We start from the raw sequence: 72,089 nt of genomic DNA, 5'->3' as shown, positions 1-72,089 counted from the left end.
AATTATTTATTTATTTAGCTTCTATATTAAAGTAGAGATATGAGATTTACAATGTTGCTGTCAATGGATGTGAGTTCCTTGCACAAAGCCACCAAATTGTTCAGGGATATATATGTATGTGTGGAAGGACTCCATGGAGACACATCAGCCTAGTAATGTAGATTTTTTTTTTTTTTTTTTGATGAATTAGTAATGTAGATTTTATTTCCAAGAATATATATGTACACAATAGAGAAAGAGAGAGTTCTTTCTCCTTATCTATCTGAATGTCAAGTCACATCCAAAAAACACCCTTTTTGTGAAAATGATTCCTAAATGGATAGGCATCAAGTGAAACGGGTAACCAACATAGGGATGGGATGGGATCTTCATCCAAATAAAATAACATAGGGATGGGATGGAATGGGTTTGATGAGTATGAGTATGTTGACACACAACATTATTTTTATTATTATTAAAGAAAGAGGATAAGTGGTGCATATCCGATTCCTAGGCTTAATAGTAATTCAAGAGATCACAAAAGAGTGAATTGTTACTTGTTAAAATTTAAGATAAGGTGAATGCAGTTTTACTTTAAAATTAATTGGCAATGAGAAGAGTAGTCCATTCATCTTATATCTGACAATTTATTTCCACATATTAGCAATGTGGGACTAACTCTAATACACCATCCTCATATTTGAGCCTAGAAAGTGTGGGTGTAACGAACGACCTTTAAAAAACCACAGGGCCGAACGTGATATTTGCAAGAATCCCACAAGGCAAAATATCGAGAAAATTGTGGGTGTACATGTCGGAAAATTTGTAGATTTTTGAAACAGGTCAAAGACCCCAACACTGAAAATTAGCACACATTGATCGAAAGGTCCCAAATAGAGGTTAAATGGGAGATAGCAGAAGTATCTTTTTGGACCGGCAACACTTTGGCTCAAAACGGATCACAAATGACTTTTTGGATCGGTGACACTTTGGGCTCATAATGGATCACAAATGGCTCTGATACCAAGTTAGAATTTGGAAATAAGATAAATGAGGTTCCATCTCAAAACTAATTGGCAATGGGAGGAGTAGTCCATTCATCTTGTATATGACAATTTATCTCCACACATTAGTAATGTGGGACTAACTCTAATACACCTTCCTTGGTGGCCCATGCATGTCACTTTAGATTTTTGAGATTGCACTCCTCCAGCAAATTCTCTAGTAGGATCAGAACTAGATTTTTGAGATTCAGTATGAAAGGTAGTAATTCCTCGTTGGCTTTCTTCTTGGATGATTGAAGCATAAGCTTTGTTGATCCTTGGAAGAGGATCTTGCATCAGAACTTGAGACCTTGCAAGACTGTATGATTCATTCAATAGTAAAGAATTAATTTCTTTTCTTTCCTAAAACTAATATGAAATTCTTGGCTCTGATACCATATTAGAATTTGAGGTAAAGTGAATGGGGTTCCATCTCAAAACTAATTGGCAATGAGAGGAGTAGCTCATTCATCTTATATATGAAAAATTATTTCCACACATTAGTAATGTGGGACTCACTCTAATAGGGCTTATCCATTGTTCCTTACTTGGTTGCCCGTTGAGGTCCTCCCATAAAAGAAAGGGTAGATTACGATATAAATACCTAATGTTTCAGATTTTATACACTTAAATACTCTATCTTTATTTTTAGAGGTAAAAATACCCAATGTTACAATTCTCTTACATCAGTTACTACCACTTCCGTTAACTCATAAATATGGAGACGTGGAGGGCCCAGATGTATTACATTTATTTATTTTAATTTAAAATTTAATCTTCTTAATATCAAAAACTAATTGCTACTTGTTTCAAAAAAATAAAATAAATAAATAAATAAGAGAGATGCAAAACTAAATTACCATAACTGAGTGAACCAATGCAGTACATGTGAAAATTATTATGAGAACTGATTTTTTTTTTGAAACAAGTAGCATTTAATTTATGATATGAAAAATATTAAGTTTTAAAATAAAAATAAATAAATGTAATGCATCTGTACTCTCCGCGTGTCCATATTTATAAGTTGACAGAAGTGGTAGTAACAAGTGTAGAGAATTGTAACATTGAGTATTTTTGACTCTAAAAATAAAGATAGATATTTAAGTGTATAAAATCTAAAACATTAGGTATTTATGTTACAATTTACCCTAAAAAAAAACCATGACCTATCCAATAGAATACAGTGTACGTGTTACTTCTAAAAAATGCTACTTTTCGAACTCTAAAAGTCAACCAAAGTGAGGGGGGACCTTATGCAAAGTGTCCTAACCACTACACACATTCATTAGTTGACACACAATATTACTCCATATACTAACCATATCCCTCCACTAACATAATTTCTTTATATAATATAGGAAAATTTTATATCTATACTTTTTTAAATAGACGTTTTAGTTTATTTTTTATCATGATCGTGAACATTTTAATTTTTAAAGATTATTTATAAATTTTTAAGAAATTTCAAATATAATATTAAAATAGAATTTAAACAGTTAATTACTTATAAGAAAAAATAGTCACTCATGTAATAAAATATTTGAATTTTATTTTTAACATTATAAACTATTCAGAATTTTTTAAAATTTACAAATAATTTAAAATAACTACAACATACACAAACATAAAAATAATTTGAACTTAAAAATTCTCCCTAAAACAAATAGAAAATATACCAAAATAGTTTTAAAAAATGTACTATAAAATTACCATATAAATTGCAATATATACATGCAAATGAAACTCATAATAATAGTATTTCCCCAATAGTAGTGTATAGCCACAAATTTGTTTTCCATACACAACACTCTCATGTTCATATTCTTAGAAAATTTAGGTAAATAAAAGGCCATTCTTTCATGCATTTATAAACATTATTGTTCTTCTTCTTCTTCTTCTTGTTCTTATTACTATTATTATTAGGGATTTGTTTAGGAATATACTATATTAGGTAAGTTTTTACAAAAATAACGTTAATAATGTATCACACACAAAATGACGTGACACGTCATCATCTCCTCCACGATTACCTGCAAACATAAACACAACTGTTAATCCTAAAAATAGAAAATTACCAAAAAAATGGCAATTATATATACAAAAACTTAACATAACAAAAACAACGTTATTTTTAAAAATAATTGCCAAAATAAGGTGGCCCACGAAAATTTCCCTTATTATTATTGATCACTATTTATATATTTGTTTTTGCTGAATATGGATGTTTCTGGATAAGGATAAACTTTTTCTTAATGTAATAAATTAAAAAATATTGAAAGAATGCATTTTATAGTTCAATTTTCTTAAAAGGTGAATATTTTTTAACCCAAGGCTTGTGCTTCGTATTTGGATTGCACAATTATATGTATAAATCAAATTTACTAACCACTGGTCAAGAACACTAGGACAAAGGTATGGAAGGAGTTGCAGTCTCCAAGGTTTTCCTTTTAATAATTCTTTTTATATGTACTATATTGGGTGTTAATAATAAATTTTTGTTTTATTTTTAGTGTTCAAGTGTCTTTATTTGATTGAGAATATTATTATTGGATACCAGTATTGTCAACATGTTTTATAGGTGGTATTTTACGTTTAGTTAGTTATACTTCCTACAAGTTATTTTCTTAAATTATGTAAGATCTAATACTTAATTACACCAATAACAACATGACACCGAAGAGAATAATAGGTACTAGCGGTGACTTAGCAATTCTAAATTGATTGATGATGATAGTTCATATGGGTTCTGTATTTGTACATTTTCTTGATTTTTTTTTAATTGAGTACATGGTCTTAATTTTGTTTGAAAAAGAAAGGGAAATTTACATGGTATATTAACTTTTGCCATTTTTTTTTACAAAAATACTATTAGACGGTATTTTTTACTTTTTTACTGTATTTTTTTATAAGTTTTATACTGCAGTATACTGTGTTAAGTTTTCACTAGTGTTCTACTGGTGTTTTTTAGTTGTTCTACTGTTGTTTTGAGTTGTTCTGCTTTGTGTTTTACTAGTGTTTTATAAAAACACAGTATTTTTGAAAAAAAATCCGTGTGACAGTAATTTTATAAAAATTAACCCAAATTTCAATACTTTTGCAAATTGTAAATGTAATGAAGGCCCAATATGAGCTGAAATGTAAATGTAATGAAATAGTTGTAAGCATACATTACTCATAAATCTAGGGAAATTCTTATGTGACCCAAAAGAGAGTGCAGTGACTAGTAGGAGTATTCATCAAAGTCTCTATACATAGAAAAATATAGTTGTAATTTGTATTTTCTTTAAATTGTGTAGTGCGATGCGGTTTACAATTTACAATCTCATATTTATAGTTTGAACCAAATCGCACCGCATTATTATTAAAATTATAAATTTTATCTAAGTCTATATATGTGAAGCATAGCCAAATTAATCATTTTTTTACCTGATTATTACAACACAAACTAACTGTGGTCTTCTCTGCCAAATAATAATAATCATTATAGTGATTCATATAAATATTGAACAAAAAATCGTTATTTGAAGTAGTACCACAGAATTGATTCACATTCAATATTAACTTCGAATTATTACCATACATTGTTACTATTATTATCTTAATGGTACAAGATTTAATATGTTGGTAGTTGAGATATTATTTTTAGGCTAATTAATAATTTTTCTTCTTAAACTTTGATATGTACTAAATCGTGCCCTATGAATTTTTTTGGCGGTTAAAAATTCCCCCGAACTATTGAGATTGTTAAATTTAAGGACTTTTGTCTAATTTCATTTAATTTTACTATTTCAGTGATTATTTATGTACTAAATCATGCTCCCTAGACTTTGATATCTACTAAATCATGCCCCTCAAACTTTGATATGTATTAAATCATGGCCTTTGAACTTTCATCCATGTTAGAATTTTTTTACTAAAATTAGACAAAAGTTCTTAAATCTAACAATCTCAGTAGTTCAAGGGGAATTTTTAACGACCAAAAAAGTTCCGGGGGCATGATTCGGTACATGTCAAAGTTCAGGAGAAAAAATTACTAATTAATCTTATTTTTATTATCTCCAGCAAATTTTCCTTTTTTTTTTTTTAATTATGATGATAAAATTTTATTATATTATTGTTCATATAGAGATAGTGTACACTGTTCATATTGCACCGTACGACACTATATTTTATGGTATGAATTTTACAATTTTGAAGTCTTCCAGTGCAATTACAGTTTAAGAAATTTTAAAAATCACGTGAGTGGTTTGGTTTGAAAATATTGCACCACAAACACCCCTTATATTGATACATTCTCTTCATATTTTTGACATTTAATTAATTTTTAATGAAAATATATATTATAGTCATTTAAAATAGAAATTTTTACATCAAAAATTCAATTTACTCAATTTATTACAAAAAAATCCCTACACGCTTATATCATCATTTTTACCTTTCCTCTTTGTTTTATTACAATTATACCACTTACACATCAATTCCATGCATGCAGCCACACACGCCATTGATTGATGACTTATATCAATCACACCTTATATCATTCACTTATCTTTTTCTCTTCTTCTTTTTTTTTTTTTTTATTATTTTCAATTTCTTTTCAGTTTTTTTTTTTTTTAAAATAAAACCTCCATAGCTGAACTCTTCTCCTCCCTCTTTGCCAAATAAAAGTTCTAAAATGGGGTTCAAATCTGTAGCTAATAGGAATAAGACGATGACTCCGATTTTGCTTCTCAACTGTTAAAACGTGAGCGAGCTCCTCCTAAAAAAAATCAAAGGTTGCTGCTCAGGAAAAAATTCATCAAGATAATGCTCAAAAAATGATTAAGATGGAGCTGGTCTTCGATCTCAGGTTTGTTTTCGGTTTCTTTTTCGTTTCCCCTCTTTTTGAAATTTTTTTCGTATTTGACATTAGTGTGTTTTGTGTTTATCCATTTTACTAATTTAGGTTTTTCATTTTAACATTTCTTTTAGTTTTGTTTGGTTTTTTAGGGCTTCTATTTTTTTAGTTTAATTTATTTGTTCTTTTTATGAGTTTTTCATTTTTGTTTGTTTAGTCTTAATTTCTATTTTATTTTGTTATTTTTTTTTTTCTGTTTTTGTTTTTCGAGATGTTTTATTGTTTTTCATTTCAGTTTCTTCATTTGATTATTTCTCATTTTGTAATAGTTTTTTAATAGTGTAAACACCTTCTGTATGTATTTTTTTAGGGTAATTTTTAGTTATATACGTAATTACCAAAAATATCTTACATATAACGATAAAAAAATAAAACATTCTATATACGTATATGCTTACCGAAAATTCGAAAAAAATTCATAACCAACCGAAAAAAATGGCAACCCAGAATTTTCAGGCAACCATCGTTTGCCCAAAACGGTGCGCATCACACCCTTACCGAGCAATATATATTCATCCCAGTACAAAAAAAAAAAAAAGCTTCGATCAACCAAATCCAAACTCTATCGTCGAAGCTTCGAAATCATAACTCGATCGATCGCCAAAGCTCTCCAATCATGTATGTGGAACCTGGCAACTAAATCCTCCATTAAAGCTACTCAAAAGCTTCAATTCTCTGAAATCAAACAAATTTAAACAATCTCAAACTAGAATTTTGCACTGTTCGAATCTCCACCATTGAAGCTCTTCGAACAACTCAGTCGAAGCTAGTGGACCACCATTAAAATTCGTCGAAGCTCTCCACCATTAAAGCTACACAAAAACTTCAATTCTCTGAAATTAAACAAACATAAAACATTTAAAAAGAAACTAACAAGTAAACTGTATTCTGAAATATTGAACTTAAAAATAAAAAGTAATACATCGGTATTACTTTCATAATATTAAAAACAATAAAACCGTTTCTTTATTTTAATATAAAGCTATATAAAAAAGAATGATGAAATCAAAATAGAATAAACAATTAATTGCAACAAATAGGAAACCATCATTATGTTAATGAATATTCTATGAACATAGAATCTCTTTTGTTTATTTCTTTATTAAATTAAATCCAACATAGTTTCTATGGTGGTCAAGAAAAGGGGCATTAAGGCACAAAACTCAGAAAATAACATATATAAGTGCTTAATCAAATCAAAAACACATAATCATAGATATATCCCCAAGCAAATATTCACCCATAACATCATTAAAAAGAAACTAACAAGTAAACTTTACTTTTAATAATTAAAAAAATAATTTTTTTAGTAACTTATGGAATTGGTTAGTATATTTAATTTTGTCTAATTAAATTTAATGTTTGACTTAATGTAACTTATATGATGTTTAAGATACTATTTGGTTTATTTACAAGTTATTTTATGCATCTATGAAAATAGTTTTATAACATATGTTTATTTATAATTTAATCTTGTAACATATAAAATAAAAAAAAATAAAAAAAACTTTTTAGTAACCTATTAAGTTGTTGATACATCAAATTTTGTTTAAATTTAAAGATTAATTATTTATTTGTTAAAAAAATATAAAAGAAACTAAAATGCTACATTTGATCTTGGAAATCTTCTTTGGTGAAGGAGAAAGATATATACTTCTCACATATTAAAATGATCATCATAAAAAAAAAAATTACAATGATGTAACTCTTAAAACCAAACAATTATTTGTGTAGTAAAAAATAATTTTTTTTAAACTTGCAAAAGAAAAAAAGAGAGATACATGAAGTTGGAAATTTATTATAAAGTTTTTAAAAAAATAATAAAATGAAAGAGATATTTAGATGCCATGTATTAAGAGAAAAAATATAAAATAAATAAATGAAAGTCAGATTGATAGTTGAATAAAAAAAATGAGAGTTATTTTTAAATAATAATAAAAAATTATGAAAGAAAGAAAGAATAATGAATTTTATCAAAAAAAAAAAAAAAAATGGAATGGTGAATAATGCACCAGTGACGAGAGAGAATGCCAAATATATATGTATATGTAAATAACTTTCGTTACTTTTATCTATTTAAATTATTATGGGTATCCTTATAAATAAAATGTGTTTTAGGTGTTTGAGTGTAATTTTCTCTTTTTTTTAATATATTTTTTGTCTAGTTATTTCCTGTCCATTTTTATATTATCAATGGGTAACAATGAGATTTATCATGGATGTTGATGTTCAAAGAGTTTTTCCTGTATTTTAGTTTGTATACAGTTGTTTTGTAGTTTTATTATAGTTTTGCTACTTGCATATGTTATTTCATTATAAAACTAATATGCGACTATTTGCACAAAACTTACTATGTATAACTACTATTTCTAAGTACCCGTCAAATTAAATTCCTGCATAATATATAAACTATCATAAAACGATAATGCAACTATAAGGCAACCAAAACAAAAAATAAACAGACTTATACGTAACTGGTTGTACCTTAATTCGAATTTACTCTTCTTATTGTGTTTTGAAAAAAATATATTCGATATTGGAAACTAGTAATCAATCAAAATACAACTGTATATAACGTAGATCTATTATTCATGAGATTTTTTTTTTTTAAAAAAATTCACAGCATATTGTTTTGGATTCAGTGCATGGGAGCTCCAGATCTATTTGTTACAGATCTACATTTCATGAATTTGGATTTCGATATTAGGGGGAGTTGTTTTGATCGAAAAAAACAGAAAACAAATGTGTAATTTCAGTTTCTTCACAGTTTTTCTGATTTTTTTTCGTCATTTTCTGTTTAGATCATTGCAGGTCTTCTTTTCTAGTTGATTTCGCCAGAATTAATGGTTGTATTTTTCTCGTTTTGGTTTCATTTTGGTTGTTGTACGGTTTTGAAACGATCGCGGTATTTTCATCTTCAACGTTCGCTCTGTAGAGCTGAAGGCTTAGTGCATGTGGTATTTTTGTAAATATTTGTGTGTGGACTGTATAAATGTTTAATGGGCCGGCCCATAGTATTTTTGTAATTTTTTTTTTCCTTTTTTGTATTTTTCTGTTTTTTTCCCTTTAAAATATTATGCAATATTTTAAGAAATTTAGTATAATTTAATATGCTAAAATAAAATTGTAATATATTGAATAACTATAATTTATACTGTTATATATAAAAATTAAAATTAAAACTATGAATGTTGAAAATATTAAGGAGTGCATTTCTTTCTTTCTTTTTTTTTTTTTTGGGTAGAAGCACTCTAAAAATAAATAATAAGCTAATTAGTAATTTTTTTCCTCGAATTTTGACATGTACCAAATCATACCCTTTGAATTTTTTTGGCCGTTAAAAATTCTCTCTGAACTATTAAGATTGTTAGATTTAAGGACTTTTGTCTAATTTTAGTAAAAAAATTCTGACATGGATGAAAGTTTAGGGTGTATGATTTAGTACGTATCAAAGTTTGAGGGACATGATTTGGTAGATATCAAAGTCCGGGGAGCATGGTTTAGTACATAAACAATTAGACAAAAGTCCTTAAATTTAACAATCTCAATAGTTCTGAGGAATTTTTAACGGTAAAAAAAAAAATTAGGAGCATGATTTGGTACATGTGAAAGTTCGGGGGAAAAATTCCTAATCAGCCTAAATAATAATAGGAAGAAAGCTTTCGAACTTATTGAAAATTTGAAGTGACCCCTCATATTTGTTAAAATTGCAAAAGGGGTCAATATAATTGTCCAGTTCCCATCTTCAGATTCTTTCTAGGGTTTGAAGGGTTTTCGCAATCTACAATCTTCTTCATCCTCGATCTGCTTATTCCTTTTCAACAAACTCACCCTTCTCCAATGGCGCCTCCTCCAGGACCCTACTCCGGAACCAGCACCCTTGCTTTGGTAAATCAATCTCTTCTTCTTCGTTTCATAATATAAAAAGAAAAATCTGAAATAGTTACGACAAATTTCGAGTTGACCTTCTTGCTTTTCGCTTCGAATCTTCAATTTTCATTTCTTTGGATGCTAAATTCAAAGGGGGGGTTTTTGTGTTTTTGCAGGTGGCTCGTGCTTCTGCTTTCTCAATCGGCCTCGTTTATGGAAGCCTCAAACTCAAGTACCTACAGGTACTTCATTATATGCTCTTCTCTATCCCCTCAATGTCTCATTTTACGCATCCAATTCTCGCAGAATTAAACTACGAATCACGATCTCACAGTATAGAGTAAAGTAATACATAAATTGGAATCATAATGGGTAGAATCCAAGGTTACGAAAGTTTGTCCTTTTGAGGGGAATACATGTTTGATAGCTAAATTTCTGGTGAAGAATTGGGGCTGGTGTATGTATACCTTGTATTAGAGTTCATTGGTTATTATATATCTCGATCTCGCAGAGAAAGCTAGGAGTCAAATACGTATAGATTTTCAAGCATTTTTCATGATGCCATCATATTATCGTAAGGGAAATCTGAAATTCAACTTAAGATGAGATAGTTTATCCTAAAGCAACCAATTCACACCCATTATAGGTAATTATTATATCTCTGGTGCACTTAATGCTTAGATGTTTTTGTGTGAGATGATGATTCATTGTTGTTGGAATCATGGGTGCTTAGGAAGGATAAGTAAAGATTTTAGTGCAAAAGGAAGATGCCTGTAACATATTAACAGTATAGACACAGTTATATGACATACCAAGTTATATGTCCTTTTTAGGTGATCAAAATGTAAATCTATTTTATTAGTGAATATTACTATTTACTGATGTATGGGGTGAGGTTGGTGGCATATGCTGAACTTTCATGTAACATAGGCAATATGCCCATTTTGCTAATTTTTGTATAGATTTGAGTTTTTGAGTGTTAAGTGTGTTTTTGCTTTTTGTAAAATGTTGTCACCCTTGGTTGATGCTCTAACTAATGGGGAGTTAATAGCCTTTGGCTGTCTGCTTGACAAGTCAATATTTGCAAGTTCTGATTTCGAATATGGTAACTAAAAAGTTCTATGTAGCATTATTTTCCATCATTACAATTTTTATGAATGTTTCTGCAAATTTTAACAATCATGAAAATGTTTGTCCTTCTCTTTCTCTACCTGCAGGCAAAGGCCAAGTCTCATAAGAAAGCAGAAGCAAAGGCTCATCACTAGAATAAATTAAATAGGGAGTGAGACATTGCATTTTGTTGGGCATGGAAATAATGCGTAATAAAAATTGACAGATATTTGTCTTTTCTTGATATTTTTGTTGCCTATGAAGAACAACTTTGCTCATACTTCTGTGGTTTTTCCGAGAGTAATTCATTCAGTACTTGAAATACATTTCCAAGTTTTTGGCCTTCATCAATGAAATAGGCACACTTGTGTTGATTCACATTTTTTCTTTTTTGAGGCCTTTACATCCTGATTATTGTTGGATCAACACAATTGTGTTATGACATTCATACAAGTATAAGCTTCTCAGATCAATCAAGTAATTAATGTGATTATCTAACTTGGGAAAAGGGACCTTCCAATCTCCAAAGTAGTGCTTAATATCTAAATATTTAAAGCTGATATGGGATGGTAGAGGTTCAAGAACAGTCTCATGGGAGCTATTTAATTGTGAAATTGAGCTTCCTTGGCCTCTTCATTGTGTTATTCTCTCTTTACAAACCTTCCAAACATATTTTACAAAGCTTTGTTCAAGTAGGAAAATCTCTCATTTTTCATGAGATGTTATGCAAAATCATGCATGATGAATTCTATGGCATTATCATAATCATATTCAAAATTAGTTCACTGTCAAATTTTGAAGACTAACTTAACCCATTTATTCAAATTCATGTTGGTAGTTCATCCTTGAAAGCAAACAAGAGTCCTACATGTTCAAACTTATTTGTTCAAACTCATGCTTAGGGGTGGATTGTATGATTTTAGTACTATATTGTGTTTGATGTAGTATAGGACTAAATCTAGTGTAGATAGGTTTTTTTGTATATAATATAATTATATTTTTTAATAATTAAATTTATTATATTGATATACTAATATTTAAAAAAAAATATATATTGTGAGAATTCATAGACATTATAAAAAAATAATAAATGGAATGTAACGTATTTTCTAATAAAATATATTTTTAATTTTATTTGTTAATAGAAAATTATGTTAAATAATATTTAATAAAACTAAAGTAACAAACTAAATATTTTTTTAATAAAAATAATTAAATGTTTATGATATATAGTTTACTATTTTAAAATTTAAATTTATATTATAAAAATAAAAAATAAACAGAAAATATTTTAATAAAACTTAAAATTAGCATGACTTATAATTTCAAATAAAAAAAACTTATATTTTAATATTTTAATACATATGTAGTTTGAAAAAAAAAATAGTTTCTAATTGTTTTATCCAATCCTTAGTTAAAAAACATAGGAATGGACTAGATTGTACAATCCTACCATGTTATCCTATGTATGGCGGACTTAGAATTTAAATTGAAAGGTCGTACTTTTTTTTTTATAAGGGAGAGGAGTATTTTTTTTTTTTTAATTAATTAGCAATTTCATCTTTGAACTTTTGATAATATTAATTTTGCCCCCTAAAATATACGGTTTGTTAAGAATCTCCCTAAATTTTTACATTTATAGTGTTGACCGAGGTTTTCGGCAACTAATAAAATACGAATATAATAGTGAGCTATAAGAAAGCGAGATGAAGACTTTTTACGTGGTTGGGGCGTTAATGAGCCTTAGTCCACGAGCCACTGATATTTATGGATGTCTTTAATACAGATCTTACACTTGGGAGAATATCTCTCTCTTTAATACAAAGAATGTTCTTGGTGAGTTTTTTCTCTGTTTGCTCTTAAGCAGCCAAGATTCTCCGACCCCGTTAAATGAGCTTTGAGGGGGTATTTATAGTGTTTTAGAGGGGCAATCCCTAGAATTGTACTTACACATGTGTCTGTAAGTATCCATAAAGTTGGGCATTTCCGATGAATATACCATGGGTGATGCATGGTCAAATCCCTAGGTGCTGTAGGGTTTTTATGGAGAATGTCCTTTTTGTCTTATGATTGACGTGACTCTTCGCAGAGTAGCCGTCGCTAGACTTAAATGATCATTACTGTAGCGCTTTGTTTGGGGGATGTGCCGTCAGACTTTATTGCGTGTACAGTCCCAACACGCTTCCTCCCATGCAGCATTAAATGCGACTTGATGTCTCGGGAGAGACCTGACACATCCCGGAGTGCCTTTGAGCTATGCTCGCTTCCGGGAGTACCTTGTACTCCGGGTGCATCTTCCGGGACCCATTTGATTAACGCTTCCTGGTGTCATACAAGGACTTAGCAGTTCTCTCTCAAGTAATTTAATCCACGTGTCCCTTCCTGACTGGTCCACGTATATTGGGCGATTTTAGGAGTAACATTTACCCCCCAAGCCTTGTTTACTTAGTAAAAATAAACCAAGGCTTGTCCAAGTACCTCCAGTTGACTCCTCGTTTCCCCAGCTCGAGTCTCGAGCGCGTGGGGGACACATTAAATGAGGTTATTTAATGCGATACTACGTTGTTCGTAGGAATGTTTCCAGCCGCCTCCTCGGTCTTACGATACGATGTGGGGCGCGTGAAGGTGTGCCTAATAATGGCATTAAATGCAGTGATTCACTTTTGCAGAGGTCGATTCGTTTTACGCCCCCTGATTGATGCGGCGCATTGATGGTGTCAGACGGATACTCAAACGTTTGCACCGCCTTAATGGCGGATTGATCTGGCCCGTTGATCTATTGGGAATTCGAATCGCATGCTTCCCTAACCGTACGATTGGTAGGTGAAGGCGCCTGTTCCTCACGCATTTCTGCCTATAAAAGCCACCACCTTTCCTTCATTTTGGTTACTTTCCATTCCTTACCATTTTTGCTTGAATTTCTCAGAGAGAAAATTTCCTCAAAGTAGCACAAACCGCCTTAACACTTGAACATTTTCTGTAATCTTCCAGTGTTCGATTTCACCAGTGCTTCTCAACTCTTGCTCAGTCATACCCAGTACCCCCAGTTCAACAATCAACTGTAAGTTCTTCGAATCTTTAGACTCTAGCATGCTTACATTTATTTTGTTTGTTTTCTGGGTTCGTACTCAGAGATTTCTGGAGTGTGAGTGTTTGAGCTCTTTGAGTTCTGCTCTTACATTTCACTGTATTAGTTGTAGTCGTACAGTTTTGTTTGAAGAAGGCCGTGTATCCTTCGTTTAGCATTTGCTTTAGGGCATAGGAAGACCTTTTTCTTTTCCTTTTTGCAAAACCGCTTTTACTGTGATTTTACTGCACCCGATACTTGTTCAGGGATTCTCTTTCGAGTTTCCCAGGTGACACGTGTCCGGAGGGGGCCTCTTTCCAGCGGTTAGGGGACCCCCACTCCCTTTTTTCTGGTTTAGGGTTTGATATGGGGCCTAACTGCTGGGTTTTTTCTTTTCGTTTTTCTCAGAGCATATCATGTCCGCTTCTGGCTCAAAGTCCTCGAAGAAGAAGGGGAAGAGTATCGCCACCCTGGAGGAGGTTTCTCTGGGACCTGTTGCCCAGGAAGACTATCTCTACCGGAAGGCCCAGGAGAAGGCGTATTCCAGTGCCCAGGCTGCCTCTGGGAGAGGGCTCCGTGTGGGGAGCCCGGTGGTGCGGAGGAGCCAAGCCATCGGCGGGAAGTCCGAGGCAAAATTTTTTTGACAAGATTCTTCAAGAAGAGATTGGAGGTCCTTCCGCCGGGGGACCTCTTCGTCTTGAAGGTTCTTCCGAGAACCAGACTTCCCGGCCTCAGCCTTCAGTCCCCGAACCAAACTCGGGCGCTCCCGGTGCTAGCACTTCTGGTGCTGGTGGTAAGTCTCCTTTGATAATTCAATATGTCCCTTCTGTTGATGAATATACCAGTCGTAGGCCCATAGGGTTCGACGAGCGTCTACGTAGGTTTAAGATGCCGTCGACCCGGTGGGGGGATCATTTGAAGGAGTTTTATTTTACAAACTTAGGAGATTACCTAGGTCGGTCCCGGATGGGCCCCGGCCCTCCGGAACCTATTCCCTTAGGTCCGTCGGCTTACATAGCGTCCAGCTGGTTTCGGCCCTCGGACAGTTACCTTGGAGATGATGCTGCCAGCATTAAAGTTCAGGACTTTGCTAGGGCCGAACTAGGGAGTCCGGGTAGGAGTAGTTTATTTACTGCGCCTTTTTGCAAGTAGTTTCTCACGGACTTTTAACACTTGCTTGTTTTAATGGAACAGGTACCTCCATGGATGCCATCCTGGAACGGCTGGCTGGGGTCCATACTCCGGTGGCTCCTCCGGTGTTCACCCCCTCTCCCCCGGCCCCTTCCTTGAAGGTTTCTTCCGGCGCTCCTCCCGAAACCATCGACTTGGTGGATGACGAGGAGGCGCTTCAGGGAGAAGGCCAGGGGAAAGGATGGGACTTCTCGGAGGAAGCCGCCGAGGGTGCTGGAGACCCTCAAGCTCTCCCAGTGGTAGCAGAGGAGGACGAGGAGTCAGAAGTGGCTCTGATCCGCAAGCGCAAGGGCAAGATGATTGCCCAAGACGAGCCGAAGAGGCCTCGGAGGGCCGACACTCCCGCTCATGGCCTAGACGGCGGGGTGTCTCCAATGGAGGAAAATCCTGCTCCTCCTCGCATTGAGCTTACCCCGATTCCGGGGGATGAGGCGAGGCAGGAGCTTCGCATAGCCAAGCACAACTACGCTATGGACGAGTACTCCCGGGGATATGCCGATGTGGAGGCCCTTAGGAGGATCCTGCGGGCGGAGGTTGAGGCGAGCATTAACCATCCGGAATATCATGATCCGTGGAACCTCAACCTGGATCCTTTGGCGAGGCGGTTCCGTCCCCTCCTTGGGCCCACTCTGGCTCCTTTTGCTGCGGAAATGACCGGTGAGTTCGCCTCTCAGCTTACACGCTGTGCGCCCAAGCGGTTTGCCACTTGTGCCTCTCTGAACTCTATCTTCCAAGTCCAGGACCTCAGCCATTCCCTCACAGTGGTAAGTACTTTGCAATTTCTTACGTTTCCTTTTTGGTGTTTGTATTTTGTTTTCTTCCTTTGAGGAATTTTCCCTTACATCCCATTATGGCTCAGCTTGCAGCTGAGGCTGGTCGCCTCTCCAAGAACATCATAAGCCACGGCTTCGCTCTGTCCGATTTTGGGGACATGAACGACGTCAAGAAGGTCCTTCAAGACCTTACTGCGGAGAGGCTGATCTACCAGGAGGCCGCCGAACGCCAGGAGGCTGCGGCCAAGGCTAAGGAAGAGAGGGCCAAGGCCAGGGAGGAGGAGGCTATCCGGAGGGAGGCTCAGGCGGAGGACATGATCCAGGCCGAGGCCCAGCGGAGAGGCAGGATGGAGGCCCATCATCAGGAGGAGCTGAGGGCTCGGCGGGGGCTGCCGAGAAGGCCGGGCGGGACCTTCGGGAGGCCGGGGGAGGCTTTGGACGAAATGGCCGCCAAGGTGAAGTCTCTAGAGGAGACTCACCGGTCGGATATTGAATCCAAGGCCGCTCCGTTGCGGAGTTGAAGGAGCTTCGGGACTACAAAGATCAGTCTATTAGGAAGGCCAAGAGGGCCGAGCTCCTTTCTCCCGTCTCCTGCGCCCGGTGCCCGAAGCGCTTTGATGATGGTGTCTACATGGCTTGGGCCACCAACGATCAGAGCATCAAGCTTTCTTTCTATCCCAAACCCGAGGACATGATTGCCAAATTTCGGGAGAAGAAGAAGAGACTTGATGCTGAGCTTGAGGCACGGATCGGACCTCGTCTTCCGCCACGGGCTGACTGAGCTGCCCTATTATTGACCCAGATTATACCCGTTCTTTTCATAACTTTTTTTTTTCTTTGTACATATTTACTGCTGCCTTAGAACAGTTTACTTACAGGCAGCAGCCTTTATTTAAAGGGGAGACAATTTAAGGCCTGTCCCCGGGCCATTTATATGTGTATGACCTAACCTTCGGGTTAGGATATTTTATATTATTTTTTTTTATATATATATGTGCGATCTTTTTTCCACACTTCATATATTTCAACCTGTCCTTTGGCTCAGGATTTCATGCTTACGCCTTTTATTCTTTGCGCATGTTTATGACACCGCCCTGCGGGTCGGGATATTTTACTTAGCTTGACTGCCCTTTGGGTCGGGATGTTTTACTTAGCTTGACACCCTTTGGGTCGGGATATTTTACTTAGCTTAACCTCGCCCTTTGGGTCGGGATGTTTTACTTAGCTTGACCTGCCCTTTGGGTCAGGATATTTTACTTAGCTTGTTTTTGTTTGTCCGTGCGGTATACCCTAGTACCCCCCTGAGTGGCATAGAAACTTTGTTTTTAAGGCACTCAGTTTTATTTAATATAGAGGAGGCATACATTTGGACGGTACAAACCCTTTAAACAAAAGCTAAGTTTAATTCGCTTACCGGTAGTATTTTACGAGGTGATCGGCATTCCGGGCTCTTGGGACGGTAGTTCCGTCCATTCTTTTCGGTTTGTAAGTGCCGAGCCGATTTCGTCCTCGATTTCATATGGTCCTTCCCAATTTGGTCCAAGTACCCCCACTCGGGTTCTTGGGTGGTGAGAAGACCCTTCTAGGACCATGTCACCGATAGCGAATTTTCTCGTTTTTAACCTTGGAGTTAAAATACTTGGTCACCTTCTTTTGATAAGCGGCCATCCGTATTTGGGACTCATCCGGAGTTCCTCGACTTGATCCGAGCTTCTTGGAGCGGGGCACGATTGGTGGCGGATCATAAGTCGTTCTCTGTGGGATGGGAATAATGTTTCCACCGGGACCATTGCTTCACAACCGTATGCCATTGAGAACGGCGAGTGACCGGTTGTGGTTCTGGGGGTCGTCCGGTAGGCCCACAATACCCTTGGCAATTCTTCCGGCCAGTTATTTTTACAAGCCAACAGCTTCTTTTTCAAGGTGACCTTTAGGATTTTATTATTTGCCTCCGCTCCGGCCGTTTGTTTGAGGCCGGGCTACGCGGAGAAGCTTTTCACTACTCCGTGTCGGTTGCAGAAGTCAGTAAATTCCTCGCAATCAAATTGCTTTCCATTGTCTGAGACTATTTTGTGAGGTAAGCCGTATCGACACACTATGTTTTTGACAACAAAGTCCAACGCCTTCTTAGCGGTTATTGTCTTCATAGGCTCGGCCTGTCCATTTGGTGAAGTAGTCTACTGCTACTATTGCATACTTTACTCCTCCTTTTCCCGTAGGTAGAGACCCGATGAGATCTATGCCCCAGACCGCGAAGGGCCAGGGGCTTGTCATCAGCGTGATCTCATTTGGAGGAGCTCTCGGTATGTTCGCGTACCTTTGGCACGAGTCACACTTTTGGACATAGTCTATACAATCTTTTTTCATTGTTGGCCAGAAGTATCCCTGCCTCAATATTTTCTTTGAGAGGCCGGGTCCTCCCGTATGATCTCCACAGAACCCTTCGTGGACCTCCAGCTTGATTTGTCTAGCTTCGTGGTCCGATACACACCTTAAATAAGGCATGCCGAGTCCTCTCCGGTAGAGAATTTGGTCCATCATTACATAACGATGAGCACGATGCGAATCTTTCGAGACGGTGCCTTCTCTTGGGGCAACTCACTGTGGTTATGTATTTTATGATGGGGACCATCCAGTGGGTTCTTGCCCAACCGTTTGTGTGGTCTCTTTTATTTTGATGCTTGGCTCTGCCAAGCGTTCCACGGGTACTACCCCCAGTTCTTCGATTTCACTATCCGAGGCTAACTTAGCCAGACAGTCCGCGTGAGCGTTCTTTTCTCGGGGGATTCTTTCTATTTTGTAGTCCGTGAACTCGTGGAGCAGTTCCCGGACTATTGTAACGTACGCGGCCATTCTTTCGCCGCGGGTTTGGTATTCTCCGGAAACTTGGTTTACGACCAGCTGGGAATCACTGTAGATTTCCACCCTCTTGGCTCCTACAGCTTTAGCCAATCTTAGCCCTGCTATTAGAGCCTCATATTCGGCTTCATTGTTCGAAGCTGTGAAGTTGAATCGGAGTCTTTGCTGGAGCCGCAACCCGGTGGGTGATATCATAGCTACTCCGGCTCCCGAACCGTTTTCGTTTGAAGCTCCATCTACGAATACTCTCCAAGTGGGGATGGGTGGCTCTGGAGTATTGGCTGTTGCCTCGGCTTCATTACATTCGGTGATGAAGTCGGCCAAGGCTTGGCCTTTTACAGAAATCCGGGGCACGTAATGCAAGTCAAACTGACTCAATTCCATTGCCCATTTGAGGAGTCTTCGGAGGCTTCGGGTTTACGGAGGACTTGCGGAGTGGATGATTGGTCAAAACTACGATTGGATGGGCTTGGAAGTATGGTCTCGGCTTCCGTGATGCCATCGGGAGGCGAATACCGGTTTTCGATGACCGGGTACCTCGTCTCGGCTCCTATCATGCGTTTACTAACATAGTACACGGGATCTTGGACCTTTTCTTCCTCCGGACCAATGCGACGCGACCGCATGTTCGGAGACCGCCAAGTAAAGGAACAAGTCTTCTCCAAGGACGGGCTTTGATAGGATAGGAGGTTTTGCCATATGGTCTTTTAACCTTTTGAATGCCTCCTCGCATTCGTCCGTCCATTCGAACTTTTGGCATCTCTTCAGTATGTTGAAGAAGGGTATGCACTTGTCCGTGGATCGTGAGATAAAACGGCTCAACGCGGCTACCTTTCCGGTCAAACTTTGCACGTCCTTATGTTTCCTGGGGGATGGCATCTCCAAGAGAGCTTGAATTTTCTCCGGGTTCGCCTCGATCCCTCTCGTCGACTATGAAGCCCGGGAATTTTCTCGACTTGACTCCGAAGGTACACTTCTTCGGATTGAGCTTCATGCCGTATCTCGGACGACTTCGAAACATTCTTCTAAGTCGTCCGCATGGCTATTGCATGCTTTGGATTTGACGAGCATGTCGTCTACATATACTTCCATGTTTCGTCCCAGGAGGCTTTTAAACATCCGGTTAACCATTCTTTGATAGGTTGCTCCGGCGTTTTTCAGTCCGAAAGGCATGACTAGGTAACAGTATACCCCCTTATCGGTCCTGAAGCTAGTGCACTCCTGGTCTGCCGTATGCATCTTTATTTGGTTGTACCCGGCATAGGCATCCATGAAAGATAGCAGTTTAAATCCGGAGGTGGCGTCCACCATCTGGTCAATCCTGGGCAGCGGAAAGCAGTCCTTTGGGCAGGCTTTGTTTAGATCTGTGAAATCTATGCAAACCCGCCAAGTTCCGTTCGGCTTGGGCACCAGGACCGGATTGGCTAGCCATTCCGGATAGTATACGTCGCGGATCATGCTGTTGGACAAAAGTTTATCCACCTCTCTCTCTAAGGCCTCGGCTTTCGCCGAGTCGAGCGGGCGTCTCTTTTGTTGTATAGGGGGCATGTCCGGGTTGACGTTGAGGACATGCGTGATGACATGAGGGCTGATGCCGGTCATGTCCTCTTGGCGCCACGCAAAAACATCAATGGCGCCCTTCAGTGTTTTTATTATTTTATCCTTTTCCTCCGGATCTAGGCCTCTCCCTATCCGGAGTACTTTGGTGGAGTCGTCGTCGCACACTGGTATCTCTTCGACGTCCTCCATTGGTTCTACGACCCTTTCGGATCCTATACGAGGATCCAACTCGTCTTTTTCAGCCTTCTCTACTTCGGGGGGCCCCCGGACCATGAGTACTGGCAAATGGGCGGCAACATTGTAACATTGCCTGGCCTCTCCTTGGTTTCCCCTCACCGTTCCGACTCCGGCTTCCTGGGTGGGAAATTTTAGGCATAGGTGTCGGATAGAAGTTATTGCACCGAAGTCGACGAGGGCCGGTCGGCCTAAGATTGCGTTGTAGGCTGTTGGACAGTCTACCACCACGAAGGTGCAATACTTAAACGTGCTCTGCGGAGTGTCCGGGCACAGGGTAACTGGGAGCCTGACTTTTCCCCTCGGGATTAGAGTTGTCCCGTTAAACCCTGTGAGCTGCGATCCGCTAGGGGAGAGGTCCCGGTCGGTCAACCCTATCGCAGTGAAGGCCTCTTTGAAGAGCAAGTTCACAGAACTTCCATTATCAATCAGGACCCTGGCCACCACTTTATTTGCAATGGGGGTCTCTATGACCAGCGGGTCGTGATGAGGAAAACGCACCGTCTTGGCGTCTTCTTCCGTGAACGTTATGGGTTGGTCCATTAGCCGAGGCCTTTGAGCTGGGAGTTGAGTGACCTCCCACACTTCACTGTGCCTTGCGGCCTCGGCATATCTCTTTCGCTCCTTCCGAGTGTTTCCTCCGATATGGGGACCTCCGGAGATCATGGCTACCCGTCCATTAGGCCGAGGCGGTAGTCCGGGTATATCTTGGGTGTCACTGCGGGAGCGGGAGGCAATACTCTGCTGTACCCCCGGTGTCCCCGAAGGCATGCCCCCGGCCACCTGCCCGGGTTAAGGTGGGGTAACCTATTTTTGACCCACTCATAGAGGTGGCCCAACCGGATCGGATTCTCGATCTCATCCTTGAGATTTTTACACTCGTTGGTCTTGTGACCGATGTCATTGTGATATTCGCACCTTTTGCTCGGATCTCTCCGAGAGCCGTCCCCGTACAAAGGTGGGGTCTCCGTGTAATGCGTATTCGCCTTGTGGCAAAATAGACACGTTCTGGGAGTCCGTGAGCTCGTGTGCGGGTGTATTGGGGTGTGTGCCCCTTCTTTTGGCGCTTCTCTCCGTTCGGGTCTTTGCCCTTGGAGGACCTCTTGCTTCTAGACCCTTGAGTGGGGCTGTTAAGCTAGCGGTTGGGGCAGCTGTGAATGAGCCCGTCCATTCACCCGGACGGATTGCCGTAATGGGAAGATCTTTGGGGGGCGAACTTGCCCTTGGTTGTACCGGGAGTGGCGTAAAACCGTATGCCACTAACCGGAGGGGTCGCGGTCGGGACGGTACCGAGGGCGATACTCACGGCATGTATCCTGCCATCCGGTTGGATAATAGCCCCCGTAAGCCACAATACGGGCTTCTTCGAGGTTAATATATTTTTGGACTCGCTTACGGAAGTCCCGAAGGCTAGCGGCGCCTTCTTGCGTAATTCGTTCCGAAGGGAGTCCCAAGACGGATTCCCCTTGCTTGGAGAAGCGCAAGCTGTTGTCCGTCGTCAACCTTCTTGGTCTTCGAGGCTTCCTCTCGGAACCTCTTGATGTAATTTTTTAGAGTTTCGGTGGGTAGTTGCTTGATGTTAGTCAAGGCACTAACTTCCAAATTGACCTTCCTGGCGGCGACAAATTGCCTCCGGAAGTTGGTTTGGAGTTTGTTCCAACATCCCACCGATCCTGGTTCTAGTTTCTTGAACCACTCCTCCGCCGAACCGCTCAGAGTGAGGGGGAAGCATAGGCACTTGGCGTCATTGCTGACCCGCATGACTGTCATGACTCGGTTGAATCGTGACAGGTGATCACTGGGGTCGGAGTTCCCAGTATATGCCGCCATTTCGGGCATTTTGAAGTTTTTAGGGAGCTCCGCCTCCAGGATATGCTTAGCGCAGGGCTCCCGGTCCTCACTGTCCGAGTCGGAGTCATCTCCCTTTTGCCTTCGGGAGACTCGGGCAATATCTTTTCGAAGGCTGGCAAGCTCTGCCATAATCCCTTCGTTTACGATGCAGGAGACTTCGGGTCTGTATCTTTTTTGATCAAGGTGATCCCGGAGGTCACCTTGATTCCCATTGATTTGATTTCTCAAATCAACGGGTGGACATTTTTGTCCTCCTCTTCCTCTACCCCCCGGTTCCTGGTGCACGGAAACGCTCTTTCGGTCCCCTCGATCCTGAGGGCCAAGACTCCCTCTTCGGGGCTTGCCCCTCTGCGGACCTTTCCCTTTAGGGAAATCTGAGCGGACCTTGCGCGGATCCTGCGCCTTTTTCTTCCGACCAGGGGCAGAAGTAGGGTTTTTCGTTTGGTTTTTCTCAGCAGGGTGCCTTATAGGGCTAGGTTCCCTGGGCCTTTGCTGCTGGGAATTGGGCGACGACGTAGCTGGCTCCCCATCGAGTCCAGCGGCCATTGCCTTGGGATGCACGTGAATGCCAGCGGCCTCCATGGCTAGCATCACCTCGTGCATCTTTTGATTTTGCACTTTCTGAGCTTCGATCTCAGCTTCGTGATCGATAGCTTTTTGTCTGAGGAGCACCAGCTCTTGGTAGCTTCCATCATCGTAAGCATATTCGTCGAGGTGTTCCTCGTGGTTTTCATCTGGAACTTCTTCCTCGGACTCCTCTGCTGCCCTTGAAGCTACATCCTCTTCGTTGGGATCTTGAGCGTCTTCTAGAGGGCGAGGGTGACGTGTAGCTCTTGTCTCCACCATTGTTGTGAAGTTAAATGCTTGTTGCGAAGCAGCTTTCCTCAGCTCTCAATGAAAGCACCAAAATGTTGACCGAGGTTTTCGGCAACTAATAAAATACGAATATAATAGTGAGCTATAAGAAAGCGAGATGAAGACTTTTTACGTGGTTGGGGCGTTAATGAGCCTTAGTCCACGAGCCACTGATATTTATGGATGTCTTTAATACAGATCTTACACTTGGGAGAATATCTCTCTCTTTAATACAAAGAATGTTCTTGGTGAGTTTTTTCTCTGTTTGCTCTTAAGCAGCCAAGATTCTCCGACCCCGTTAAATGAGCTTTGAGGGGGTATTTATAGTGTTTTAGAGGGGCAATCCCTAGAATTGTACTTACACATGTGTCTGTAAGTATCCATAAAGTTGGGCATTTCCGATGAATATACCATGGGTGATGCATGGTCAAATCCCTAGGTGCTGTAGGGTTTTTATGGAGAATGTCCTTTTTGTCTTATGATTGACGTGACTCTTCGCAGAGTAGCCGTCGCTAGACTTAAATGATCATTACTGTAGCGCTTTCTTGTTTGGGGGATGTGCCGTCAGACTTTATTGCGTGTACAGTCCCAACACGCTTCCTCCCATGCAGCATTAAATGCGACTTGATGTCTCGGGAGAGACCTGACACATCCCGGAGTGCCTTTGAGCTATGCTCGCTTCCGGGAGTACCTTGTACTCCGGGTGCATCTTCCGGGACCCATTTGATTAACGCTTCCTGGTGTCATACAAGGACTTAGCAGTTCTCTCTCAAGTAATTTAATCCACGTGTCCCTTCCTGACTGGTCCACGTATATTGGGCGATTTTAGGAGTAACATATAGAAATTTAGTCCTCCTGTTAGATTATGTCCCATTATTTCGTTTAAATGCTCACGTGTCTTTATAAATTAGCAACTTTGACCCCTAAACTTTGACAACTATCAAATCATATCTCTCAAAATAAAATGATAAAGACTCTAGTAAGGAGGTCCACAAGAGAGCGTAAACTAACTTCATGATACAATCTTCATGAGTATGTAATGCTCACTAATGGTGGAGAGCTAAAAACTTATCAAGAAACCATTCTACTTAAGCATAAGAATGAGTGGATGAAGCCATGCAAGAAGAGATGGGATCCTTGTATGAGAATCAAACATATCACTCGGTAAGGGTGCCTAAAGGGAAGAAAGCTCTCAAGAACAAATGGGTTTACAGGCATAAGATTGAAAACAATGGCTCACAACGGTACAAGGCACAATTGGTTGTAAAAGGGTTCGGTCAAAAGAAAGGTATTGAAGGACTTAGGATCGGTGAAATAAATACTTGGAATGAAGATTTCTCATGACCGGAAGAATGAGAAACTTTGGCTATCTCAAGAGCTTATGTTGAAAAAGTTCTTAAAGATTTAACATGAGCAAAGCTAAAGCAGTTTGTTGTCCACTTGCAGCCCATTTCAAGCTAAGTTCCAAACAGTGTCCTACAAATGAAAATGATAAACAAGAAATGGCTTCAATACCTTACTCGTCTGTAATAGGTAGTTTGATACAGGCTATGGTCTGTACAAGGCCAGATATTGCTCATGCAATTGGACTTGCTAGCCGATTCCTATCAAATCCTGGTAAGGATTACTAGGAAGCAGTGAAACGGATATTGAGATATCTATGAGGTACTTCCAGGTTGTGCTTATGCTTTGGCAGTGGTGAACCTATCCTTGATGGGTACACAGATGCAAACATGGTTGGTGATTTTGATTCCAGGAAATCCACTTCAAGGTTCTTGATGACATTTGCAAGGGAAGCTGTTTCATTGCAATCAAGGTTACAAAAATCTGTTGCTTTGTCTACTACAGCAGCTGAATACATAGCTGTAACTGAAGCTTGTAAGGAAGCTTTATGGATGAAAAAGTTTCTGTAAGAATTGGGCTTGCAGCAAGAACGATACATTGTCTATTGTGACAGTCAGAGTGCCATTCACCTCTAATGAATCGGATGGAATGATAAAATTGAACTTATCAAAATATTCCTCTTGAAATCAATTGATGGAAGATTTGCTTTATTGTAAAAAATTGTACAAACCTATTAAAGGTAGTGAAAAGTCGTCTAAGTTAGATGATGAGGAATGTGAAGTTCAACATAGAAAAGTCATTGCCTATATTAGACGATGGATGGATATAAATATTCATTAGTATATCTCTAATGAAACCAGAGCTAATGTTGTTTGGAAAAAGCTAGAAAATCTCTTTGCGAAGAGAACGATTGGTAATAAAATTTCTCTACATAGAAGACTTGTAAATTTGAAGTACAAGAATGGTGGTAGTATGGTTGAGCATACAAGTCAATTTCAAAGTCCGAAACCAATTAGTTGCCATGAAGATGAATATGGATAATGAAATGCAAGAATCATTACTCATCAGTTCTTTACCTGACAACTGGGAAACTTTGGTGGTAGCGGTTTCTAATTCCATGCTAGAAGGGACTTTGACTATGGATTTGATCAAAGATAGTTTGCTTAATGAAGAGGCCAGAAGGAAAGCACAAGGTGAATCTTCTTCTTCTTCTAGGGCTCTTGTTACTGAAAAGCATGACAACGGGGACGGAGTCAGACTGAAAATCAGCATGGTTCTAGAAGAAGATCTAAGTCTCGAAAAGATATCAAGTGTTATTATTGTAACAAGTTAGGTCACTTAATAAAGGATTGCAAAATATTAAAAAGAGAGCATAATCAAGGGAAAAATGAGAAAGAGACTAATACAGTTTCCATTGAAGGTGATGTTGTAATTGTATGTGATGATGGGTGTGTTAGTCTTGTAACCCAAGATTACAGTTGGGTGATTAATTGTGGTGCTTCATTCCATGTCATTGCTTGTAGTGATTTCTTCACTTCTTACACTATTTGTGACTTTGGCAATGTCATAATGGGAAATAATTGTGCATCAAAGATTGTGGGTATTGGAGATATTTACATGGAAACCAGTGTTGGGAGCAAATTGATTCTCAAAGATGTTAGGCATGTTCCATACATTCGCCTTAACTTGATATCTACTGGAAGACTTGATGATGAGGGGTTCATAAACTGGTTTGGTGAAAGTAAATGGAAGCTCTCCAATAGTTATCTTGTAGCGGTGAGAGAAAAGAAAGTGAATACTCTCTATATCATGGAATCTAAGCTACACAAATGATAGATTAATGCAGTTCAGAAAGATGCAAGTATTGATCTTTGGCACCAGAGGCTCGGTCATATCAATAAGAAAGAACTCCAAACTCTTGCTAGAAAGCAATTCTTATTGAATTTACAAGGCACGCCTATTAAACCTGTGATCATTGCTTAGCTGAAAAAACACATAGAGTTTCTTTTCATACAAGTCCACCATTTAGAAGATATAATGTTATTGATTTGATTCACACTGATGTCTGTACTATGAAAATTAGAACTCTTAGAGGTGCACTTAATTTTGTTACTTTTATCGATGACCATTCTAGAAAAGTTTGGATTTTTTCTTTGAAATCTTAAGACCAGGTGCTCAATGCTTACAAAGAACTTCATGCCAAAATTGAAATTGAAATTGCAAGGAATTTAAAGTGTGTTCGAGCAAATAATGGTGGTGAGTATATGAGTCCATTTGAATACTATTTGTAGATTCCATTGAATCAAGCTTGAGAAGTTAGTTCTAAAAACTCCTCAACATAATAGTGTGGGAGAACGAATGAACAAAACATTTGAAGAAAAGATTAGGTGTATGCTTTCCCATGCCAAGCTACCTAAATATTTTTCGGGGGATGCTATAAGAACTGTAGTTGATTTGATTAACCTTTCTCCTTCAGTTCTTTTGAACGGTGATGTGTATGAGAGAGTATGGAAAGGGAAAGATGTCGCATATGGTCATTTGAGAGTCATTGGGTGAAGAGCATTTGTTCATATTCTTAAAGATGAGAGATCCAAGCTTCATGATAAAGAAAAACCATGTATTTTCTTAGGATATTTTCATGAAGAGTTTAGGTATAGATTATGGGATCCCATGAACAAGAAGATTATTAGAAGTAGGGATGTGGTATTTCTTGAAAATCAAATGTTTGAAGATAGTGAAAAAGTTCAAAAGAAAAAGTCCCATGTTAATGTTCAAAATATATTGTAATTATCTGCAATAGGTTTTCCCCAACAACACCTACCATAGAAAAAGAGAATTTTGTTGTTAATTGTGGCCCATTTCATTTATAGTTGCACAACCAAAACCAGTATAGGTAATCAGTGGTAGCAGTTGAAAGTACTATATAATATCCATTCATTCCCTTCCATAATCCATCCCCACTTCAGTCTCTAAATTCAACACTTTTCTTTTATTTTTTCATTAAATAAAATCATAAATATATAAATATATATATAGCTCAACTCATTATTATTACACCGACGTGGAATTTAGATCCTCCTCTTTCCTCAGATCTCATCTACACAGACAGAGACTCAGAGAGAGAGAGAGAGAGTGTGTTACTTTATGTCGTTTTGCTTTTGTGCTCATACAACTTGATACCCAATACTCTTTTTCATTTTCAGATTGGTTAAAAAGATTCTTGGCTTACAAGGTCTCTCTTCTCCAATGGCGGTGGCCGTTCGAGGAAGCCGTGGTGGAGGAGGTGGATTGGGTTTTGGTGGCTTCAGTTTCCGGAGCTTCTTCTCCTATCGGATCTTTGTTTCTGCTATGTTTTCGCTTCTCTTCATTGCCACGCTCTCTGTTCTTCTTACCACAAATCCTTCAACTCCACACCACCGTGATTCTGTAAGTTTTATTCTGTTTTTATTAATGATGGGAAAAACCCATTTTGGAAAATTGCGAAATTGGTTATTTGAGGAAAACCCAATTGAGGATTTGAAAAATGTAGCATAACCCAGATTTTAGTTTTGAACAATCTTTTTTTTTTCTTTTTTGGACAGACACTTCCGAGTAATGGTATACATAGAACGTTTCTTGCTTTGCAATCTGATCCTTTAAAGACTAGATTAGATTTGATTTATAAGCAAGCAAGTGATCATATGACTTTGGTGAATGCTTATGCGGCTTATGCAAGAAAGCTTAAGCTTGATATATCTAAACATTTGAGATTGTTCAATGATTTGGCTTCGGATATTTCGGATCTTCAAATGAAACCCACTTACCGAACGTCCTTGTTTGAATCTGATGGTCCGGTTGATGAGGATGTTTTAAGACAGTTTGAGAAGGAGGTGAAAGATAAGGTTAAAACTGCAAGATCAATGGTTGCGGAATCGAAAGAGAATTATGATACTCAGCTAAAGATTCAGAAGTTGAAGGATACCATTTTTGCAGTTAATGAGTTGCTTATGAAGGCGAAAAAGAATGGTGCTTTCGCGAGCTTGATTGCTGCAAAATCAGTACCGAAGAGTTTGCATTGTCTTGCTATGAGGCTTGTTGGGGAAAGAATTTCGAATCCAGAGAAGTATAGGGATGAAGGGCCTAAACCTGAATTTGAAGATCCAAGTTTGTATCATTATGCAATTTTCTCAGATAATGTGATTGCAGTATCGGTTGTAGTTAGATCTGTTGTTAAGAATGCTGCAGAACCTTGGAAACATGTTTTTCATGTGGTTACAGACAGGATGAACCTTGCAGCAATGAAAGTTTGGTTTAAGATGCGGCCAGCGGAAGGAGGTGCATATGTGGAGGTGAAGGCAGTGGAGGACTATACTTTCTTGAATTCTTCTTACGTGCCGGTTTTGAGGCAGCTTGAGTCAGCAAATCTGCAGAAGTTTTACTTTCAGAATCAGCAGGAGAATGCAACAAAGGATACAAGCAACATGAAGTTCAGGAACCCAAAGTACTTGTCAATGTTGAATCACCTTCGATTTTATTTGCCGGAGATGTATCCAAAGCTGCACAAAATTCTTTTTTTGGATGATGATGTTGTTGTGCAGAAAGACTTGACTGGGTTGTGGAAGATTGATTTGGATGGAAAAGTGAATGGGGCTGTTGAAACTTGCTTTGGTTCTTTCCATCGATACGCCCAATATTTGAATTTCACACACCCTCTAATCAGAGATAAGTTTAATCCCAAGGCTTGTGCTTGGGCTTATGGGATGAATATATTTGATCTTGATGCTTGGAGGCGTGAGAAATCCACAGAGCAATACCATTACTGGCAGAACTTGGTAAGTATATTTATGCTGTTTCCATAATACTTTTATGAGTTTTGTTTCGAAAATTTGACTTGCATACGACTTTAGATTTCCAATTTTCTCTCAAAAGTTGAAATATTGTTGCCTTTTCTTTCAATCAGAATGCAGATCGTTCGTTATGGAAACTTGGGACTCTTCCACCGGGTCTGATCACTTTCTACTCGACAACAAAGTCATTGGACAAATCTTGGCATGTGCTTGGACTTGGATACAATCCTAGTATAAGCATGGACGAAATCAACAAAGCTGCAGTCATTCACTACAATGGAAACATGAAACCTTGGCTCGACATTGCTATGAACCAGTATAAGAATCTTTGGACCAAATATGTGGATAACGACATGGAGTTCGTCCAAATGTGCAATTTTGGCTTATAGACAACACTACTAGCTTGGTTGCTCTGAATCGTTCTTCAGGTGACATAAAATACAGTAGTAGTATCAGTAGTTATCTCTCATGTTTTCCAGTAATTACCTCTCATGTTTACTTGTTCTCACATGTTTTTGGACCTCTTTCCGAGTTGCAACCCTCAGAGCGAAGCTCAGTGATTCTTTGTATTTGGTGGAAAATGGTGTCCGATAATTCTTTCTTTTATTGTTCATTCAGTAATTCATGTCAACTATGGATTTGTAAACAATGAGATCGAGTAATGTATACGGTGCAATGAATTTTTGGTTATTTTTACCATATTGTAATATTAAGATACAGATTGCAGGGTGTGATAAGACTTATCATATCCAATTTAGTGTACTTCTATATTCTTTTCCCATACTTTGTGTTTGATGATATTAAGTTCAACTGTAAAATCAAGTTCTTGATTCATGCCTATCTTTTTGATAAAGAGTTTATTTAAATATGACAACAGAGAGGACTCTATACTTATCATAAGTGTTCAGGAACAGATTCAGAGTCTTGCATGGGTTGAAGATACCTTTAATCTTATCTTTCTTCCCTTTCTTGAGTTTCTTTTAGATCAAGGCTTTGCTGCTAGTTGAGATCAGAAAAGTTAGCTGCATGGTGGTTGAATTCAATATTACCCCTCTAGCTTCTTAATAAGAGATTGCAAAATTTATGGATAGAGAAGAGAGACATTGGATGAATTTCAATGTAGGTCTGAAATTAATGTTTCGAGTCTGATATGTGATTGCGACCCCGTGTTCTTCTGATGCTCCATTTATAGCCTCTGATTTCTCTGATATGTTAGAGAATCATGAGGTTCTATTTCAAAACCAATTGGTTATGAGTGGAGTAGCCCATGTTCTTATATATGGTTCAATTTTTTACCATTTATTCTATGTGGGACAATGTCCACAACAATAGAGATTGGTTGTGTCAAATTATGACAGATAGGTTGTCATTGTAAATAGCCTGATGTTTTGTAACAGTTTTGCTGTGCAATAAAATCATCTTACCACAAAAAAAAAAAAAACATGTCGCCTAAAGCACTTTTACAAACTCCAAGTTGCGTTTTTGCATACCCTATGCAATGTCCGTTTGGACATTTCCAAACGATTCCAAACTTTTTGAGTAACCTTATACACTCTATAAAGTCATTTTAAACATAATTAAAAATTATGTTTTATACTTTATTAAAGTTTACATAATTATAATGTGAAGCTATCGAAGATATAAAATACCATAATTGTGCTTACCTTTTATTATATTTATCCAAAATATTCATTCATCAAGCTCTTTTTAAGGTTAACCAGTCATAAATCACGATGCCTCCTCAAAGAGTTGATTTGTGTGTGGATTCTTGTACAGTTTTGGTGTTCATTCATCTAAATATTTACCGGGTTTACCGGGTTTCGGGTTGGCAGGTTTCGGGTTCATGGGTTTCAGGTTCAAAAAATTGAAACCGAACCCGGACCCGAAAAGGGCATGGGTTGGCGGGTTGGCGGGTCACGGGTTGGCGAGTTTCAGTTAGTCGGGTTTAGCGGGTTGGCGGGTTGACCCGGTCAACTCAGTCAACTCGGTCAACTCTTTAAAAAAATTAATTTTTTATTCAAATAATTAATTTTTTGTTTTTTTTATTTATTAAATTAAGCATATATAATATAACAATTTGTTCATAGTATCTACTATTGAAGAAAAAATGTATTAATCAATCCAACAACCAAACAAACAACCTATTTATATATCAAAGATTCAAATCAAACTTCATATTCATGTTCATGAATCATGATAAAAATAAAAACTAAAATATTTCAAAATACATCTATATCCAATATCCATAGTCCATAAAAATCTAAAGTCCATATTATATATATAAAAACAATAATAAAAAAAATATATATAATATATTTATAAACCGGGTTGGCGGGCGGGTTCACGGGTTCAACCCGAAACCCGGTACCCCTAAAATCTCAACCCGCCAACCCACCCGAAGGGTACCGGGTTGAACCCAACCCGCCCGAAACTTTTTTAAAATAATTTTTTTGCGGGTTCACCAGTTCGGGTTCGGGCGGGTTGCTCGGGTTCGGGTCAAACCCGCTGAAAATGTCCAGCCCTTTCCAACCCAACTTGATAGCTCTCAACTGAAGAATTATCAATTATAATATGTTTCAAGTCTTCTTTTATCATCTATTGCCATTGTTTCATGATAATAATATACAAATTATTATCAGTATAAAAAGAAATCATTACTGCTAGTTGTTCTACTTGTGATTCTCCCATTTCCATCTAGCAAGATCTCTCTAGAACACACTCCTCAACCACCAAATTCTTCAATATTGTGTTGATTCCAGAAAGTCAGGCGGCGTTCACCGCCTGATCAAAATCGAAGAATTTCACAGCTTAGCAACAATCGTTACTGAACTGACCTTAGATTCAATCAATACTTAAAGAGCTTCACAGTCAGTCTTCTTCCTCCGCCCTCGATATGGTGTGAAAATCTTAGCTCAATATTATTAGCTGCCAATCCAATTCCACATGTTCGTACAAAACATATCGAAATTACTTGTATTTTGTTCAGGATAAAGTACTCAACAAACAAATTCTTGTTCAACGAAGCCAATAGTTAGTTGTCATTTTCCTTTTCTTAGAGAAAACAATGTGTTGCTTCTTCAAACAAACTTAGGTTACTATGAGCTGTAGTTTACTTATTCAAGTTAGTTAGGTTGTAACTAATCTTATTAGTTGTTAATGCTGTTATTTTTTTTTTATCTCTACACTATGAACAACATTTTTATTCAATACTTGATTTACCTTTACATATTTTTTGACCTTCAACAGTTAATTTCTGTTTAAGTTACCTTTCCTATATGGATATGACCTATTCATCTAAATAGCTAGTTATGAATGTGACTGTTACTCTGCAATCTCATCAGTTTTTTTTTTTTTTTTTTTTTTAACTCTATTGTGGTGAAAATACTTTAGGGGAGGTTTTGCATAAAAATAACTCAATGCCCGGATGATAAAAAAGTTAGAGCTTGTTTGGCTCTGTTTTCAGTTTTGAGTTTTTACAAAAGAGAATAGAAAACTGTTTTTTGTCATTTTAAAAATTTAATGGTGTTTGGCACAAATTTTTAAAAACAGTTTTTAGATTTTTTTCTTACGAAAAAAAATCAATATTTTAGCACCATACCATGACATTAACCCATCCACGTCTAGATTCGGGTATGATTTCGGGTGTAGGATCCGACTACATGAGCAAAATATAAAATATAATATGTTAGACAAAAAAAATTATTTTTGAAAATTGAAAACAACATTTTAATGTTTTCTGTTTTCTAGTTTTTTAAAACTCAATTTTTAAAAAACAGTTTTTAAAAATTTTTGTCAAACGACTCCTAATAGTTTTTAAACTGTAAAGCCAAACAGACTCTTAACATCCCAACAATTATTTCAATAATTACATATCTAATTTGAACAAATCATAAAAATTATTGATTTGTCTTAGGCAAAATTTTTATAAAACATGCACGCTGGAAAGAGTGATAATTCAAATCATGAAACAAGGTTTGAAATGCTTTTCTCATATAGTTGAGCTTTTTAAGGAAAATGCAAAATCAAGAGAATAAATAATAAACAAGTTTAAAAGAACACAATCCACAGTACTGTTTGAGAATGTTTTTCACAAACAAGTTACATTCTCTTGTAATAGTATAGTCAATTATCAACTAGTGCTAGTATAGTACTTTCTACTCTTTTAGTGAGCCACTTTCGTCACATTGGAAAAGAAAACTTTTATATATTTTCATGAACTATCCTTAAATCAATTGTAATACAAGTCATAACTCGAATTCAAAGACACCATTTATAGGGTGTGTTTTGTAATGTTTTATTATTTTTTAATTAAAAAAGTAAAAATATTTAAAAAAAATATGTTCAATAGAACATAGACCCAGACCTCGACCAGTGACCCGGACTTAGATCCCGAAACCCAGGCTTACAACTGAACCCGTAACTAGACCTAGAACCAAACCCTTGTGCCGAACCACAACCGACCACTTTCTCTCAGCTCAATTCCTTATAATTCCTTACTTAAATAAAAGCAAAAAATAAAAGTTGTTACATAATACATTTTTTTTAATTAAAAGGAAAAAGTGGTTATAAAACATATATATTTTTTTTAAAACAAATTAAAAATTCTACTTTTATTTTTGTGATTAAAAAATTTTAAAAATAAAAGTGTTACCAAACGCTATCAAGATTTTTTTTAAATAACTGTTGTTCCAAGAGAATGGGAATTCAAGAGAATAAACACCAAACAAACTTAAAAGACCACACTTCACACCAATCAACACACTGGACACATATGGTTTGACTCTGTGGTATAGTCCCTCCAAATGAAAAAAGGTCTCCAAAAGTTATTCTTGGAAAGTTATTTATCTCCCGAAAGTATGTTCTCAAACAACTTACTTGTCCATTTGGAAGAAGTCTCGTGGAATGATTGTTCCCATCAAAAGGTAGTTCCCGGATGACTATCATGTCCACTCCGGGTGTAGACTTCAGGAAAACTAGCCCTCCTCCACAAAGGGGTTCCGGATGGCTAGTTGTTTCTCCTGGAAGAGACTCTCAAATAGTCAACTCCAATTGTTCCTTCAGCGAGTGCCTTGGTCCGTGATTCTAAAAGCCTTCATACATGTTCCCAGATACACTCTTACTTATGCTGATGTGGAGATCTCACTCATAGGAGAGTTGGTTAAGTTAGTTATTTCCTAACTAACTTAACAACCTAACTTCTTGCAGCCACCGACTTTAGGATCTTGTTCCTAAACCTATAACTACCACCAACACTAATCCTTTTAGATATAACGATCAGATTGAGTTGAGAGATAGAGAGAAAAGATTGAGAGGTAGAGAGAGAAAGGTACAGAGAAAAGAGAGAGATTGGGTTTAGATTTTGTATGAAGAATCTTCTATAAATGAAGAAAATTCTTGTGTAAGAGTGTGAGAGTTGAAACACTTTGAGAGAACTCATCAGAGAATCAATCTTAACTGTATCGTACATGTTCTTGCTCAATGAATAAAGAGGATTTGGTGGTGTTCTAGATCTGGAGTAGAGCAATAGATCACATCGATCTATCAGACTTGAACCAGTATATATATTGGTGTTGACTTTATTGTTTTACTGCTTTAATCATTTCTTAATTTTATACTATAAGTTCATCCCTATTCTTCTCTGATTATTGGTCGTGATTTGTTAATCTTCTCACTGCTGATTGTTTGATTGTTTAAAGCTTAGTTGATTTGATTTTACACCATTAGTTATAATTTTTCCACAAATCAGAGCTTGGTAATCGATCAACAACGTAGAATCAAGATTCTTTCCGCTGCAATTCTTGAAGGAACTTTAATGTCATCAATGGCAAGATTTGAATTGGAGAAGTTCGATGGAACAAGAGACTTTGCACTATGGAGAGAAAGTTTGAAAGGAATCCTAGTGCACCAGAAGTTATCCAAGGTTCTTGGAGTTGAGAAACTTTTGGCCGAGAAGAAACTAGAGGAAATTGCAGAAATAGAGGAGATGTCGTACTACACGATCATCATGTATCTGTCAAACAGTGTTCGAAGAAAACTTATCGCAGAGAAGACAACCAAAGGAGTTTGGAACAAGCTGGAAGAACTATACATAAAGCCATCAATTGCTAACAAAATTAATTTGCTAGAAAGGTTATACGATTTTAGAATGATTTATTCCTTTTCTCTAGATGATAACATTGATAGATGTAATGAGATTATTGTAGGATTAGCTAATATAAATCACAAGGTTGATAAAAAAATAAGACCATCATCTTGTTGAGTTTGCTTCCAATTGTATATCAAGAAGTCAAGAAAGCCATCAAGTATGGTAGAGACATAACTGTATTGGAGGATGTTCTTGGCGCACATAAATCGAAGAATTTTGAATTACAATTGGAAAAGGAATCTAAGAGAGAAGAAGTGTATCTAAAAAGAGGAAGATCACCCGAGAAAGTAAGTTCGAAGGAAAAATACCATCACTCTCAAGCAAGATCAAAGTCTAGAGAGAAAGAAACTCGAAATTATTACTAACCTCTGAGAGCACAACCTAAGGCCAGACTCAAGCTGGTATTGGTGAAAGTTTTTTTCATTTAAGACATGTTTCCAGCAAGAAAAATGTTTTACCTGCTGGTAGACATGGCAGATACAAGGCTGTTAAACTGTATAATAGTTTGTTGTAGAAAACTCATGTGAACTACAAACAAGCAATGTGGTGTAGATTTAGTATTCTGAAACATAGATTTGTGCTCTAGTATCTTGTCAACTCCCATTTGCTTAGTACGGATCTTCTTCTCGATCCTGCATCCCTATTAATTCTATAATCTGTCCAATTTGTGGTATCCTAGATGAGAGTCATATTTATATTTTCATTAAATGTACATTTATCTCAAAGAGTGGTCGGCTTGTTATTCAACTTATTGGGATTCAGAGCTTGGCCTTTAGATTTCAGCAGCTAGATCACCTTGTGGATAAACAAGAATAGATGTATTTATTTTGACAGTTTCTCTCACTCATATTGTACATAGTGAAAGAAATCAAGATAATTCTTACAATGTAAATTACAGAAATTTAAATGTACAAAAGCAAAGATTAGTTATTCGATTGATGTGTATGAGGTAAAGGTTGTCCATTTTTTTTGAGGTTGCTGTAAGTAGCTTGTTTTTGTTTTAGTGTGTTTCTAAGCTAGCAGGGCCGATTCAAGGTGGGAAGGCCCCCACCAAGGCCCAAAAAATCCTTTAATAAAAAGGCTTTAAATTTATTTTTTTTAAAATACTATATTTTATATTTTTACTATTATTTATTCAAAATATAACTATTTTTTTTTTTTTTAAAAAAAAAATACCTAATTTATTTTGTGAGATACTACATTTAACATTTTAGTAAGAAAAAATATCCAATTATATTTTCAAACTACTATATTTTTAACTAGGGAACTAAGGGTGTTGTTGAACTTTTATAATTTTTATTACATATATTGTACTTATTGAGTGATTAATTTAAAATATAGTATTTTGATATGTGTAAATAATAGTATTGAAATTAGGAACATATTATTTTTTAAAATATGTAAAAAGATTGGTGATAGATGTTAAAAATAGTAGAATTAATAAAGAAATTGTATGTATTATTATAAAAGAATAAATGAAAAAAAAAACTATTTTTAGATTTAATAAATTGGACTGATGATGTAGTTCTTTTTAAAAAACTATTTAGACATATTATTTCTTTAATAGTATGAAAGTTTTTATATTTTGTTTCATAAGATAATAACTCTAAAAAAAAAAAGGCGTCACAATATTATCTATTTTTAAAAACTAAAAAAATGAGGGATTTATATAAAAAGGCTAGTAATAAAATTGGTCTATATGAAATGTTTAATAAAAGAATTGATTTTAAAAAATTATATGGTGAAATATATGCCTTAAATTATAATGATAAAAAGGGAGGTCACGATTCATATGACTAATTGCTTTTATATAGAAATATTTATTTGTCATACTGTTTTGTAATAATTAAAATGGTAAATACTGTATGAAGTTGGTTGTGCAATTGCGTAATCGTTATAATTTAATCGTCCCTCGTACAATCATTATAAATCATTGAAAAATTAAATTAAATTTATGATTATTTTTTTGTATTTTTTTATATATTAAGTAATTTTTTATTAAATGAGTATATAAATATATTAGATAAATATATAGAGTTGATTTAAGAACTCAAAATAATAATAATAAAAAAAAAAGATTACATCTAATTGCGCAATATCAAGTGATAAATCAACCATGTATATTTAGACAAATCAAAATGATTGTAAGAATACTTTATTTATAATTTAAAAGTATACTAATTAAGATGAAAAATATATTTTATTTTTATATAAAATATAAAATGTATATTATTGTAATAGACTATAGAATAGATATTTTTTTTAAAAAAAAAAATTATAACTAATTTAATCAATTAGTCAAAGAGAAAAATATATATTTTGGAACAAATTAAAAAAAAAATATATAATTAATTAATTAAATAAGACTAATTTAATCAATTAGTCAAGGAAGAAAATATATAGTTTGGGACAAATTAAAATACTATGAGAAAAAATCTATATATATAAATAAAGAAAAGCATAAGAGCATTGATGTGGCATCTTTTTCTTCCATTTCTCTATTTTCTCTATTTTTTTTATGTTTTTTAATTTTTTTTTATTGAATAATAAGAAAAAAATAATGTAACCTCCCCATTTTTAATTTTTTATAATCTATTAGTATTCTTTTAACCTATTAGTATTCTCATCTATATATATATAGATATTTTATTACACCCAAAAAATATGATATATGTATAGTAATTTTGTAAACCTATATAATTGATTAATCTTTAACAATTCAAAATATATGCATACATATTTATATTGCAAAAAAGTATATACATATAGCTATATTTATATATCTATCTATATATTTATATATATAATTATACAATTCTAATGTTAGGATAGATAATGTAATCCTTTAACTTTTCAAAGAGCTAATTTTTCTATTCTCTCATTTTTTTCTCAAATTTTTATTCATTTTCTAATTATTTTAATTAATTATATGTTAATTCATATTTACATTAATATTTGCATTGATTTTATGATAAATAAAGCTTTTGCCATTCTTCAAAAGAAAAAAAACTATTCAATAAATTCATGTTATAATTACAAAATTTATTTTAAGAGACCTTTAGTTATACCTCCTCATATTCCATATAATATATATAGATGAGTTGAAGATATAAAAATACAAACACTTTGACACATATATGAAGATGGGAAGGGAAAAGAATTTTAAGAAGAGGATTAAAAAGATTGGAACAAATTGTCATGGATGATCATATATGCTAAAAAAAATAGCATTTTATATGAGGTTTCTTTCTAATTATTTGTTTTCTCTATTTTTTTTTTATATTTATTCAATTTTTTTTTATTATTTTCATCATCATTTTATAATGTCAAGTATTCATACCTTTTACTTCTCTATGTAAATATTTTAACAATATATTTGTGTTTTTTTTATCATTTTTTACTCCATTTTTTATACACATGTATAGATATTACATATATATAGTGTAATATTAGATACTTTCTCATTTTTTCTCTTTCCTACTATTTGTATAATTTTTTAGTCTTGCAATACATTTTTTCTCATTAAATATTGAGATAATTTATTAATGCATAGAGAATGTTATACCACTCTCAATATAGTGTAGATGATACAAAATAATAATGATCATACTTAAAAATAGAGGCAACTATAACAAGTACATGATGGAAAATATTATTTTTAATTTATTTATTTAAAATATATTTTGTGTTAATAAATGCTAATGGTTTTATATTTGTAATAAAATAAATGTCTTGACATTATTTTAATATTGATTATGTGATCATGATACTCATTTTTAGCATTAAAAAATTAATTGAACAATAATAATTCATCTCTAATAGGATTGTTAAAAACAAAAAATACTCTCAAAAGTGAAAAAAAAAAAACAATGATAATATAGAGAGGTGAGATGATACTTTATTTTTCATAATTTTTGATAATTTCAATTTTTAATTTCACATAAATAATATAATTAAATAATTGATTTGTCTTAAAATAATAATAATAATAATTTAATTAAGTAAAAAGTAAAGTTACATGATCATTCAACTTATAATATTTATTTAAAAATAAATGCAACAATAATATGATAATAATTTTCCCACAACAAAAAAACTAATTAAAGAGGTGGCGGTATATTCTTCTTTTGCTAATCTCTCTATTTTTGTAGTAATTTTAATATTTATTACAAATTATGAATAATGCTAATTAATTAATTAAGTTGTTGTATGTCTATTATTAAAAAAATTAAGTAATAATTAATATTAATAATTGTAACTTATTATTGAAAGTTTAAATAATATTTTATATATTTTTTTTATTAATTTATCAGTGAAAAAATATGTGTGTTATTAGTGACTATTAATTTTGTTTTAAAATATAGTGATCGTCGATTTTTAAGAAAAAATACACCTTAAAAACTTTTCTCAAAAGATATTTTAATAAATTAATTGTTAATAATTAAAAAAATTCATATATGTAAGACTAAGAATGATAAGATATCCATTAAAAAAAAAAGAATGATAAGATAAATTATATTTTTTCAATGCATTTTTATTATTTTTTAGAAACTTCAGTTTTTTCTATGATATAACTTTGTAAAAAGTTCACATTTAAAAAATAAACTTTTTTCAATAATAATTATAGCTTATGATTTTTTTTAAGACCGCGCAACGCGCGGCTTTTGTTTCCTAGTTTATTTATAATGTATTTGTAATGACCCGTGCACTATACTTTTTAAAAAAATTAGCATGATACTCTCAAAAAATTAAAAAAATATGAAAAAAAAATTAAAGAAAGCTACCTATATCCTTATGTGCTTTCCTTTTATATTAGTATATAAATATTAATGATTGATTATAGAAAGCAAATAATAATGATTAGACTAATGAAAGTGGCAAAGAAAAGCTTATTTATAGTTTAGATATAGAAAACCATAATACTTTTTAAACAATGTGGGATTTTCTACAAAGTTAGTAGACTTTTTTTTATTAGACAAAACTTAAAGCTCTCACAAAATAGTAAAAATACTATGAAAAAAATATGAGATGCCACATCATCACTTTTAAACTCTCCTTTGTATAAATACTAGGTAACATATCCGCGCTTCGCGCGGTTTTGTATTAGAGTTAATATAATTTTAGACCATATATCTTGTAAAATAAAAGATAATGATATTTTGAGTCTGATTTTAGACAAACGCTTTCAATCTTAATTCTAAAATTTATCTTTAACAATTTAAGTCTAATTTCTAATATAATTCTAACACTAAAATAGTTTGATAAATATCAAGCTCATGATATCATTTTGTTTTATTTTGTGAAACATAAGGTGTTAATAATAATTATCTTTTGTAATATATTTTTAACTATGTTTAGTTTTTTTTTTTAATTTATATTAAAAGTAATTAATTTCAAATACAATAGATTATTTTTTTACTAATATTATTTGTAAATATGTATAAAAATTTTACAAATTTGTAAAATTTACAAATATGTATAAGTAATTTTTTATAATGTCAAATTACTTTAAAATATATCTTTATAGATATAATATAACTTCTATAGAATTAATCTCAATTTTGCTATAAACAATTTTGGCCCAAAATTGGGACGATTATAAATAGAAATAATATTTAAATTATAATTAGTTGTTAAGATTTTAAATACAATGTTAAGAAAATATACAAATTTTTAGTAATAATTAGAATAATTATATGTGCACATAAAATATGCACCAACCTACTACATCTAACTATGTAATGTCAATTCAGTATTAAACTAATTTATGTAAAGGATTTATTATTCTGAATTCACGTGTTACTGAATATGATTATCTTCATATGTAAAATATATGATAAATTAAACTTATAAAAATATATAATGCAAAAATTAAACATACATATACACTAATTAAAATATATATTGAAAATTATTTTGAAAAATATATATTGAATGTAATTATAAGATAAAAAAGAAAATTATAAAAATTATAAATAATTAAGAAAAATGATCAAGTACATAGAAATAATACTAATAATTATTGGATATTTATATAAATTTGACCAATTCAGAAAAAATTATGTATATAACCCATTTTCAAAAGAAAAAAAATAACTCATTGAGCAACGTATAGATTCAATCGCCCACACAAATAAAAAAAGACAATTTTTGGACATATTAAAGTAAATAAAAAATATGTTATTTATAGCCTATAATATCACCACTATGTATAGTTTGAAATCCATGTGGGACTTTACCAAAATAAAATTATTAATAAGCCATATGATTCAACATGCACAAAACTATTAAAAAAACACAAATTTACTAAAATTTTAATAAAATAAATAAATAGCTAAAAAGTGATTATAGGATGCCACTTTATCTCGTTTGTGTTTTCCTTTATAGATCAACGTTTTCAATCTTAATTCTACAATGTATTTTTAACAATTTTGATCTGATTTTTAATATAATTCTAACACTAACATAGTTCGATGAATATCAAGTTCATGATATCATTCTGTTTTATTTTGTAAAACATAAGGTGTTAATAATAATTACTTTTTACAATAAGGAAACATTACATTTTTAGTCATGTTTAGGCTTTTTTTTTTTTAATTTATATTAAAAATAATTAATTTCAAATATAATAGATTGTGTTTAGTAATATTATTTGTAAACATGTACAAGAATTTACAAATTTGTAAAAATTTACAAATATGTATAAGTTATTTTTTTATGATGTCAAATTACTTAAAAATGTGTTTGTAGATATAATAAAACTTCTACAAAATTAATCTCAATTTTGCTATAAATAATTTTGGTCCAAACTTAGGACAATTATAAATAGAAATGATATTTAAATTGTAATTAGTTATCAAAAGTTTAAATACGTGTTAAGAAAATATATGTTTTTTTAGTAATAATTAGAATAATTATATGTGCACACAAAACATGTACCAACCTACTATATCTTCATGCTATTAAGTGTAATGTCGATTCCGTGTTAAACTAATTTATGTAAAAAATTTATTTTTATTGAATTTGTTCATGTGTTACTGAACATGATTATTTTTAAATGTAAAATATATGACAAATTAAATTTATATAGAAATATATAATGCAAAAATTAAACGAACATATACACTAATTAAAATATATATTAAAAGTTGCTTTAAAAAATATATATATTGAAAGTAATTATAAGATAAAAAAGTAAATTTTAAAAATTATAAATAATTAAGAAAAATATTCAAATGCAAAATACTAATTATTGAATATTTATATAAATTTGACCAATTAAAAAAATATATATAACTCATTTAAAAAAAACTCATTGGGCAAGATTGAGGTATTAATTCAATCACCCATACAAATAAAAAGAAAAACAATTTTTGGACATATTAAAGTAAATGAAGAATATGTTATTTATAACCTATAGTATAACCACTATATATAGTTTGTAATCCATGTGGGACTTTACCAAAACAAAATTATTAAGAAGTCATATGATTAAACATGCACAAAATTAAGAAAACACAAATTTACTAAAATCCTAATAAAATAGATAAATAGCCAAAAAATAATTATAGAATGCCACTTCATCTCATTTGTGCTTTCCTTTATATTAATATATAGATATATAGATTAGGGAATAGATCCGCGCTTCGCGGTTTTAATAATTTTTTTAAAATTATATATTTTTAAATTTATTTCTTAATTATGAACAAAATTAAATCTAATACTTTTCAATTTTTTTAATTATTTACTTAATATGTATATACATACACTAATTAATGTATATAGAAACTAATTATGAAATAACAATTTTATAAGTAATTAAGAAAATTATCAAATGTATAAAAAAAAATATAAAATTAATTTTTAGATGTCTATTAAATTTAATCACTTAATTGAGCCAGATTTAAGTATTCAATTACTTATATAAAATAAAAGAAAAATACTACGACTTTTTGGAAAAATTGAAGTGATCAATAAAGAAATGATTTACTTATAACCCTAACATAATTTGTAAATATGTGAGATTTTTACTTAAACAAATTACTAAGAAGACATATTATTCGATGTATACAAAATTATGAAAAGAAAATACACAAACTCACTAAAAGTCTAATAAAATAAATAAATACAACAAAATAAAAAATAAGATGCCGCCTTATTAATTAATTTGTACTTTTTAGAAAATTAAACTGCCCATGCGTTTAGAATTTTATTTGTTTTCCTTTTTTAGAAATAGAAAAAAAAATGTTGTGCATTTTTTTAATTAAAATAGAGAGTTTGAGAAGGATGAACAGTGATAAATAGAGATGATAGTAACTCTCTTTATATTGTTTGGTATTGAGATAGGTATAAAATTAAAATATAAAATTATTATGTTACTAATTATAAAATGTATCTTTATTTTACGTATATGTAAATTGATTGATATTTTTTTTTTATTTTATCTCTCATCTTCTCACTTTTATTAAATTATATTTATTTAGTTAATAATATGTTTAAAAATATATATGATATGAGATTTATGCATTTTTAATTCTTATATTTTTTTTAAAAAAAAATACTTTTGTGGAAATATTCATATATATATATTTATATATATTCAATTATAATTATATATAGTATGTTTAATATTGTTTTAATTGTTATATGAAAAAATGTTGAAATATAATAGCATCACTATTTATGTCTTTTTTTTTACCTCTTTTATATTCATGTTTCGATTGATAAGCTGAATATTAATTATTACAAAAAAGTAATAATATTTGTCATTAATATATATTTTGTTTTTTTACTTCCATGAGTCTTATTATGATGTCTAATAAATTTGATGATGATTGTTGGAATGAATATATTTTTTGAATCATATGAAATTGACAATTTGTTAGTGAAATTCAAAAGTCAAGTAAGATTAAAGAGATAAAAAGACTTTGTAAGAAAAAAAATAACATAGATAAGTATAAAATGTTATGAATCTAAATGGCATTGATAAGAGAGAAAAATTATTCAAATGAGTAATTATCAAATTATGAATTTTGTTGGAGATGATGTTACTTAATTTTGAATAAGTATATTTGAAGTTTTTTTTAGTGATAGAAAATGAATGAAAATGATTCATACTCATGTATGTATATCGTATTAGTATAGAGAATAAAAATACCAAAAATTAGCAAAATTATTTACAAAAATATATATATATACATACATATATGATCTATCTTTTAAAATCTACTCCCACATTAAAATTGGCAAAATATATTTTTTGAAATCTTATTCCACTTTAAAATTGGAAAAATATTAATTATTATCTTTATCACATCAACTAAATTCGTTTTTTCATCTATTCAAGAAAATATTAAATTATAAGTGGCTCAAAATAATAATTTATAATAAACGCTTAAAAAAAATAGAATTATTGACTATTTTATCCATGAACAATATTATAAAAATACTATTATTTAGAAACTAAAAGGAGTGGAAACAAAAAAAAAAATGTCATTAATGGTTTCACTATAACTAATGAAACAAAGAGAAAAGCTAGAAAATTAATTGGCAATAAAATGTTAAGACTTACAAATATAATATAAGAATGAAGGAGAGAGAGGAAGAGTGAGAAATGATATGAATCAAAATTAAGGAAATTAAAAAGACAATGAATTTTATAGTGATAATGCTTAAATATATAACAAAGTGTACTAATTAAGATGAAAAATATATTTTATTTTTATATAAAATATAAAATGTATATTATTGTAATAGACTATAGAATAGATAATTTTGTTTTTAAAAAAAATTATAACTAATTTAATCAATTAGTCAAAGAAAAAAATACATATTGAGCAAGATTTAAGTATTCAATTACTTATATAAAATAAAAGAAAAATACTATTTGGAAAAATTAAAGTGATCAATAAAGAAATGATTTACTTATAACCCTAACATAATTTGTAAATATGTGAGATTTTTACTTAAACAAATTACTAAGAAAATATATTATTCGATGTATACAAAATTATAAAAAAAATACAAACTCACTAAAAGTCTAATAAAATAAATAAATACCACAAAATAAAAAAATAAGATGTCACCTTATTAATTAATTTGTATTTTTTAAAAAATCAAACTGCACGTGCGTTTAGAATTTTATTTATTTTTCTTTTTTAGAAATAGGAAAAAAAATAGGGTTGAGATGCAAAATTACTCTAAATTTAGAAATTAAGTTTGTAAATGTCCTTTTTTAAAAAAAAAAAATTAAGAAAATGGCCAAACCTAATAAATTAGCTTATAAAAATTATAAAAATACATTTATGACATATTTTTTTTTAGAAAAATATATATTATAATAAAATTAAGTTGTATAATTTTTTTAGTATTACATATTATTATATTGTAACAAAAATAAATAAATATATTAGAGTATTTAAATATATACAGCAGTATTAGATATATCGTAGTACTAAAAATTAATATACCGTAGTAATAAAATTATATACCACAAAGAAATTATAACAATACTAAATTAATATTCAAAAGATATATATATATATATCATGCTAACAAAATTATATATACCACCATTAAAATATGAATACAGACCAAAAAATTTATATATAATAAAATAGAAATTAAATATCATATTAAATAAATGATATATTATAGACAACAAAAATCATATACCATACAAAAAAAACGTATATACCTACAATAAAAAATAAAACAAAATAATATAATATTATTAAAAAAATTATATTTATCATATTAACAAAATTATATATCACCTTTATGTATACTAAAATAAAAACTAAACATGCATTATCTTAAATAAAATAATATACTATACAATAAAACTTATATACCATACAACAGAAAATATATACCTTACAATAGAAATATATATAATAATAACAAAAAATAAAAATAAAAATATATAGGATGCTAATAAAAAACAGTCGTGTGTGCAACAAAATATTTAAATCTTATTTTTCGGCATTGTAAACTATTCAGAATTTTTTAAAAATTTACAAGTGATTCTAAATGACTATAACGTACACAATCATGAAAAAAAAATTAGATTAAAAAATTCTCTTAAATGCTAAAACAGATAAGAGTCTATCGAAATAGCCCTTTAAGGGCTTTAAACATACCCAATATTATTTATTTATTGTTTTGATTAAAAATTTTATTTCTTTTTTTATTTTTGATATAATAATAAAAACATATTAAAATAAATATAGTATATTAGTTATTAACATCAATTAAGCTTCATTTTCAAAAACAATATCAGTTAAGCTAGTTTTACTTGAAAAGTGGTCAATGAACCCCAGTAATTATATTTCATAATACATAAAAATTTCATAATACATAAAAAAAAGTATTTTATCATAATGTAAAATAAGAATAAGATAATAATACAAAATATTGTAATAATCTCCTACACCTATGTAAACAAACACTTTATACATTCTCTTTTCTTTCACTTCTTATTGGTTGAATTTTCTTCCCTATACTATAGGGTAAAAATACTAGGACCTACCATATAATTACCCTATATATATATATAAAGAGAGATAACATAATTTTGTAACACCAAAAATCTTAAAAAGATTACACTTTAACTACACTTGAATTTGACTTAATAATAAGAATAAATATAGTGTAAGTTATAAAAGTGAGAAAACACATTCATCATTTGATAATGCCTATTAGAATTCTTCTTTTTTATTAATTGGTTGTTGTTATTAATAATGTTAAATACAAAACAATAGAAAAAACAAAAAATTACAAATTAGAAAAAGTAGAACATTAGAATAAGAGAATGTCACATCATCTCTTCAAAACCCTCCTTTATATATATTAAGGAACTAAGCCGCGTGAAGCGCGGTTTTGTTGAACTTTTATAATTTTTTTTATTATATATACATATATTGTACTTGTTGAATGATTAATTTAAAATATAGTATTTTGATATGTGTAAGTAATAGTATTGAAATTAGAAACATATTATTTTTAAAATATGTAAAAAGATTCGTGATAGATGTTAAAACTAGTAGAATTAATAAAGAAATTGCATGTATTATTATAAAAGAATAAATGAAAAAAAAAACTATTTTTAGATTTAATAAATTGGACTGATGATGTAGTTCTTTTTAAAAAACTATTTAGACCTATTATTTCTTTAATAGTATGAAAGTTTTTATATTTTGTTTCATAAGATAATAACTGTAAAAAAAGGGCAGCCCAATATTATCTATTTTTAAAAACTAAAAAAATGAGAGATTTATATAAAAAAAGGCTAATAATAAAATTGGTCTTTATGAAATGTTTGATAAAATAATTAATTTTAATAAATTATGTGGTGAAATATATGCCTTAAATTATAATGATAAAAAGGGAGGTCACGATTCATATGACTAATTGCTTCTATATTGAAATATTTATTTATCTTACTGTTTTGTAATAATTAAAATGATAGATACTGTATGAAGTTGGTTGTGCAATCGCGTAATGGTTATAATTATATCGTCCCTCGTACAATCATTATAATCATTAAAAAAATCAAATTTAATTTATGATTATTTTTTTGTATTTTTTTATATATTAAGTAATTTTTATTAAATGAGTATATAAATATATTAGATAAATAAATAGAGTTGATTTGAGAACTCAAAATAATAATAAAATAAAGATTATATGTAATTGGGCAATATCAAGTGATAAATCAACCATGTATATTTAGACAAATCAAAATGAATGTAAGAATATTTTATTTATAATTTAAAAGTGTACTAATTAAGATGAAAAATATATTTTACTTTTATATAAAATATAAAATGTATATTATTGTAATAGACTATAGAATAGATAATTAATTTTTTAAAAAAATTATAACTAATTAAATGAATAAACTAATTTAATCAATTAGTCAAAGAGAAAAATACATATTTTGGGACAAATTAAAAAAATATAATTAATTAATTAAATAAGAGTAATTTAATTAATTAGTCAAGGAAGAAAATATATATTTTGGGACAAATTAAAATACTATGAGAAAAAATTTATTTATAGTGTATTTGTAATGACCCATGCACTATACTTTTTAAACAATGTGGGATTATTACAAAAAGTAAACTTAGTTGAATAATCATATCTTCTTAGTACATTAACATGATACTCTCAAAAAAATTAAAAAAATATATAAAAAAAAAATTATAGAAAGCTACCTATATCCTTATGTGCTTTCCTTTATATTAATATACAAATATTAATGATTGATTATAGAAAGCAAAAAATAATGATTAGACTAATGAAAGTGGCAAAGAAAAATTTATTTATAGTTTAGATATAGAAAACCATAATACTTTTTAAACAATGTGGGATTTTCTACAAAGTTAGTAGACTTTTTTTTATTAGACAAAACTTAAACCTCTCACAAAATAGTAAAAATACTATGAAAAAAGTATGAGATGTCACATCATACTAAATTAATATTCTAAAAATATATAAATATCATGTTAACAAAATTATACATACTACCATTAAAATATGAATACATACCAAAAAATTTATATATAATAAAATAGAAATTAAATATCATATTAAATAAATGATATATTATAGACAACAAAAATCATATACCATACAAGAAAACGTATATACCTACAATAAAAAATAAAACAAAATAGTATAATATTATTAAAAAAAAATTATATTTATCATATTAACAAAATTATATATCACCTTTATGTATACTAAAATAAAAACTAAACATGTATTATCTTAAATAAAATGAAATACTATACAATAAAACTTATATACCATACAACAGAAAATATATACCTTACAATAGAAATATATATAATAATAACAACAAATAAAAATAAAAATAAATAGGATGCTAATAAAATTATAGGGATATGATTTTGTCCCGTGATGTACTTTCACGGAATGTATTTCGTGGTACATTAGATGGGTTTCAGGGTACATTAAATGAGTGTTAGGGTACGTTTCTACTTTTAACCCTAATTACCCCTAGATCAATCTCAGCCGTCAGATCAAATAATTCCCTCATCTGACGGTTGCCGTACATCACGGATTACAATCCGTGAAAGTACAATAACGGGACAAAATCATATCCCTAAAATTATATATCATGTCAACAAAAGTACAATAGAAAATAGAACTTAAATATTATTTAAAAAATTATATACCGTATAACAAAAAATACATATACCATTCACCAAAACATATATACAAAAAATAATAATAAAAAAAATATAGATTATTAATATATGTATATGTATGTATACTATACTAACTAAATTATATACCACAATTAAAATATATATACCATGATAACAAAATTATATACTACCATCGTATATAATAAAATATTATTTAAAAAGTAATAATATTTGTTATTAATATATGTATTTTTTTACTTTCACGAGTCTTATTATGATCTCTAATAAATTTGATGATGATTGTTGGAATGAATATATTCTTTGAATCATATGAGATTGACAATTTGTTCGTGGAATTCAAAAAGTCAAGTAAGATTAAAGAGATTAAAAGGCTTTTTTTTAGAAAAAAAAAACAACATAGATAAGTATAAAAGGTTATGAATCTAAATGGCATTGATAAGAGAGAAAAAATATTCAAATGAGTAATTACCAAATTATGAATTTTGTTGGAGATGATGTTACTTAATTTTGAATAAGTATATTTGAAGTTTTTTTCAGTGATAGAAAATGAATGAAAATGATTCATACCCATGTATGTATATCGTATTAGAGAATAAAAATACCAAAAATTAGCAAAAATATTAACGAATATATATATATATATATATATGGGTGACTATTCAATGGTTACATTTTTATTATAACCATATGGTTACATTCTTTTTTACCTATAATAGAAGGTTACTAATAGGTAAAAATTCCATTTTAAGAATTAATTAATTTTAATTAACTATTTTTAAGTAATCAAATAAATATTTAAGAAGACTTTTTTAGCAATTAAAATTTATAATTAATTTTTTTTATTTATATATAAATCTCTTAGCTTAATTATTTTAACAAGTAAACTATTTAATTATAATATTTACAATTTTTTTACAAAAATTAAAATTATTTTTATATAAATTAAAATTTTGTCCTTATAATGAATTTTTTAGTAGAGCACACCCTACTTCTTTTTTGCAGGATGTGTCCTTATAAATAAAAAAACATGATGATATTATATTGACATTTAATTAAAATATAATTAATCTTTAAAGTCTTGATTTTTATTTTTTTAATTATAAATTCTAATTAACTAAAGTCTTACTTGCAATTATCCTCTTTCATTCACTCTCCACCACACTTACATCGAAAATGATTGACAACGAAAACATAGAACCTTAGCAAATTTGTCCAAAGATGAAGATAATTGTTTTCATTTCATGAGTTTTGTGAAAAAGAAATGTAAAGAAGATGTCTCTGACATGAGTAACAGTGGAATTGAGCATGACAATGAAGATGTTAGCCATGAATGGATTGATCCTGATGTAGCTGTTTGGAGTAACTTTAAAATTTTTTGCAGATTGATAAAAATTTAGAAGACTATATAAGTCCATCAACACCTGTAGATTAGGATGTGTTAGACAAATTTATCTCCTCTTATGGACAACTTTAAGCAACCAATTATTATAGCATTGCATTTGGGAGACAAACATTTTGGGTAGCTGGGACAAGGAATATTGGAACTTTATTAACCTTTTTTCCCTGTACATAATGAAATACCATTCAGCCTTGAGCCCAAATCTTTAATCAAAATTACATTGAAAAGCACTCATCAATGGAAACTAGTTCTAGAAAGTACAATAGAAAATAGAACTTAAATATTATTTAAAAATATTATATACCGTATAACAAAAAATATATAAGATTCACCAAAATATATATACAAAAAATAATAATAATAAAAATATAGATTATTAATATATGTATATGTATGTATAATATACTAACTAAATTATATACCACAATTAAAATATATATATACCATGATAACAAAATTATATACTACCATCGTATATAATAAAATATTATTTAAAATAAATAATCATATAATCAAAAAATATAAAAATAATAATTAAATATATGTAGCATGTCAATAAAATTATATACATACATTAAAATATTTTTATTATGCTAATAAAATTATATACCACTATTATACATATCATAATAAAAAATAAATATCATCTAAGAATAATAATATACCATACAACAAAATAGAAATATACCGTACAATAAAATCTATATACCAACAACCTACAACAACTCATAAAAAATTAAAAAAAAATTGACAATACTTTTAAATAAAAAAGATTTTAACAAAACTAATATAGATATATCATAATGTTTTAATAATTTGCTTCTAATTCAAAAAAAATAATAAAAAAACATTAATGATTTTGAAATGAGGACATTTACTAACATAGTCTTATGATTTAGGGTCATTTACTATATTTTTTTGAAATGAGGACATAAACTAACATAGTCGTATGACTTGGGGTCATTTACTATAATTTCCCGAAAAAATATTGTGCCTACATGTAATAAAAATATATAGTAGAAAGATAGAAAGTTTGAGAAGGATGGACAGTGATGAATAGAGATGATAGTAACTCTCTTTATATTTGTTTGGTATTGAGATAGGTATAAAATTAAAATATAAAATTATTATATTACTAATTATAAAATGTATCTTTATTTTGAATATATGTAAACTGATTGATATTTTTTTTTTTAATTTTATCCCTCATCCTCTCACTTTTATTAAATTATATTTATTTAGTTAATAATATTTTTAAAAATATATATGATATGAGATTTATGCATTTTCAATTCTTATATTTCTTTTTTTTTTTTTTTTAAAAAAAATACTTTTGTGGAAATATTCGTATATATATATTCAGTAATAATTTTATATTATAGATAGTATGTCTAATATTATTTTAATTGTTATATGAAAAAATGTTGAAATATAATAGCATCAGTATTTATGTCTTTTTTTTTTCCTCTTTTATATTTATGTTTCAATTGATAAGCTGAATATTAATTATTATAAAAAAGTAATAATATTTGTTATTAATATATATATTTTTTTTACTTTCACGAGTCTTATTATGATCTCTAATAAATTTGATGGTGATTGTTGGAATGAATATATTTGAATCATATGAGATTGACAATTTGTTCGTAGAATTCAAAAGTGAAGTAAGATTAAAGAGATTAAAAGGCTTCTTTTAGAAAAAAAAACAACATGGATAAGTATAAAAGGTTATGAATCTAAATGGCATTGATAAGAGAGAAAAATTATTCAAATGAGTAATTACCAAATTATGAATTTTGTTGGAGATGATGTTACTTAATTTTGAATAAGTATATTTGAAGTTTTTTTTAGTGATAGAAAATGAATGAAAATGATTCATACTCATGTATGTATATCGTATTAGAGAATAAAAATACCAAAAATTAGCAAAAATATTAACGAATATATATATAGGTGACTATTTAATGGTTACATTTTTATTGTAACCATATGCTTACATTTTTTTTTACCTATAATAGAAGGTTACTAATAGGTAAAAATTCCATTTTTAGAATTAATTAATTATAATTGACTATTTTTAAATAATCAAATAAATATTTAAGAAGACTTTTTTAGCAATTAAAATTTATAATTAATTTTTTTTATTTATATAAATCTCTTAGCTTAATTATTTTAACAAGTAAGCTATTTAATTATAATATTTACAATTTTTTTTTACAAAAATTAAAATTATTTTTATATAAATTAAAATTTTGTCCTTATAATGAATTTTTTTACAAGAGCACACCCTGCTTCTTTTTTGCAGGATGTGTCCTTATAAATTAAAAAACATGATGATATTATATTGACACTTAATTAAAATCTAATTAATCTTTAAAGTCTTGATTTTTATTTTTTTTAATTATAAATTCTAATTAACTAAAGTCTTACTTGCAATTATCCTCTTTCATTCACTCTCCACCACACTTACATCGAAAAATGATTGACAACGAAAACATAGAACCTTAGCAAATTTGTCCGAAGATGAAGATAATTTTTTTTTCATTTCATGAGTTTTGTGAAAAAGAAATGTAAAGAAGATGTCTCTGACATGAGTAACAGTGGAATTGAGCATGACAATGAAGATATTAGCTATGAATGGATTGATCCTGATGTAGCTGTTTGGAGTAATTTTTAAATTTTTTTAGAGATTGATAAAAATTTAGAAGACTATATAAGTCCATTAACACCTGTAGATTAGGATGTGTTAGACAAATTTATCTCCTCTTATGGACAACGTTAAGCAACCAATTATTATAGCATTGCATTTGGGAGACAAACATTTTGGGTAGCTGGGACAAAGAATATTGGAACTTTATTAACCTTTTTGCCCTGTACATAATGAAATACCATTCAGCCTTGAGCCCAAATCTTTAATCAAAATTACATTGAAAGGCACTCATCAATGGAAACTAGTTCTAGAAAGAAAGTGCTAGCAGCAGCAATAACATTTAAAATTGACTCCCATTCTTATGGCACATTATCTTGCAATCATAAACTGTATCCAAGCTTGATCGATAAAAAAATATACTTTTCAAGCACACATAGTTGATGATGAAACAAATCTAAACAAGAATAAGATAACAAATATAGTCAGAACTCAGATGAAGTACAATATCGACAATATAAGGGAGGATATTATTATTAGATACAATGATATACAAGAAGTATAATAAAGTGTAATCATTTTAAATTAATATTATAAGTATAAGAAAATTTTAATTATGAAATTATATGTGTATAATTTTAAATTATATATTAAGAGTTGTTATAAAAATTAAAATAATTTAAGTGTAAAAAAAATAAATTGCTAAAAGATCCTTATTTAATAATAAATTGTAAAAAATTAATTAATAATTATACTTAATTTAATTTTAAAATATAATTAATCTTAATTAAAGTTTAAAAGGAAATAAATTAGCAGGTTAATATCAGGTTACAGGTCATTTTTTATTTTTTTTTTTATTTAATCTCCAAATTAATCACAACCATTTAATAGTGATTCAATGGCTAAAAAAAATGTAACTATGATGGTTACAATAAAAATGTAACCATTAGAACCTCCTCTCTCTCTCTATATATATATATGATTTGTCTTTTAAAATCTACTCCCACATTAAAATTGGCAAAATATAACTCATTATAAAAAAAAAGGTTATAAATCGTAATGGTATTGATATAAGAGGAAAAAATGATTCAAATGAGTTACAAAATTATAAAATTTGTTGAAGATGATGTTTCTTAGTGTATAATAAGTACATTTTTTTTGAGTGATAGATAATTAATGCATAAAATTCTCATATAAATAATTCATACTCATTTGTGTATATCGTATTAGTATCAAAAATAAAAATACCAAAATTTAGTGAAATATTTATAAAAATATATATATAATATGTTTTTTTGAAATCTTATTCCACTTTAAAATTGAAAAAATATTAATTATTATCTTCATCACATCAACTAAATTCGTTTTTTCATCTATCCAAGAAAAATTAAATTATAAGTGGCTCAAAATAATAATTTATAATAAACGTGTAACGTTGTGACAGTCAGTAGTCCCGTGATCCGTAAGGGGAAACACCGGGTAAGCTGTGCAATCCCACACCGCCTGGGAAAGGTCAAGTGGGATGATTCTGAGAATGTGTAGATATGGGACTACACAGTTGAGGAGGGCTTAAATGGATTGATTGGTACTACCTATATCAACAAGGTACATCTTGTTTTTCGGTAGCCCATCTAGAAAGAACTCCATAGTTAAGCGTGCTTGGCCTGGAGCAATTTCAGGATGCGTGTGAGTGAGGATAAAGCACGCTGGAAACACTCGTGTTGGTCTGTAGGGCCAGTCATCAATCCAGGAAGCAGCTAGAGTGGCGTACTCGTTTATAAGAGCTATTCATTCCGTGGGTGTAAGGACCCAATGGAGGCTTGAAGCGGGGACGTTACAAATGGTATCAGAGCCTTGACCCAACCGAAAGTGTGGTCGACGAGGACGTCGGACCCCGTAAGGGGGGGTGATTGTGACAGTCAGTAGTGCCGTGATCCGTAAGGGGAAACACCGGGTAAGCTGTGCAATCCCACACCGCCTGGGGAAGGTCAAGTGGGATGATTCTGAGAATGTGTAGGTATGGGACTACACAGTTGAAGAGGGCTTAAATGGATTGATTGGTACTACCTATATCAACAAGGCGCATCTTGTTTTTCGGTAGCCCATCTAGAAAGAACTCCATAGTTAAGCGTGCTTGGACTGGAGCAATTTCAGGATGCGTGTGAGTGAGGATAAAGCACGCTGGAAACACTCGTGTTGGTCTGTAGGTCCAGTCATCAATCCAGGAAGCAGCTAGAGTGGCGTACTCGTGTATAAGAGCCATTCATTCCGTGGGTGTAAGGACCCAATGGAGGCTTGAAGCGGGGACGTCTCGCCCTTACACCCACGGAATGAATGACTCTTATACACGAATACGTCACTCTGGCTGCTTTATGGACTGACGACTGACCCTACAAACCAACACGAGTGTTTCCAGTGTGCTTTGTCCTCACTCGCACGCTTCCTGGGAAAACTTCCCAGAAGGTCACCCATCCTAAAATTGCTCCAGGCCAAGCACACTTAACTGTGGAGTTCTTTCATAATGGGCTACCGAAAAACAAGATGCACCTTGTTGATATAGGTAGTACCAATCAATCCATTTAAGCTCTCTTCAACTGTGCAGTCCCATACCTACACAATCTCATAATCATCCCACTTGACCTTCCCCAGGCGATGTGGGATTGCACAGCTTACCCGGTATTTCCCCTTACGGATCACGTGACTACTGACTGTCACAATCACCCCCCTTACGGGGTTCGACGTCCTCGTCGACCACACTTCCGGCTGGGTCAAGACTCTGATACCATTTGTAACGTCCCCGCTTCAAGCCTCCATTGGGCCCTTACACCCACGGAATGAATGACTCTTATACACGAATACGTCACTTTGGCTGCTTTATGGACTGACGATTGACCCTACAAACCAACACGAGTGTTTCCAGCGTGCTTTGTCCTCACTCGCACGCTTCCTGGGAAAACTTCCCAGGAGGTCACCCATCCTGAAATCGCTCCAGGCCAAGCACGCTTAATTGTGGAGTTCTTTCATGATGGGCTACCGAAAAAAAAAGATGCACCTTGTTGATATAGGTAGTACCAATCAATCCATTTAAGCTCTCTTCAACTGTGCAGTCCCATACCTACACAATCTCAAAATCATCCCACTTGACCTTCCCCAGGCGATGTGGGATTGCACAGCTTACCCGATATTTCCTCTTACGGATCACGGGACTACTGACTATCACAATCACCCCCCTTACGGGGTTCGACGTCCTCGTCGACCACACTTCCGGCTGGGTCAAGACTCTGATACCATTTGTAACGTCCCCACTTCAAGCCTCCATTGGGCCCTTACACCCACGGAATGAATGACTCTTATACACGAATACGTCACTCTGGCTGCTTTATGGACTGACGACTGACCCTACAAACCAACACGAGTGTTTCCAGCGTGCTTTGTCCTCACTCGCACGCTTCCTGGGAAAACTTCCCAGAAGGTCACCCATCCTAAAATTGCTCCAGGCCAAGCACACTTAACTGTGGAGTTCTTTCATAATGGGCTACTGAAAAACAAGATGCACCTTGTTGATATAGGTAGTACCAATCAATCCATTTAAGCTCTCTTCAACTGTGCAGTCCCATACCTACACAATCTCATAATCATCCCACTTGACCTTCCCCAGGCGATGTGGGATTGCACAGCTTACCCGGTATTTCCCCTTACGGATCACGTGACTACTGACTGTCACAATCACCCCCCTTACGGGGTTCGACGTCCTCGTCGACCACACTTCCGGCTGGGTCAAGGCTCTGATACCATTTGTAACGTCCCCGCTTCAAGCCTCTATTGGGCCCTTACACCCACAGAATGAATGGCTCTTATACACGAATACGTCACTCTGGCTGCTTTATGGAATGACGACTTGTTGGAAATTATTTTACCAGGATCTTAGATCTACTCACAAGTATGTTGATTAACACCTAAATAAGAACTTTCTAAAACGATGAAATAAACACATATAAAGTTTAGGAAACCTTATATTGGGTGCAGCGGAATAATATGACTCATTCCGTTCAGATATCTAGCCCTTGATTCCTTTCTGTAGCAGAGAATTATCAATATCTGAACCTGGATCTCTTTCTCTGAATCTTTGATGCTGAAACTCCTTCTTGCTGAAACTCTTTCTTCACGATCTTCCTCACTATGGTTGAGGTATCACTTGCTGTGTGTGGGCACTACTCATACACTAAGAATTTTGAAATTTAAGAGGGAAGAAAGAGAGAGGGAGTGGTCGGCCAGATAGGGAGAGAGAAGGCCCAGGTTTTTCTGAATCAGAAGAAGTAATTTTCCTGAAGCCTTCACTATCTATTTATAACATTCCACTAGGGTTAGGTTTGAATTATTTGGCATTAAAATAATGAAAATATCAGTTTAAATTGCCTACAAAAGTGGTCGGCCATGCATAGTGGATTTGGGCCTCGCTTTTTGCAATTTTGCAGTTTTATCTTTTCTGCATCTGATTTTCTCAAAAATGCCAATTTTCTAATTCAACCATTTAAATGCCAATTTTAACTATTTAATAACTATAAATAATTATTAAATAATATTATCATTTATCATATTTATTAATTGAACCATACAAAGTATCATAATTAACAAGTATGCCCCTAAAACTCTTTCTTTACAATTTCGCCCTTACTTAGTGAAAATTTCACAAATAGACATAGTCCAAATTGAGAATTATAATTGATTAATCAAAACCAATTATATGAGTCTTACAAGCAATATTATCTCAACTAGTGCGGGGACCATGGGTCTATATAACCGAGCTTCCAATAAGTAGATCAAGAATTTATCACTAAAATTCACTAACTTATTAATTCTTCGTTGAATCCACGCATAGAACTTAGAATTGCACTCTCAGTATATAGAATGCTCTATATGTTCTACCATATAGACGCATCATTAGTTATCCATTGTTATAATCCTAATGTGATCAATGATCCTCTATATGAATGATCTACACTGTAAAGGGATTAGATTACCGTTACAACCTAAAATGTATTTTATCCTTAAAACACTTGACCCCGTATAAATGATATTTCAGCTTATGTGAAATGAGTACTCCACCATTTATGTTTGTTTGGTCAAGCTCGAAGGAGATCATCCTTTGCTTACTATTCGCCAGATAGAACCTATAGATTCCATGTTTATGCTAGCGCTCCCACTCAATTGCACTACCGTGTTCCCAAAATGTACGTATCACCCTGACCTAAAAGTAGGCTTAACTAACAAATCAAAGAACACGAATAGCCTTTCAAGATTGAGCCTAATCATAACAGGATTAAGAACATTTGATCTAGGATCAACTAGGCGATATTGACTTGAATAGATATTACGGTAAGTTTAATAAATCTAAGTCAAAGTTCAATATCGGTCCCTTCCGATGGATACTCCATGCATCCAACCTGAGCTTTACTTTAACCAATGCTCTGGAAAGAACATAGCATTTCTCCAAATGCAAGTAAACTCTTGTTGTAGATTATCATATCAGTAAAACCATATGTCTGATAAATCTAGGAAACTTTATTCACATAGTCATGTTTACTTTCCAATGTGTTGACAGCACAATAAACGGGATCAAGTATGTGAAAAGGGTTTCAGATGAATTTATACATTATGTACATATAATCATGAAATAAATCATGTGAACCATGCAACATTAAATGTTATTTCTAATCTATATTAATAAGTAAATCTGATTATATTGAAATGAGTTTTATTTAGGGCATAAAACCCAACACGACTGACCCTACAAACCAACACGAGTGTTTCCAGCGTGCTTTGTCTTCACTCGCACGCTTCCTGGGAAAACTTCCCAGGAGGTCACCCATCCTGAAAATTGCTCCAGGCCAAGCACACTTAACTGTGGAGTTCTTTCATGATGGGCTACCGAAAAACAAGATGCACCTTGTTGATATAGGTAGTACCAATCAATCCATTTAAGCTCTCTTCAACTGTGCAGTCCCATACCTACACAATCTCAGAATCATCCCACTTGACCTTCCCCAGGCGATGTGGGATTGCACAGCTTACTCGGTATTTCCCCTTACGGATCACGGGACTACTGACTGTCACAAAACGCATAAAAAAAATAAAATTATTAACTATCTTATCCATGAACAACATTATGAAAATAGAATTATTGACTATTAAAATACCCTACGACCTCCAAATGATCTGACTTCCTATATGTGAGCATGTAATCTTTTGTTCTTTGAAGATACCTCTTAACCCTCTTGGCTGCTATCCAATGGTCCATACCAGGGTTGCTTAAATATCTGCCTAACATCCCAACAATGTACGCAATATCTGGACGCGTACATACCTGAAGATACATCGGACTACAACTGATGCATAGGGAATCTTTTTCATTTCCTGAATTTCAAGGCTGCTTTTAGGGCATTGACTAAGACTGAATTTATCTCCTTTAGCAATCTAAGAATATCCTTTATCACCTGGTCTACAATCTTGCATGCCAAACCTTTTGAGTACTTTATCGATATAGCTCTTTTGTGATAATCTAAGAATATCCCGAGAACGATCTCGACGTATTTGAATTCCTAAAACAAAAGATGTGTCACCAAGATCTTTCATCTCAAATTGCTTAGATAAAAATCTCTTGGTTTCGTTCAATAAGCCTATATCATTAGTGGCAAGCAATATGTCATCGACATATAGAACCAAAAATATGTATTTACTCCCACTGAACTTGTGATATACACAATCATCAATAATATTCATCTCAATTCCAAAAGGGATAATTATTTGATGAAACTTGTGATACCATTGACGAGAAGCTTGTTGGGTTTTATGCCCTAAATAAAACTCATTTCAATATAATCAGATTTACTTATTAATATAGATCAGAAATAACATTTAATGTTGCATGGTTCACATGATTTATTTCATGATTATATGTACATAATGTATAAATTCATCTGAAACCCTTTTCACATACTTGATCCTGTTTATTGTGTCGTCAACACATTGGAAAGTAAACATGACTATGTGAATAAAGTTTCCTAGATTTATCAGACATATGGTTTTACTGATATGATAATCTACAACAGAGTTTACTTGCATTTGGAGAAGTGCTATGTTCTTTCCAGAGCATTGGTTAAAGTAAAGCTCAGGTTGGATGCATGGAGTATGCATCGGAAGGGACCGATATTGAACTTTGACTTAGATTTATTAAACTTACCGTAATATCTATTCAAGTCAATATCGCCTAGTTGATCCTAGATCAAATGTTCTTAATCCTGTTATGATTAGGCTCAATCTTGAAAGGCTATTCGTGTTCTTTGATTTGTTAGTTAAGCCTACTTTTAGGTCAGGGTGATACGTACATTTTGGGAACACGGTAGTGCAATTGAGTGGGAGCGCTAGCATAAACATGGAATCTATAGCTTCTATCTGGCGAATAGTAAGCAAAGGATGATCTCCTTCGAGCTTGACCAAACGAACATAAATGGTGGAGTACTCATTTCACATAAGCTGAAATATCATTTATACGGGGTCAAGTGTTTTAAGGAATAAATACATTGTAGGGTGTAACGGTAATCTAATCCCTTTACAGTGTAGATCATTCATATAGAGGATCATTGATCACATCAGAATTATAACAATGGATAACTAATGATGTGTCTATATGGTGGAACATATAGAGCATTCTATATACTGAGAGTGCAATTCTAAGTTCTATGCGTGGATTCAACGAAGAATTAATAAGTTAGTGAATTTTAGTGCTAAATTCTTGATCTACTTATTGGAAGCTCGGTTATATAGACCCATGGTCCCCCGACTAGTTGAGATAATATTGCTTGTAAGACTCATATAATTGGTTTTGATTAATCAATTATAATTCTCAAATTAGACTATGTCTATTTGTGAATTTTTCACTAAGTAAGGGCGAAATTGTAAAGAAAGAGTTTATAGGGGCATATTTGTTAATTATGATACTTTGTATGGTTCAATTAATAAATATGATAAATGACAATATTATTTAATAATTATTTATAATTATTAAATAGTTAGAATTGGCATTTAAATGGTTGAATTAGGAAATTGGCATTTTTGAGAAAATCAGATACAAAAGGTGTTAAAATTGCAAAATTGCAAAAACAAGGCCCAATCCACTAAGTGTATGGCCGACCACCTTTGTAGCTGTTTTAAATTGATTTTTTCATTATTTTAATGCCATATAATTCAAATCTAACCCTAGTGGAATGCTATAAATAGACAGTGAAGGCTTCAGGAAAAACACTTCTTCTGATTCAGAAAAAAACTGAGCCTCTCTCTCTCCCTATCTTTAGCTACCACTTCTTCTTTCTTCTTCCTTTGAATTTTGAAATCCTTAGTGATTAGAGTAGTGCCCACACACATCAAGCAATACCTCAATCATAGTGAGGAAGATCGTGAAGAAAGATCATCAGCAAAGGAGTTTCAGCATCAAAGATTCAGAGAAAGAGATCCAGGTTCAGATATTGTTAATGCTCTGCTACAGAAAGGAATCAAGGGCTAGATATCTGAACAGAAGGAGTCATATTATTCCGCTGCAACCAATGTAAGGTTTACTAAACTTTATATGTGTTTATTTTATCGTTTTAGAAAGTTCATATTTAGGGTGTTAATCAACATACTTGTGAGTAGATCTAAGATCCTGGTAAAATAATTTCCAACAAAGCTTGCTTGAGTCCATAGATAGATTTCTTTAATTTGCAGACCATATTCTTTGGGTCACCAACCACAAAGTTTTCTGGTTGCTCCATATAAATTGTCTCATCAATGTCGCCATTGAGAAATGCTGTTTTAACATCCATCTGATGTAACTCAAGATTAAAATGAGCAACAAGTGCCAATATTATCCTAAAAGAGTATTTCGATGAAACCGGAAAGAAAGTCTCTGTATAATCAATGCCTTGTTTCTGAGTATAGCCTTTTGATACAAGATGTGCCTTAAATCTCACCACATTACCATATTCATCCTTCTTGGTTTTAAGTATAGACTTACAACCAATTGGTTTTACACCTTCTGGTAATGGGACAACTTCCCAAACCTTATTGTCTTGCATAGACTTATTCTCTTCATTCATGGCATCAATCCACTTTTGAGAGTTAGAACTTTTCATGGCCTGATGTAAGTTGATTGGATCATCTTCCATCATTCCAATTTCATCCTCATGTTCTTGAAGAAATACAAAATAATCATCTGAAATAGCATTTATTCTCTCTCTTGTGGACCTCCTTAATGGCCCTTGTTCTTGAGGGTGTTGAATTTGTTCTTCTGGAACAATAACCTCATCTTGATTTAGGAGTTGTTCAACATTGACTTGTTGAGGTTCCAGATTCATTTCTCGATCAATGACAGGTGTGGAAGCCTGAACATTGTCTAAAATGATAGTAGGAATTGAGTTTGAATTCAATTCCTCCTCAAAAGCAATGTCTCTAACCTTATTTCTCCCCCCAAATTCAATATCCTCAGAAAATGTTGCACTTCCCATCTCAAAAATATTTCTGACAGTGGGATCATAAAACTTATAGCCCTTAGATCGCTCAAAATAACCAATAAAGTAGCTGCTAATTATTTTGGAGTCCAATTTATTTTCATGTGGCCTATAAGGCCCTGCCTCAGCTGGACATCCCCAAATGTGGAAATGCTTTAGACTAGGCTTTCGACCTGTCCAAAGCTCATAAGGTGTTTTTGCAACTGCTTTACTTGGTACTCTATTCAGAATGTAAGCTGCTGTCTTTAATGCTTCTCCCTAGAGGGACTCAGGTAAGGTAGAATGAGCGATCATGCTCCTTACCATATCCTTAAGAGTCCTATTTCGTGTCTTAGCAACACCATTCATGCTAGGTGATCCTGGCATGGTGTACTGTGGGAAAATACCACATTCCTCTGGGAAATTTAGCAAATGGTCCTGGACGTTGTTCACCTGAGCCATCATATCTACTATAGTACTCACCACCATGATCAGATTTGATGTTCTTAATCCTTTTGTTGAGTTGATTCTCAACTTCAGCTTTGTAAGCTTTGAACGCTGTAACACCCCGATATTTTGCCTTACTTTACAAAAATACCATTTTAAATGCATAATTTAAAAAGATAAAAAAATCCTTTAAATACAACAATGGATTTTAGAAATCAAAATGCAATAGAGAAGGATCCTTCATTTGTAAAACAAAATACGATAAGTAAATAATTTTAAATAATACATTTTCATTGTGTTTAGATTTTTCAACTGCTTAAAATAAAACAGGCACCACCGGCGTTCTAGATCGTTTTCCCGTCCGTAGCCACTTACAGTATACGTACCAGAACTGACCCTGCTCACTATACATACTTCCCTGTCTAATACCTGTAGGGGGAAAATAAGGGGGTGAGCTAAAAGTTCAGTAAGGAAATGCTTATCATAAAATACCATATAATATCACACATACCATTACTGTATTTATTAAGTTTTAGCAATATCATACACTTTATTTTATAACCATAACCAAATAACTGTATACATAGAAACCTTTATCATATAGATCCATAAAAATTGTTCACACCATACATATATACAGAGATCATTACTCCAGTATCATATTCATAACATAATCATATCAATACTATAAATAATAATGCCATTGCCATAATATTGGCATATCATAGCCATTACTTACATAAGTCGGGCCTAGCTTGGCCTTATAATATCATGGGCCTAACCTGCCCATATAATAACCTGGGCCTATGCAGCCCTACTATTGTTATAGGATAGGGTATCTCTATATTCAACAGTAACATCACTGTATCACACCCACCATAACAATCTCATACACGACTCAGTAAAATGTAGGGTAAGGTATCTCTACATTCAACGGCCTTATCCCGTATCATACCCCACCATGGTCCCTCACTTTACCTGAGACGTTAGCATACAACATATAACATACAACATACACCATACACCACACACCATACACCATACAACATACAATACACATCATACTGTTAGGTTTTATGCCCTAAATAAAACTCTTTACAATCTGATTAGTTATCAATATAAGAAATTTGAAGTGATTTATGTTTGCATGAATTTTACATGCTGATGGTTTAATATGTTTAATATGTTTATTACATTCATACACACAAAATCAGTTAAATCCAGATCATATGTTTATTCACAATTACAGTATCGTCAACACAGTGGAATGTGATTGTGATCATATGAATCAAAAGTTTTGGTCCCTGTTTCATCAGTGTTATTGAATTTACACTAATGTGATAATCAGCGATGATGTGTACTTACACTTGGAGTAAGTGTTATGTTCTTTCCAGGACATTAGTAAAGTATACTAGTTTCGAATGTATGGAGTATACATTGGACTGGACCGATATTGCAACTAAGTTAAGATATTACAAACTTACCGTTATACATATCTTTCCAAGTCAATATCAGTAGTTGATCTTAAGATTGAAAAGAATCTAAATCCTGATATGCTTGGGCTCAACTCAGGAGTGCTATTCATGTTCTTTGATTTATTAGTTAAGCCTACTTTTGGGTCAGGGTGATACGTATATTTTGGGAACATGATAGTATGATTGAGTGGGAGTGCTGAACATAAATATGGAATCTATAGCTTCTACTGGTGTATAGAAGTTAAGTGATGATTCCCTTCGAGCTTAGAAAATAGAAGTAAATGGATGAGCTCTTGTTTAACTGACTAATTATTAGATCACTAAACACCATTTACAGGTAGCTAAGTGTTTTAAGGGGCAAAATACATTGAGGGGTGAGAACGGTAAAGAAATCCCATCTCGATGTAAATCATCTATATAGAGGATCTTTAAATCACAATAAGATTATAACAATGGTTAAATGAGATAGTATATTGGTATCGTGAAACATACAATATGCTCTATATAAGTACGACGAGTGCAATTCTAAGTTCTAAGAGTGGATTCAACGAAGAATTAATAAGTAGGAATTTACTTGGTAAATTTGGTTCACTTATTGGAAGCTCAGCATATAGATCCATGGTCCCCATTCTAGTTGAGAACATTCTGCTTGTAAGACTCATTAATTGATTCGTGATTGATCAATTATAATTCTAAAGTTAGACTATGTCTGATTTTATGAATTTTCACTAAGCAGGGGTGAAATTGTAAGGAAAAGAGTTTTCTAGGTTTATTTATTTATTAATAGACTTTATATGTCTAATTAATAATTAAATTAAATGACAATATTATTTAATAATGTATTTTAATTATTAAATAATTAGTTTTGGCATTTAAAAGGTTAGAATTGGAAAATTGGCATTTTTGAGAAAATAGAGATAAAATTTGATAAAATTGCAAAATTAAGTGGGGCCCATTACAACACCTATGGCCGGCCACTTATAAGGCTTTTTCAAATTATTATTTTCATTATTTTAATGCCAAATAATTCTAAACTTAAACCTAGTAAGTTGCCTATAAATAGAAAGTGATGGCTCAGTCAAAAAATAAGTTTTCAATAAGCCTTTCTGACAGAAATTTCTCTCTTCAGAAAACTGAGCCTTCCTCACTCTCTACCTTGGCCGAAACCTCTCTCCCTCTTTTCCTTCATCTTTTTCGTGACCCTAGTGAAAGAGTAAGTGCCCACACACAGCAAGCAGTAACTCAATCATAGATTGGAAGACTGTGAAGGATCAAAGCTTGAAGAAGAAGGAGATTCGGGCTCAGATCTTGATTATACTCTGCTACAGAAAGGAATCAAGGGTTAGAGATCTGAGTGGAAGGAGACATTTATTCCGCTGCATCAATGTAAGGTTTTCTTAAATTTATATGTGTTTATTTTATCGTTTTAGAAAGTTCATATTTAGGATGTTAATAAACATACTTGTGAGTAGATCTAAGATCCTGGTAAAATAATTCCCAACACATACAACATACAACATTATACAAGTCATAACAAGCATAATTTATATATCAATTTACAAATATTGTGTCCATACCACACATTCTCAGTACCTATACAGACTTATAATAACAGATCATAACTCATATTTCAGTACACAAAGAATCCAAATTTATGCAGATAAACACATACAAAACTATCTAATTTCCTTACCTCAAATCCCGCTGCTTAAACTTGTTATCTCGTCACTAATACCTATAATAACACATGGGTCAAGGCCCTAACATTAAAATTCACACTCTTACAGTACAGCAGAAAGAATACTATTTTTGACCAATAACTACACGAATTCAGTAAAAGTTTCCTTCATAAAAATTATAGGAAATTCAATTATCTTTCCAATGATATAAATATCACTAAAAATAGATTAAAACTGATGGAGTTATGATAGTTTTACTAAAACTATTTCTGAGAAGGAATATGGAGTAACGAATCATAGTAGACATTGGAAATCCAAAGTTTTGATACTGAAATATTCCAAATCAGAGAATACTCTCTTAATAAAAGTTTTAGAAAATCTAATTCCCTTTCTAATGACACTAAAATCTTTAAAATTGGAGTTATAACGTAAGAGATATAGATATTATACCAAAACAGTTTTCTAGAAATCCAGAAACAAATGGATTTCGAACTACAGCAATAAAAAAATAATTTTGACTTAGAATAATCAATAATTGGTGAATGGTTTCTTCCTAAAACATTTAGAAAATTGAATTATCTTTTCAACGGTACCAAGATCGCTAGCATCGGATCATTATTCAGAGAGATATTTGAATTTTACTGAGACAACTTATATAGAAAATATGAAAAACGATTTACAACAAACAGCATAGAAATAGTTATTTTTGACATAGATAAATTTCGATTCAGTAAAACCTTTTTTCATAAGAATTATGGGAAATTCAATAAGCTTTCTATAGACGCCAAGATTTCAAGAATCAGATGAGTATTTAAAGAGATATGGCAGTTTTACTGAGACATGTTTCATTCTGAAAAATAAGAAAAGGAGACCTACGAATATTCTCCTATTGTGATCAATAAATAAGTAAATGTAGAGTTTCTTACCTCAAATACATCAAGCTGCTTGGATCGATAGACATAAGATGATGGTGATCAAAGATGAGAGTGAAGAGTGGTACAGATTTGGCTAAGGATGTAATGGAAAGATGATTTGAAAATTTTAGGGTTAGTCTTACTCAGGTGGGAAGAATAGAACGATATAATTTTAGGGTTGAAACCTATACTATCTGACTCGTTTAGTTTTATGAATAATAATAATATTAACATAATAACAATAATAATATGATAAATTATTAAAGAAACAAATATCTAACTTTTAAATTTAAATTGTAAGCTCTCAATCTCATAACTTTAGGGCTTAGTTTTGACCTAGAAAAATTACGAATTCTGATATAGCTATTTCTACAAAACTTATAGATCTTTGAATTATCTTTACAACGCCACTGGAATTACCTCAATCGGAGTTATAAAACTCCAGATATGGTCATTTTAGTAAAACAATTTCTAAACCTACGAATTTCTCTAAACTTATGAATTTTCTCACATTAATTAAATAATAATATTATTTAATACCACTTATACAATTATTTAAATCAAATAAATATATTATAAAGAAAACCTAATGGACTTTCATATCGGGCTTTAATTAAACGATTACGTACTTATGAAAATACCATAATATTTTACTTTCGTAGTTAATGCAACTTTAACTTTCTTTAGAAAATTGGTACAACTACTCTAAGCAATAATATCAACTCACTAACAACACAAATAAAAGATAATTATCCTCACACAATCAATATCCAAACAGAAAAATTAAATACTATTTTAAACTGGGTATTACAAACGCGTCCACAGACTTAGATTTTTCATGAATGAGATATAGGTACCCATAACGTGAGTAATCGTCTATGAATGATATAAAATATTATTGACCATTCCAAGATGCCGTAGGGAATGACCCACAAATATCTGTGTGAATCAATTCTAAGACTTCTGAAGCTCTATTGGTACCTAATCTCTTAGTTTTGGTCTGTTTTCCCTTGATACAATCTACACAGACATTGGAATCTGTGAAGTCAAGAGACTCTAAAATGTCATCAGATACAAGACACTCAATTCTACCTCTTGAGATATGACCTAAGCGTTTATGAATGACGCTGAATTTTCTTTACTTAATTTGCGTTTAGTACCTCTTGATTCCACATGCAGGATTTCACTATAGGATGCAATTATTTCTAGCAAATAAAGATTGTCATAAGTATTCAAATAACCAGTTCTAATTGTATTTGAATTTAAAGATAAAGTAAACTGATTGTTTCCAAATGAACAAGAATATCCAAATTTGTCCAACAAAGAAACAAAAACTAAATTTCGTCTAAAAGATGGCACAACAAAAGTGTCTTTCAAATCCAAATAAAAACCAGTTCCTAATAACAATCTAAAATGTCCAATTGCTTCCACTTCCACCGATTGTCCATCGCCCATAAAGATGTATCTTTCACCATCACTTGGCTTTCGGTAGCTCAGGCAACCCCGCATAGAAATACTTATGTGAGTAGTAGCACCAGAATCTATCCACCAAGTGTTTCTAGGTACTGAAACTAAATTAACCTCAGAACAGACCAAAGCAAGATTAATACCTTTCTTTACACGCCATGCGTGATATTTGGCACAATCTTTCTTCACATGTCCAGGTTGGTTACAAAAGAAACAACCCTTAGAATACTGTTGTTGTTTCTTTTGAGCTGGACCCTTAGCAGCTTTATTCTCAAATTTTCTTTTCTTGCCCTTATCCTTAGGGGTAGTGGCCAAGTGAGCACTTTCAGTTTTGCTATTTTTCAACCTTTCTTCCTCTTGCACACAATGAGAAATGAGCTCGTTGAGAGTCCATTTCTCCTTTTGACAGTTGTAACTAATTTTGGTTAAACTGTGGAGGAAGCGTTAACAAAATCATGAGTACAAGTACATCATCCGAAAGCTCAATCTTAATTAAGTGTCCTTAATCTTGAGACAATATGATGCATTTCCATAATGTACTCCCTTATATTTTCTTGACCCTTATACTTCATGTTCATTAAAGAGCCAAGAAGTGTTGTCATTTCAACCTTATCGTTTTTAGCAAAACGTTTCTTAATTTGTTCAAGGAAATTCTTGGCCATAGTAACTCCTTCGGATTCTGTGCCCCAAAAGGCTTCTGGAATGCTGTGTTTCATAATCATTAGACTTATGCGATTTGAACGACCCCACATCTCAAATTTCCTTTTATCATCATGGAAACTTTCCTTAGTGAGAGGTGCAGGTTGTTCATTCCATAGTGCATGGTCTAAATCCATACATCACAGAACTATAAGTAAGTTCCTTTTTCAATCCTTGAAATTGGTCCCATTAAGCATAGGAATAGAATTAATATTAGCAGATATTGAGGCAGCTGAAGATGAACTAGCTGAATATAGAACAGATAAAACAAGCTCACATTAACATGCATAATTAAACAATAAATTCAAAATTGGTTAATTCCATCTCAAGATACCAAACACACATTAATATCAAGTCTTTGGACTGTAAGTGGTACTCTTGGTATAGCAATCAAATATTGACAATAAAACTATGACAAACAATAGGTTAATCTTTGGACTAACGTATTGCTCACACAAAATACCTTATAATTGTCACATATTTATTGCCACATGTATATTTGAAATCTAGCAAAATATTCACTTACTTTTGGGTTAGTCAATATATGCATCAATTACAAACACACAATCATCCTAATATTTAAATAAATTAATCTACACAAAAGAGGTCACTTTGACGACATATTGTTTCAATTAATTTACTCAAAATATTATACATAAACTAACACTAAAATTTGAATTAAATTGTTTGAACCAAAATATATAATAATACCAATATATATATGTAAATATATTATTTTAGGAGGTAAACAATAATATACTGCAATTATAATTAAATCAGAAGCCAAGCCCAATACAATTCAAAATAAAAGATTGATAATATAAACTAAAATTAACTCAAAATTGAAGCATCATACATAAAAAAAATAAAATACTATATATATGTATGATATACGCTGACACTTACACTATGTTTGGTAGAGGGGAGAGAATGAGAGAGGGTGGAAAATCCTCTTGTTTGGCAAAAGGAAGAGAAGAAGTGAGAGGAGGGATGGAAGGAGAGGGTCTCCCTCCAAACACATTATTTTTAATCCCTCTTAACATGGGAGAATTTAAGAAAAAGACAAAAAAAATTATACAAATTTTTTTTTTTTACCCTTGAAAAAAATAATATATAATTATATTAAAAATGATAAAATAGTAATTTTAATATTTATTTTACTCTCCATCCTTTCCCATATACTCTTAATACAAGAACAAATATCTTCTCCCTCCCTCCTACTCTCCATCCATCCTACTCTCTCCTTCCTACCAAACATAGGCTTAATGACCAAGAAAAAAAAAACAAAGAACTGAAGCGAAAATAGTCGAATGAATATATATGTATTCCGACTGAAACCACACACCCACCGAAGCTGAAGCCAAAAATGAAAACATAATGTACATATATATCATTCGAATAAAACATAAATTCTCTGGGCTGGGCTTTTCAAAATGCTCGGAAAAATAAAACATAATCTTTACATTGTATATACACGATCAATGGAAATATATGAAAGAATATATACATACTCCAGATCAGCCAATGAATATGTATATATGAACAAATATATATCTATTATGATTAAACAAAAACGTGCGCAATATTACGAACTCCAAGAAAAAACAAAATTTTAATTTGTTAAAATCTCCAAATTTTATAAACGATATCATCATATCTTCAATTAATTCAACAAAGGTGGCTCTGATACCACTTGTTAAGATTTATAAAACACTCAAGAAATATATAAATTAAAGATCTAAACATATTCCTAAAAGTGCTTTAATAGAGAAAACTCTAAATCATAAATTTATATAACCTTTGCTAAATTAAAGAAAAGGTGATGATAAAAGATGAGCGGAAGCACTAACCTGAAGTCATTGTTGGAGATTGCAGAGAAGGTTTTGATCTTTCCAGAATACACTATTTTCTTAAGTATTTTCGAAGGAGAGAATACATAAACCCTAGTGTTTCTTAAAGACCACTACCTATTTATACATTCATTATATAATAAGTTTTGGGTATTTATAATTATGGGTATTACCTATGAATGAGTATTC

The 72,089-nt window shown here is 32.4% G+C and overlaps 3 protein-coding genes across 4 annotated transcripts; all 3 read left to right on the top strand.

Moving 5' to 3' along the window:
* Window positions 1–9,592: 9,592 nt before the first annotated feature.
* LOC115695925 (uncharacterized) lies at window positions 9,593–11,277 on the top strand. 2 transcript variants are annotated; one of them, XM_030623020.2, is made up of 3 exons: window positions 9,593–9,807; window positions 9,966–10,031; window positions 11,007–11,277. In XM_030623020.2, the coding sequence occupies exons 1-3, from the start codon at window positions 9,760–9,762 to the stop codon at window positions 11,052–11,054; spliced, it is 162 nt and encodes a 53-aa protein (XP_030478880.1). In that variant the 5' UTR covers window positions 9,593–9,759; the 3' UTR covers window positions 11,055–11,277. The 2 variants fall into 2 exon arrangements, with proteins under 2 accessions (XP_030478880.1, XP_060973493.1); XM_061117510.1 differs by having other exon boundaries at window positions 9,618–9,807; window positions 9,966–11,277.
* A 15,828-nt stretch (window positions 11,278–27,105) lies between these two features.
* On the top strand, window positions 27,106–30,240 carry LOC115725070 (probable galacturonosyltransferase 9). Its single transcript, XM_061117509.1, has 3 exons — window positions 27,106–28,059; window positions 28,215–29,444; window positions 29,573–30,240. Exons 1-3 carry the CDS (start codon window positions 27,880–27,882, stop codon window positions 29,846–29,848), a joined length of 1,686 nt encoding a protein of 561 aa, XP_060973492.1. The 5' UTR covers window positions 27,106–27,879; the 3' UTR covers window positions 29,849–30,240.
* Window positions 30,241–35,280: 5,040 nt separating this feature from the next.
* LOC133039372 (uncharacterized) lies at window positions 35,281–51,199 on the top strand. The gene is made up of 3 exons (XM_061118254.1): window positions 35,281–35,644; window positions 35,746–35,891; window positions 51,062–51,199. The coding sequence occupies exons 1-3, from the start codon at window positions 35,281–35,283 to the stop codon at window positions 51,197–51,199; spliced, it is 648 nt and encodes a 215-aa protein (XP_060974237.1).
* Window positions 51,200–72,089: the final 20,890 nt, after the last annotated feature.

This window comes from Cannabis sativa, chromosome 6, assembly GCF_029168945.1.
Source record: "Cannabis sativa cultivar Pink pepper isolate KNU-18-1 chromosome 6, ASM2916894v1, whole genome shotgun sequence".
Lineage (NCBI taxonomy): Eukaryota > Viridiplantae > Streptophyta > Magnoliopsida > Rosales > Cannabaceae > Cannabis > Cannabis sativa.
Note: the sequence above shows the minus strand (reverse complement) of the source record. Positions and strands in the feature narration are given on the sequence as shown.

Coding starts and splice junctions, on each gene's coding strand:
- LOC115695925 (XM_061117510.1), top strand. CDS start 9,760: ATGGCGCCTCCTCCAGGACCCTACTCCGGAACCAGCACCCTTGCTTTG. Junction 9,808..9,965: donor GAACCAGCACCCTTGCTTTG/GTAAATCAATCT, acceptor GTGTTTTTGCAG/GTGGCTCGTGCTTCTGCTTT.
- LOC115725070 (XM_061117509.1), top strand. CDS start 27,880: ATGGCGGTGGCCGTTCGAGGAAGCCGTGGTGGAGGAGGTGGATTGGGT. Junction 28,060..28,214: donor CTCCACACCACCGTGATTCT/GTAAGTTTTATT, acceptor TTTTTTGGACAG/ACACTTCCGAGTAATGGTAT. Junction 29,445..29,572: donor ACCATTACTGGCAGAACTTG/GTAAGTATATTT, acceptor TCTTTCAATCAG/AATGCAGATCGTTCGTTATG.
- LOC133039372 (XM_061118254.1), top strand. CDS start 35,281: ATGGCAAGATTTGAATTGGAGAAGTTCGATGGAACAAGAGACTTTGCA. Junction 35,645..35,745: donor AGATGATAACATTGATAGAT/GTAATGAGATTA, acceptor TATATCAAGAAG/TCAAGAAAGCCATCAAGTAT. Junction 35,892..51,061: donor GAGGAAGATCACCCGAGAAA/GTAAGTTCGAAG, acceptor TTTGTGAAAAAG/AAATGTAAAGAAGATGTCTC.